This window comes from Zea mays, chromosome 7 (assembly GCF_902167145.1).
Source record: "Zea mays cultivar B73 chromosome 7, Zm-B73-REFERENCE-NAM-5.0, whole genome shotgun sequence".
NCBI classification, from domain to species: domain Eukaryota; kingdom Viridiplantae; phylum Streptophyta; class Magnoliopsida; order Poales; family Poaceae; genus Zea; species Zea mays.
In genome coordinates this window covers 29,203,001-29,274,390 of record NC_050102.1, presented here as the reverse complement: position 1 = coordinate 29,274,390, position 71,390 = coordinate 29,203,001, and the positions used below count along the sequence as shown (strand labels likewise).

Below are 71,390 nucleotides of genomic sequence, written 5' to 3'. Positions count from 1 at the left end.
GTGCCCAACCGACCGTTGCTGTGGGCCACGCGTCGCCCGCGGATTGCGCGACCGACCGTTGCGCTGGCGACCGTTGGCTCACCGGACAATCCGGTAAATTATAGCCATGTCGCCCCTTTGCTTTTCCTGAGGGTGACGAGTTCGCCGTGGATGACTCACCGGACGGTCCGGTGAATTATAGCCATACGCGCCGTCGAGTCCCGAGAGTGGCATTTTCACGCGGACCAGCCTGGCGCATCGAACACTGTCCGGTGCACCACCGGACAGTCCGGTTGCCAGACTGAGCTGAATTTTGCTTCACCGAGCCAAGTCTTTTCGGTTTCTTTTCTTGCTGTTTCTAGCACTTAGATAAAATATGTTAGTACCCAAAACAATGTACTAAGTCTAGAAACGTACCTTTCTCTTTGATTTGCACTTCTCACTTTATTTTGCACATTAGAACTCAATAAAATGTGTTGGGCACTTAATCACCAAAACATTATAGAAATTGCCCAAGGGCACATTTCCCTTTCAATCTCCCCCCTTTTGGTGATTTATACCAACACAACCAAAAGCAACCAAGAGAAGTGCAACATCAATGCAATTGAAGACCAAATTGTTTTTTACTATAATTTGGCATATTTGGATCATTCTTTGCCACCACTTGGTTTGTTTTTGCAAATCAAATTCATTTTCCTATCTCTAAGTCAAACTCACTTGTTTGGGCATAAAGAGAGATAATCCAAGAGTGAAATTGATCAAGTGCCAAAAACTCCCCCTTTCTCCCATAATCAAAATTCTCCCCACAAGAGACCAAATTTTGCAATAAGAGTAGTTTGGACAAATCAAAAGTTCTAACTCTATTGTTTTGAAAATTCACAAGTGGTAGCTAATCCATTTGCTTTGGCCTTAATTTCTCCCCCTTTGGCATTAAGCACCAAAACGGGATCATTCTTGGCCCTTTAACCCCATTGCCTCACCAAAAATGTCAATTAAGAGCAAAAAGGCAATAAGAGCATAAGTATGAACTTGGAATTAAATACACAAATACCGGAGTGCAGTGGAAGTCTTTGCAACGTCCAAGTCCATTTTCCCTTTCAATGCACCTTTGAGACTACATCAAGAGTACTCAAACACATAGATTAGTCTCAAAGGGTCAAGTTGTAGCACATCTCCCCTAAATGTGTGCATCATTCACACATGGACTTGTGAGGTCCGGGGATCCCTTGCACAACTTGAGCACCATAAATAAGCAACAAATCATATAAATGCTCAAAGTATCATGATCAAAGGCATAGACTACATGTATGCTATAGATCAATCCAAGTTACGCGAATATAAGACATTTAGCTCACTACGCAACCTGCAAAAGGTTTTCTCATCTAATGGCTTGGTAAAGATATCGGCTAGCTGGTTCTCGGTGCTAATGTGGTACATCTCGATATCTCCCTTTTGCTAGTGGTCCCTCAGAAAGTGATGCCGGATGTCTATGTGCTTAGTGCGGCTGTGTTCAACAGGATTATCCACCATGCGGATTACACTCTCATTGTCACATAGGAGTGGGACTTTGCTCAGATTGTAGCCAAAGTCCCGGAGGGTTTGCCTCATCCAAAGTAGTTGCATGCAACACTGTCCTCCGGCAACATACTCGGTCTCAGCGGTGGATAGGGCAACGAATGTTTGTTTCTTTGAACTCCAAGACACCAGGGACCTTCCTAGGAATTGGAACGTCCCTGATGTACTCTTCCTATCAACCTTGCATCCAGCATAATCAGAGTCTGAATATCCAATCAAGTCAAAGGTAGACCCCTTTGGATACCAGATCCCGAAGCAAGGCGTAGAAACTAGATATCTAAGAATTCGCTTAACGGCCACAAGGTGACATTCCCTAGGGTCGGATTGATATCTAGCACACATGCATACGCTTAGCATAATGTCTGGTCTACTAGCACATAAATAAAGCAATGACCCTATCATAGACCGGTATGCCTTTTGATCAACGGGCTTACCTCCTTTGTTGAGGTTGACATGCCCGTCGGTTCCCATTGGTGTCTTCACGGGCTTGGCGTCCTTCATCCCAAACCTCTTGAGGAGATCTTGAGTGTACTTTGTTTGGGAGAGGAAGCTGTCGTCCTTGAGTTGCTTCACTTGGAACCCAAGGAAGTAGTTCAACTCACCCATCATCGACATCTCAAACTTTTGAGTCATCACCCTGCTAAACTCCTCACAAGACTTTTGGTTAGTAGAACCAAATATTATGTTATCGACATAAATTTGGCACACAAACAGATCACCATCACAAGTCTTTGTAAAAAGAGTGGGATCGGCTTTCCCAACCTTGAAAGCATTAGCAATTAAGAAATCTCTAAGGCATTCATACCATGCTCTTGGGGCTTGCTTAAGTCCATAGAGCGCCTTAGAGAGCTTGAACACGTGGTCGGGGTACCTGTCATCCTCAAAGCCAGGGGGTTGTTCCACGTATACCTCCTCCTTGATTGTCCCATTGAGGAAAGCGCTCTTCACATCCATTTGAAATAACCTGAAAGAGTGGTGAGCGGCATAGGCTAATAATATTCAAATAGACTCTAGCCTAGCAACAGGAGCAAAAGTATCATCGAAATCCAAACCTGTGACTTGGGCATAACCTTTTGCCATAAGTCGAGCCTTGTTTCTTGTCACCACCCTGTGCTCGTCTTGCTTGTTGTGGAACACCCACTTGGTTCCCACAACATTTTGCTTTGGACGTGGCACCAGGCTCCAAACTTTATTCCTCTTGAAGTTGTTGAGCTCTTCCTGCATGGCCAACACCCAGTCCGGATCCTGCAAGGCCTCTTCTACCCTGAAAGGCTCAATAGAAGAGACAAACGAGTAATGCTCACAAAAATTAGCTAAACGTGAGCGAGTCGTTACTCCCTTGCTGATATCACCCAGAATCTGATCGACAGTGTGATTTCTTTGGATTGTCGCTCAGACTTGAGTTGGAGGGACTCGTGGTGCTTCTTCCTCCAAAACTTGTTCTTCTTGTGCTCCCCCTTGATCACACGCCTCTTCTTGAGGAACATGTCCATCATCTTGAGTTCGGGGATGCACCATTGTAGAGGAAGATGGCTGATCTTGCTCTTGTTGTTCCTGTGGTCACACATCACCTATCGCCATCGTGCATATTGCGGTCGTCGGAACATCATCTTCATGTATGTCATCAAGATCAACTTGCTCTCTTGGAGAGCCATTAGTCTCATCAAATACAACGTCTCTAGAGACTTCAACCAAACTCGATGATTTGTTGAAGACTCTATACGCCTTTGTATTTGAGTCATACCCTAGTAAAAACCCTTCTACTACCTTGGGAGCAAATTTAGAATGTCTACCTTTCTTCACCAGAATGTAACATTTGCTCCCAAATACACGAAAGTAAGAAACGTTGGGTTTGTTACTGGTAAGGAGTTCATACGAGGTCTTCTTGAGAAGGCGATGTAGGTAGAGCCGGTTTATGGCGTGGCAAGCTGTGTTCACAGCTTCTGACCAAAACCGCTCGGGTGTCTTGAATTCTCCAAGCATCGTCCTCGCCATGTCGATAAGCACCATGTTCTTCCTCTCTACCACACCGTTTTGCTGTGGTGTGTAGGGAGCGGAGAACTCGTGCTTGACGCCTTCTTCCTCAAGATACTCCTCCACTTGCAGATTCTTGAACTCGGACCCGTTGTCGCTTCTTATCTTTTTCACCTTGAGCTCAAATTCGTTTTGAGCCATCCTTAAAAAGCGCTTTAGGGTCCCTTGGGTTTCTGATTTATCCTGCAAAAAGAACACCCAAGTGAAGCGGGAAAAGTCATCAACAATTACAAGACCATACTTACTTCCCCCGATGCTAAGGTAGGCGACGGGTCCGAAGAGGTCCATGTGAAGAAGCTCCAGTGGTCTTGATGTTGTCATCACATTCTTGCTGTGATGAGTGCTTCCCACCTGTTTTCCTGCCTGACATGCTGCACAAGGTCTGTCTTTCTCAAAACAGACATTGGTTAGTCCTAACACATGATCTCCCTTTAGAAGCTTATGAAGGTTCTTCATCCCAACATGTGCTAGACGGTAATGCCAGAGCCAGCCCATACTAGTCTTAGCCATTAAGCATGCATCTAGATCGGCATTCTCTTTCGAAAAATCAACTAAATAGAGCTTGTCATCTAATACACCCTTAAATTCTAATGAACCATCACTCCTTCTAAAGACAGATACATCAACATTTGTAAACAAACAATTGTAGCCCATGTGGCACAATTGACTTACAGACAGGAGGTTGTACCCTAATGACTACTAAAAATACATTTGAAATAGAGTGCTCGCTTGTGATGGCTATCTTTCCCAAACCTTTGACCTTGCCTTGGTTCCAATCTCCAAAAATAATCGTATCCTGGGAATCCTTGTTCTTGGCGTAGGAGATGAACATCTTCTTCTCCCCCATCATGTGGTTTGTGCATCCGCTGTTGATTATCCAGCTAGATCCCCCGGATGCATAAACCTGCAAGGCAATTTAAGCTTGGGTTTTAGGTACCCAACTCTTGTTGGGTCCTACAAGGTTAGTCACAATAACTTTTGGAACCCAAATACAAGTCTTGTCTCCCTTGCATTTGAATCCCAACTTTCTAGCAACTACTTTTTCATTCTTATATAAAAGCGCAAATGAAGTATTGCAAGCATGGTAAATGGTGGAAGGTTCATTTCGCATTCTTCTAGGCACATGAGTCACAACATTACTTCTCCTAGGCCTACTTCTACCATGCACGAAAGTAGAGCTAGAGGCAAACATAGCATGTGAATCATTATAAGCAACATGAATATGACTCTTATTATGACTAGCAATTTTTCTATCATAAATAAAAGCATGGTTTCTTTGAAGACTACTAGCCATAGGGGCCTTCTCTTTCTCCTTGGTGAGAATGGGAGCCTTTTGGCTTGTTAAGTTCTTGGTTTCCCTTCGAAAACCAAGTCCATCCTTAATTGAGGGGTGTCTACCAACAGTGTAGGAATCCCTAGCAAACTTTAATTTATCAAAATCATTTTTGTAAGTCTTAAGTTGAGCATTAAGACTTGCCACTTCATCATTCAATTTAGTAATAGCAATAAGATGTTCATCACAAGCATTAACATCAAAGTCCTTGCATCTATTGCAAATAACTACATGTTCTACACAAGATCGAGTTGCATTTGCCTCCTCTAGTTTAGCATTTAATTCATCATTTAAATTCTTTACACTAGAGACAGATTCATGGCATGCGGACAACTTAGAGGATATCATTTCGTTTCTTTTAATTTCTAGAGCAAGAGATTTTTGAACACTAACAAATTTATCATGTTCTTCATACAAAATATCCTCTTGCTTTTCTAAAAGTCTATACTTTTCATTTAGAGCATCAATTAATTCATTAATTTTTCTACCTTAGCTCTATCTAAACCTTTAAATAAACTAGAGTAATCTACTTCATCATCAGAAGATTCCTCATCACTAGAAGAACATTACTTAGGTGTATCTCGAATACTTACTTTCTTCTCCTTGGCCATGAGACATGTATGGCATTTGTTGGGGAAGAGTGAAGATTTGTCGAAGGCTGAGGCGGCCAGTCCCTCATCGTCGGAGTCAGATGAGGAGCAGTCAGAGTCCCACTCCTTTCCAAGGTGCGCCTCGCCCTTCGCCTTCTTGTAGTTCTTTTTCTTCTCCTTCTTGCCATGTCTTTCTTGTGCCTGGTCATTCTCATTATCGGGACATTGAGCAATAAAGTGACCAGTCTTACTCCATTTAAAGCAGGAGCGCTTTCCCCTTGTTTTGTTCTTGTTGGGATACTCCTTGCGTCCTTTAAGTGCGGTCTTGAAGCGCTTGATGATAAGCGCCATCTCATCCTCGTTAAGGCCAACAACCTCTACTTGTGCCACTTTGCTTGGAAGCGCCTCCCTACTACTAGTTGCCTTAAGAGCAACAGGTTGAGGCTCGTAGACGGGTAGTGGACCGTTTAGAGCATCGTCCACATATCGAGCCTCCTTCACCATCATACGCCCACTTACAAACTTTCCAAGGATCTCCTCGGCCGTCATCTTTGTGTACCTGGGGTTTTCACGAATAAGATTCACAAGATGGGGGTCAATTACAGTAAATGACCTTAGCATGAGTTGGACGACATCATGATCCGTCCATCTTGTGCTTCCATAGCTTCGGACCTTGTTGACCAGGGTCTTGAGCCTGTTGTAAGTCTGAGTTGGCTCCTCTCCCCTGATCATGGCAAATCTCCCCAGCTCGCCTTCCACCAGTTCCATCTTGGTGATCATGGTGGCATCATTTCCCTCATGTGAGATCTTGAGGGTGTCCCAGATTTGCTTGGCGTTGTCCAAGCCGCTAACCTTGTTGTATTCATCCCTGCACAAAGATGCTAGCAAAACAGTGGTAGCTTGTGCATTCTTATGAATTTGTTCATTTATCATCATAGGATTATCTATACTATCGAAATGCATTCCATTTTCCACAATTTCCCAAATGCTAGGATGGAGATAAAATAGATGACTACGCATTTTATGACTCCAAAATGAGTAATCCTCTCCATCAAAGTGTGGGGGTTTTCCAAGAGGAATAGAAAGTAAATGGGCATTTGAATTATATGGAATACGAGAATAATCAAAGGAATAGTTTTGATTAACCGTCTTTTTCTTTGACGAAGAATCATCGTCGTCGTCGTCTCTTGGTGAAGAAGAAGATGCATCGCTGTCGTAGTAGATGATCTTCTTGATGCGCTTCTTCTTCTTCTCGTCCTTCTTCTTGTGACTCGAGCCAAAATCAGTGGGCTTGTCATCTCTTGGCTCGTTGAAGATGGACTCCTTCTCCTTGTCGTTGACCACCATCCCCTTTCCCTTAGGATCCATCTCTTCGGGCGATTAGTCCCTTACGTGAAGAGTACGGCTCTTCTACCAATTGAGAGCACCTAGAGGGGGGTGAATAGGTGATCCTGTAAAATTCAACACTAAATTCCAACAAGCTTGATTAAAGAGATATTAGCGCAAGTTAATCAAGTCTATGAGGCGAGCTCTTGCGAACACAAATAATCACAGAGAGAGCAATCACAAGAGACACACAATTTTATCCCGTGGTTCGGCCAAGTAAAACTTGCCTACTTCCACGTTGTGGCGTCCCAATGGACGAGGGTTGCACTCAACCCCTTTCAAGTGATACGATGATCAACTTGAATACCACGGTATTTTCCTTAGAGTATTTTCCCGTTTGCGAGGAATCTCCACAACTTGGAGTCTCTCGCCCATACAATTAAGATCACAAAGAAAGCACAGAGTAAGGTTGGGAAGAGCAACACAGACAAGACCCAAATACACAGCACACCCACGCACACAAGTGAAGACTCGAGCTCAAATGACCACACAGGGAGTTCGCGACTCGAATGGAGCTCAAATCTCTAACACAACAAAGCGAATGCGCGGGAGCAGAGTCTGGATGCCTTAGAATACTTAGTGAATGCTTGGGTGTCTCCTACATGCGCCTAGGGGTCCCTTTTATAGCCCAATGTAGCTATGAGCCGTTGGAGACAAACTTGGAAGGCCATCCTTGCCTTCTGTCGAGTGGTGCACCGGACAGTCACTGTAGCTGTCCGGTGCGTGATCTCCTTCCTTTTCTGGCGTACCCGACCGTTGGTCCTCAGGATCGGTTGGCGCACCGGACACTGTCCGGTGCACACCGGTCAGTCCGGTGTGCCCAACCAACCGTTGCTGCGGGCCACGCGTCGCCTGCGGATTGCGCGACCGACCGTTGCGCTGGCGACCGTTGGCTCATCGGACAGTCCGGTGAATTATAGCCACGTCGCCTCTTTGCTTTTCCCGAGGGCGACGAGTTCGCCGCGGATGACTCACCGGACAGTCCGATGCACCACCGGACGGTCCGGTGAATTATAGCCGTACGCCGCCGTCGAGTCCCAAGAGTGGCCTTTTCACGCGGACCAGCCTGGCGCACCGGACACTGTCCAGTGCACCACCGGACAGTCCGGCGTGCCAGACTGAGCTGAATTTTGCTTCACCGAGCCAAGTCTTTTCGGTTTCTTTTCTTGCTGTTTCTAGCACTTAGATAAAATATGTTAGTACCCAAAACAATGTACTAAGTCTAGAAACATACCTTTTTCTTTGATTTGCACTTCTCACTTTATTTTGCACATTAGAACTCAATAAAATGTGTTGGGCACTTAATCACCAAAACATTATAGAAATTGCCCAAGGGCACATTTCCCTTTCACACCCCTAATCAGGTTTATGAATTAGTAGAATTTTCTAGAGAAGCCAAGATAGTAGGCTATAAATGGGTCTACAAGACGAAACATGACTCTAATGAAAATGTACAAAGATTTAACAAGGCTTGTAGCCAAAGGTTTAACTTAGAGAGAAGGAATCGATTACAATGAGGCATTCTCGCCTATCTCGACAAAAGACTCCTTTTGAATATTTATGCGCTTGTTGCACATTATAGTTTACAAAAGACAACATTTCTTAATGGTGAACTAGTTGAAAATGTCTATATGGCACAACTTAAATGTTTTGACATGAATGGCAAAAACACTAGGATTCCATATGAAGAAATTTACTTATGGATTAAATAAAGTGTTGAGATAATGAATCTTAAGTTTGATGAGACAATTAGCAATTTTGGGTTTAAGGAAAATATAGAGGATAATTGTATTTATGTAAAGTTTAAGAATGAGATATTCATCTTTCTCATACTATATGTGGATGATATCCTATTAACATGCAGTGATAAGAATATAGTATTGAAGACTAAACGTTTTTTATCCTTACACTTTGATATGAAAGACCTCAAGGAGGCATCCCATGTCTTAGGAATTGAGATTCACCGAGATAGAACAAAAGAGGGTATTATGACTATCACAAAAGATATACATAAAAAATGTTCTTAAAAAGTTTAGTATGCATGCATGTAAACGTGCATATGCTCTAGTACTCAAGAGTGATAAGTTAGGGATTGAACAAGGCCATAGGAACCACTATGAGATCGATCAAATGAAATCGATTTCATATTCTTCAGCTGTTGAAACCATAATATTTTCTAAAATATGTACTCACCCTAACTTGGCATTCATAACTAAGATGCTTGGTACATTTCAGAAGAAACCAGGAATAGAACACTAGAAAATCGTTGGGGAAGTCTTTTGATATTTACAAAGAACAAAAGGTCTCATGTTAACATACAAAAAATTGAGCAACCTTGAAATTATAGGATGCTTAGATTCAGATTATGTGAGATATGAAGAAAATAGAAGGTCCACATTAGATTATGTAACACTCTGAATTTGGGACTATAAAATTTCTTCTCTAAATGCCTACCAAATTCAGCTGTTACCTCTTGTCTCTCTCTCTAGACTCTCTCTCTTTTCCTTTTGATTAAAATTAGGTTAATTAGGTGAGGGATTAATTATTTATTTTGTCAAAACTATGTGAGTCATGAATTGTTGCATCATGTTGAGCCTAAATTGTTCTTTTGTTTGATGCATATGTTTGAATTATTTGAATATGAATTTGTGTTTGAATTTGAATTGAGTTCACTAGAGGAAATAAAAAGAAAAACAATTAGAAATTCGGAGAAAAAGGGAAACCGCATTTCAGCCCAAGCCAGCCTAGTCCAGCCCATCTAAGCCCCGCGCGCGCGCCCGCCTCTTTCTGACAGGTGGTCCCCGCGTGTCGGCGCCAGCCCACGCCCGCACACTCCCCTCTCTCCCTCTCACTGCCTAGTGGGACCGACTTGTCGGTGCCAGTCTCCTCCGCGCACACTCGCCTTCTCTCGCTGTCCCGCAGGCCCCGCTCGTCAGCCCTGCTGACCATTCACTCGCCTGCTCTCTTTGTTGCGTGGGCTCCGCCTGTCAGAACCGTCTCCCCCCCGAACCGCCCGCGCTCTCCACTGTGGACGCGCCTAAGACCGCGTGTTTCCTGGCCATGCCCCCACGCGCCCAAGCCTTTTCTGGAGTCCTCACACACTCACTCGCCCTCCCTCGCTTAGTTGCGCCCTCAGCCGAGCACCCTCGCCCTCTCTCTCGCTTTGCGCGCGTGCCCGTGAAGCTCGTCGTGGTCCGCCGCCCGTTATGTGGCTGTCGTTGAGTTTTTGTCGCACCTGTTGCCTCGGTGAGCTCCGCCCCTTCGCCAGCAACGTGGGACACCTTCTGGTTCGCCCCCAGCACCTCTGGTTCGCTAGGTCCGCGCTCACCAGCTTCCTCACCTTGTAGCCGGAGCTCCGCCACCTTCGGCCTGAGGTCTCTCTGTGTCCCCGCCATTGCTCAAGCGCTCCAGAGTCTCCCCCCGAGGTGAGCAACTCCCCCGCGCCCTTAATCCCCCGTATGTTGACATGTCTTTCGTGCAATTGCTCGCCGGAGAGGGTATGCGCCGCCGTTGGGCTGCTCCACCGCGGACTGCGCCCTCTGGTGCCCTCGCGCCGGTGACGTGCCTATGTTTGAGTTCGCCGTGTCACCCCGAGTGCGCCCGAGCCCTTCCCCAGTGCCCTAGACCTTAGCAGTGGTCGTGCCCTCACATCAGGCGAAACTTCACCACGGAGACGGGAGGTGCCATCGCGAGTAGACCAGCCACCCGGCACGTACTTGCCGATTGCAGCTCGGGCGTTCATCCGAGATCGGGCGGCCTAGGTTTAATTAGATCAGAGCTAATCCCAACAGTTTGTTTTGGATCTGACCGCTCGGATCCATGCCCTCGCTCGTGCTCTGTAGCTGGACTCGATTTGTTAGCCTCGATGACCTCAGGTCGCCGACACCCCCGCCCCACCTGTCATTCGCGCTCGCCCGCCCGCGCACTCGCCTGCTGATCTAGTCTCGGCCGCAAATCATGGATCTGACGTCTGAGGAGACCCGATACCCCTTCGCGCGACCGTTTTGTATGAATCAACCCGATGTCCTCTAGTTTCACGAGCAGACCCCTGTTTTCTTGCAAACAGACCCCAGACTTTTCAATTAATCACAAATTTAGACCTAATTTTGTATTTTGAACTTCAAAACTTGTTTATTTCATATCTTTTGCATATGAACTCCAAATTGAGTGATTCAAATTGCAAAATGTTCATAAGATTATTCTCTGTCTATGTAAATTATAATCATTCACTGTCTGCACATATTAATTTTATGCCTAGACTATAGGTTAGTTTAGCTAATGGTTTATTTATTAATAAGAAAAATAAAAAAGGAAAACCCTAATGGTAATTAGATGTTTAACCTTGTGAGATTAATAATATGTAATGTATGAATCTATCCCCTTTTAATTTTTGTGCCTCATTAAAAAAAGTGGAATTAAATTATGTAATCTATGGAGATAGATAATACTTAGAGAATCACAAACTTCTAAGTGTGCTAGTTCACCCTAGAACCCAAGTTTACCTTTTGTGTTTATATTGTTCTGTCAAACTTGTGTTCACTTGATTGTATATGTTTGGTGTATTATTCATTCGTCTTTATCCAAATGTATTGAATGCATGAGTTCCTGAGTGTGTTGTCGGAGATCTTCGTGAGCAACAACCTGGCGAAGGCAAGTGTCCTCTGACCTACTATGTCCTGCTTATTTCATAATTCACCGTCTCACATTACTTTATTGAAACCTAAGGATTACTAGTCTGTATTTACCTTATCCTTGTTTACCTTTTGGGTTATCATGGTTAGCTTTATGCTATTGCTTTACCTTAATCAACGAACATGATGTGAACATTTATGATACGCTGATGTTATCCCGATAATGATCTTGTGATACTTTAAGGGACGTAGGCTGTTTCCTGAGTACCTCTCCGTAAGGACCTGTTTGTTGAGTGACTACTAGGATAACAGTGCAACCATGAGGGTGGAATGGGACGCCCTTAGCTGATTAATTAGAGGAACTTGAGGTGTAGTTGGCTTCACCGTAGGGCCATCAATGGGGTCCGGGCACAGTACTTGCTCTACCGAGACTGGTTGCTGAGATTCTTTCGATTTGATTTTGCTAGTCACCCTTCTTGTGGGGAGAAGTACTGTGTTTATCAAACTGGAGAAATCTAATGGGCTGCTATGACCTCTAGGGAATCTTTGTAAAGGCTACGTAGTGAAACCTTGCCTACTCACCTTGGTAATGTTTGAGGGTTTGATCGACCCGAGGCAAAAAAGGATCACGACTCGTGGGTAAAGTGTGCAACCTCTGCAGAGTGTTAGAAACTGGTATATCAGTCGTGCTCCCGGTTAAGAGCAACTTTGGAATCCTCTTTGATTAGAAGAACTTTGGATACTTTTATGATTATGGTTAATGATGATAAATATAACTCTGATCTCTGGTATTTCCACTTGGAGGGAGTACTTTTGGGTAATAACTAGGTTTATTGCTAAAACATGGCTTTACTACTAGGTAATAAATACCTGACCAACTAAAAACAACTGCTTAACCTTAACTCTACATACAGCTAGTCCACTTTAGTCAAACGAGACATTTGCTGAGTACGTTGATGTGTACTCACCCTTGCTTTAAAAACCACCCCCACCCAGGTTATCCCCACTGTATTCAGTGCTCAGGAGGAGATACAGTCAACGTAGAGGACTTTGAGGAGTTTTAGGACTAGGTCGAGTTTTAGTTATGTTAGTGGAAAATCCACAGTCAGCTGCCTATGAAGGCCTTATCTGCTATGTTCGCTTTTCCGCACTTTGATAATATTAATGACAATGTTATGTTAATGACTTTGTGGATGTCTTGGACATCTTGATGTAATAAAGTATTATTTCCGCTATTTACTTTGAGCAATGTGTGATGATGTCTAATTATGTAACTGTTGTGTACGTGAGTTTCTGATCCTGCCACGTACATGGTTCGTATTCAGTTTGCCTTCCAAAACTGGGTGTGACAGATTACATATTCACACTCGCAGGACGAGCTATATCATGGAAAAGCTCAAATCAAACAATCACGGTATCGTCGATAATATATGTTGAGTTTATTATATGTTATGAAACAACCTAACAAACTAGGTGGCTGAACAAATTTATACTTTATTTAAAAGAATAGAAAACATATCAAAGTCACCGGAGCTATACTTCGATAATGAACTAACAGTATGTTACTCCTATAATAAAAAGTCAAGTGCTGCCATCAAACAGGTTGATATTAGGAAAAATTCCTGGTATGCCATCCGATTTTATACTATATTAAGCATTATGATATAAATAAGAAAGTACATGATCAAACAGATAAACTTGAGCATATACATAGAGAGCAAATGCTTGCAACTCCTCTCACTGAGGACTTGGACTTCCACCCAACATGATCTGAAATCACGTACTGGGTTTAATAGAACGCGCATATGATTCTAGATTAATAGGTCATAAATTTCACTAATTTCCCTTAAGACTATGTTATTTGTTTTGAGATAGAAACATATACTAATGTTATTAAGTTCAGAAGCATATATAATAGACGGTCGTAACACCTTGGTCTTCGTGTATCGATTTATCATAGAGTGAAAATTGTAGGATAAGAAATAAACAATCTAAAGTGTTAGCGCGCGGGCACCAGCACGCGAGCGTCGGTCCATTTTCTTTAGCTCCTCTAGTAGAAGATAAAGTGGTGGGGCCATTCGAGTACTGAGCCTCTCCGTGCCAACCAAGCGAAGTCTTCGTCAACGCTTGCGGGAGCTGTCAGGTGTCAGCCAAACCCCTCCTCGTTCTCAGCCTCACAGTCACAGCAGCTTTACGCAATACGCACCAAGCCACCAACAGCTGATTCTCTACTAATCCAATCTCCAAACCAACCATCGAGTTCTCGCGCCACGTACTGATCCGGCAATGGACAACAATGGAGAGAAGACGACGACCATCATCCACACTCTGCGAGATGCGCTGCTTCACTTTGCAGTCAAGTCCAAGAAGCTCGCGTCGCCACTGCTGGAGCCATTCGGGCGGGCGACCGAGCCGACCACCGTCAACGACGACGAGCTGATGGCGCTCAAGTCCAAACTGCGGCGGATCCGCGCCACCCTCCGCGACGCCGAGAGCCTGTCCGTCACCGATTGCTCCGTCCAGCTGTGGCTGGCCGAGCTCGGCGACCTCGAGAACCGGGCCGAGGATGTGGTCGAGGAGCTGGAGTACGAGTCCCGCCGCTCGGCGCAGCTGGAGGAGCTCAAGCAAGACTTGCTCTACGCCGCCACGACGCGGAAGCAGCGCCGGGAGGTGGCGCTGCTGTTCGCGCCCCCGCCCGCGAGGCGGCTCCGCCGCAAGATCGACGACGTCTGGGCGAGGTACGAAGAGATCGCGTCGGACAGGAAGACGCTCCGGCTGCGGCCAGGCGACGGCGGCTGCGCGCCCCGGCCCGCGGCCAGCCCGCTCGTGCCAAGCAGCGTGCTTCCCCGTACCGAGCGCCTCCACGGGAGGCATGGCGACGTCGAGAGGGTCGCCGCGCTGGTCCTCGGGGATCCGGACGGCGGGACGAGCTACGCCGTCGTGCCCATCGTCGGGATGGCCGGCGTCGGCAAGACTGCTCTGATGCAGCACGTCTGCGGCATGGAGACGGTGAAGTCGTGCTTTGAACTGACGCGCTGGGTTTGGGTCTCCCAGGATTTTGACGTTGTCAGCGTGACCCGCAAGATTGTTGAGGCGATCACCAGATCGCGCCCGGAGTGCGGCGAGCTGAGCACGCTTCATGAGCTCATAGTTGAGCACCTTGCCGGGAAGAGGTGCTTGATCGTTCTTGACGACGTGTGGGATGACAATCCCAGCCACTGGAACAGCCTGACGGCCCCGCTGAGCCACTGCGCGCCAGGGAGTGCGGTTGCCGTGACGACGAGGAGCAACAAGGTTGCCAGGATGGTGAGCACCAAGGTGTATCATCTCAAATGCTTGTCAGATGAAGACTGCTGGCTTGTATGCCAGCGACGGGCACTGCCAAATAGCGGTGCCAACGTCCACAAAGAACTCGTTGAGATCGGTGAGAGGATCGCCAAGAAATGCCACGGCTTGCCATTGGCGGCAGAGGCAGCTGGTAGCGTCCTGAGCACTTCAGCCGTCTGGGAGCACTGGAATGAAGTCCTGAATAACGACTTGTGGGCTGACAATGAGGTGAAGAACCTGGTACTGCCGGTGCTGAAGGTGAGCTACGACCACCTGTCCATGCCGCTGAAGCGCAGCTTCGCGTTTTGTTCATTGTTTCCAAAGGGCTTCGTGTTCGACAAAGATCTGCTAGTCCAGCTGTGGACTGCGCAGGGCTTTGTGGATGCTGAAGGAGACTGCAGCCTTGAAGCGATCGCCAATGGTTACTTCAATGACTTGGTGTCAAGGTGCTTCTTCCACCCTTCCCCATCTCATGCTCTCAGCGAAGGGAAGTTTGTTATGCACGACCTGTATCAAGAGCTTGCTCAGTTTGTTTCAGGCAATGAATGTAGGATGATACAGCTCCCTAATTCGACGAAAATAGATGAGAGCTCTCGGCATTTGTCCTTGGTCGACGAGGAGTCCGATTCGGTCGAAGAAATAAACCTGAGCTGGTTCTGTGGTCATCGTGATCTCCGGACCTTCATGTTCATTGCAAGAACAGAACAGAACCCCGAGGAGATGACCTTCAGAACAAAGATTCCATCTGAGCTGATCACAGGTTTTGAATGCTTAAGGGCTTTAGATTTGAGCAACTCTAATATCATGGAGCTACCGAAATCCATTGGAAGTCTGATACACCTAAGGTTCCTTGGTCTGGACAACACCGCAATTCAGATGCTGCCTGAGTCAATTTGTGCTCTTCTCCACTTGCAGACAATAAAGCTTAACCATTGTTCTTCCCTTACTCAGTTGCCTCAGGGCATCAAGCTCCTATTGAACCTAAGGTGCTTAGAGATTCCACATTCAGGCATAAAGATGCCTTCTGGGATTGGAGAGTTGACTAGGCTGCAGAGACTACCTTTTTTCGCCATCGAGAATGAGCCTGCTGGATGCACCATAGCAGACCTCAACGAACTGGTAAACCTCGAAGGACATCTTCACATCACAGGTTTAAACAACCTGGATGGTGCACAAGCTTCCATCGCCAACCTTTGGAACAAGCCGCGGATTAAAAGTCTTACACTCGAATGGTCCGGAGTTACAAATTTTAGCAAGTCCCTTTGTGATCCGCAAGGAAACGCTGTGAGCTGCATATCAGACAGTCAGCACCCTGCAATCAGTGCAACAGCAGATCAGGTTTTGAATTGCCTCAAGCCACATTCAAATCTGGAGGAGCTTAGCATCAAGGGTTATAACGGATCCTTTTCTCGGTCATGGTTAGGATGGCTGCCCTTGGACAGGTTAGCTTCTATTGAACTGAAAGACTGTCGTAATTGCAAAGAAGTACCGCCCCTTGGCTGCCTACCATCACTGAAACACATTTTGATACAATCACTGCCAAGTGTGAAGCTGATTGGTCCAGAGTTCTTTGGAAATGCTGGAGATACCACTTCTAACATTAGGAGCAGAATCTGTAATGTGTTTCCTGCACTGAAGTCACTAAAGTTCAGCAACATGGAAGCTTGGGAGGAATGGCTCGGTGTCAAGAGTGAGCACTTCCCCAATCTTAAATATTTCAGCATCGTCAGATGCAGCAAACTGAAGCTGTTGCCCAAGTTCACTTCAGAACCAAAGCTGAAAATACGGTACTGTGACCTGCTGCAAATGCCTTTGTGTCAGGTATCATATGAAACTTAAATGACTGTCATAAGCTAAGGATACACATGCTTCAGTTTTCGTATTCCATATGTTCTATACAGACATCACATTATTTTTTTCAACTTTCTGCAATTGTTTTCCTTCGCTTGATTACCAAAGACCGTATATATGTTCCCATTCCTGAAAACAGCATATGCCTCCTAGATGATTCATGCTTTAGAATAACATAAGCATATGGAATGACCCCTCAGAGTTTCCACAACCATGCATATGGATTCAGGCTTATTGGATCTAGTGGATCCAAATGACTAAAATTTCCACAACGACCATATAAAAAACAGCTCACTTTTATAATTGATTTTTAATATCGATACTGGTCCAATTCCCTGCAAGGATATGTAGCTACACTAGGAATTCCCATTTAGTCATTAAACCCATAGCCCATAGCCTTAATTTTCTGAACCGGAAAAAGAAGAGTCAGAATTAAAAGTTCTTTTGGTATTGATCAGAATCCGGTGAAGCACATACCAGCTAAAAAGGAAATCTCATATACGTGCATTGCGGAAGGTGACATTTTAGTTCTTGAAGCTTCCTGTTCCTATGGTGCATAGAATCCTAGACGGTAATCATTGATCTGCTTAATCAGGTATTCCCAATCAGAATTCTTTTTCAAGTTTTCAATACTAGGCTGTTGCATTTCAACTAGATATGGACTGCCACAGAGAATTCCAAAAACTGATCTTCAGACCTCCCCTATTGACCTGATGTGTCTTTTCATTCATAGGGTTGCAGTGCAAGGATGTCATCAATGCAACTAGGAGCTGATTGGTGTATGTCCTCCATGCATGAAACTGCTGTAAAACTGGGGCCTGTGTGGATAATTGAAATAGAAAGGCAAAGGGGAATTAGTTCTGGGTGATGCAATGATCTTTATAAATGTGTCTGTAAGAGTACCCGTTAGGGTTTTGGGGTTAACCCCTTATACTTACAGTCTCACCCCTGCGTAATGGGACAGACCCAACTAACTTGATCTATTAATACAACACCCAACCCTGAGTTAAGGTTAGGGTTTCCCAACGGTGTCCAAGAGCTCCCACCGTTGTTTTATGTAACCCATTCAGGAACAGTAACGAACAAGGCACTTGAGGCTGTTTGCACCATGCAGACCCAAATAGCTCAAATTGCTATGGGCATGCCTCCCCAAACAAACAAAAAAAAGCCTAATTCCACTATTTTCATGATCTATGGAAAGGTCAACTTCATTGATGTGAATTAAAAAGGTGAGAAGAAGCATTGGAAAGTAAAACCAATATCAAATGGAGGAAAAAATATCTTTGTTCAAGCATTTTTACCATTCCTACCTCTTATCACTATGTTATGCCAGTTTCAGCTGTTCAGACTGAAACTGATATTCAAGCAGATTCACTATGTTTTGATCTAAAGGTAATCAAGGTAGGTAGAGATATACGAATCATGTCCCGGGCCACAGACCGGATAGCCCGGAGCTTGTATCCGCCCCTGCCCCCCTAATTGTATGTTGCTGTTTGGAGCAACACAACCTGGGGATGCAGTTCCTTTGAGATGATGTAATCCAAGTTTTGGTCCCTTTGAAAATCCTAGTGTTTGAGTTTAATCTAGGAAAACATTAGAATCCCTTGAAGACACTAAATCGATTTTTTTTCTCGAAAACGCATGAGAACTGCGCTTCATTATATTAAGAAGAAATAGATTAAGGTCCAAGAGGACCAATACAGACAACAAGAGGCCTCCTTATGGTGGCCAAAAACAAGAGTACAAAAAAGGATCCATTGACTAACCGAAAGAAACGACCAGAAAAGAAAAGGAAACCTACAACCCTGGAATAGGGGCAGTAAGGAGAGACAAACTTTTTGCTCCAGCCCTCTCCCACATCTCCCTCTCCTGCCTGACACATGAGATGATATCATCCATGTTGGGTCGGCACTCGGCACTTATCAAAAACACATCCATTTCTGTGCTTCCACAATGATCAAACCCCAAGAATAATGAAGGAATTAAGGCCATCCCGGGCGGGTCCCTGTAATTGGTTATTAATCGCTCTCCACCAATCCATGAACTGACATCCATCAAACTGAGGGGCCAAATTCTGAAGATTTACTTGGCTAAGAATGCGAAACCAAAATTCTCTAGCAAAAACACACCCAACCAAAAGGTGGTTCAAAGTTTCTCGATCTTGATCACAAAGAGGGCATCTCTGCGGGTGATCTAAACCTCTCTTTTGAAGCCTATCAGCTGTCCAAACTATTCCATGGGCAATCAACCAAAGAAAAAATCTACACTTTAGAGGAGCCCAGGTTTTCCAAATTCTCTCAAAGGGTTCAAAGATTGTTGAACCAAGAAAGAGCCCCTCATAAGCTGCCTTCGCGGAATATCTGCCATTAGATGACAATCTGAAACATTTGGTGGCAGGTGTGGTGTAAAGTGGGGCTGCAATATCTGGCACCTGGGCCTGAGGACATGATTTTCCAAGATTGGTGGAGCAATGCCGAAGGCCAGGTTCCTAAAGAGAAGAGAAAAGGTTTTAACACGTTGGTAATCCTTGTGGCTTGGTGGCTGTGGAAACATCGAAACACTTGTGTCTTCGAGGGAGCTTCCCCGAGACTAGAGATATCCTGCAGCACATCCACGAGGATGCTACGCTGTGGGGTATGGCCGGGGCTAGAGGGCTTAGGGGCTTATGGCCTTAAGTCTAGGAGGGCCTGCTGTTGTGTCATAGATAAGGGATGAGTGTGTTTCTGTATTTGTGTTTTCGACCTCCGTAAGGAGTCGTCTGTACCCCGGTCTGTTCTCAGACCTTTCTCTTTCTTAATATAAATTATACGCAGCTCTCCTGCGTGTTTCGAAAAAAAAAGATGACAATCTGAAAAAAATGTGAATCTGACATACCCCGTCTTAGTTGGATATTGCTAACTATATCCCAAAGGGCCAAAAAAATCAGCAATTTCACCAACAGTAAGAGCTCCTTGAATATCCGAAACCCAACCATGGTTGGAAAGGGCATCAAAAATTGTTCGCTTGTTGACTTGACGCTTAGGGATAATGGCAAAGCGAAAGGGCCTCTAGGCGAGTTGGTTAGGTGGTCTGAGTAGCACTCCTTACTCCTTAGGTCCTAGGGTTCGACTCCCCGTGAGAGCGAATTTCAGGCTGTGGTTAAAAAATTCCCTCGTCTGTCCTACACCAAAGCACAGGTCTAAGACTCAGCCCCAGTCGCGGTTGTTCTCACATGGGCTTCGATGGCGCTGTGTATGGGTGGGAAAGGGGTTCGGGGGTTTCTCGACCTGTGTGAGAAGGTCTTCTTCTTAATACAATACTTGGAGGCTGTCTTACCCCCCGCAAGTCGAGTTTAGGGATAATAGCAAACAATCGCGGTGCATTATTCACTGCTCTATGGCCCATTAACCACCGATCTATCCAAAACAGCGTAGTTGTATGTTACTGATGCCTTTGTGTGCTGCCAATATCAGAGGCGCCGGCGCCAGGATCCAGCCCAAGGAGCAGCAGGAGCAAGAAAGGGAAGTGATCAACAAAGTGGCTAGCAATCAGGTTAGTAGGAAAGTTTTTATTACAGGGAGATATGCATTAGTTTACTTCCAAAATAAGAGATATGCATTAGTTTACTTCCAGAATAAGTTATTAATTCCTTTTTAAGTGGTCGCCTCATACTATAAAGGCAGACCATAGTTTGTATTAGGCTCCATCGATGAATAAAGTCTCCCTGCAATTGGGCGGGACTGTCTCGGTCATCGTGGCTCGGCAAGCTGCCAGCCGCGGTGACGACGTCCGCCAGCCTAGCCACCGTTCCTACCCCCTCAGATCTGTCCCTGGCTCTAGCCTCCTCCTCTCACCTCTACGGTCACCCAAGAGGCCCTCGAGAGGAGGCCGCATCAATTTGGTATCAAAGCCCAGTGGAGCATCGACATCCTTGTCCGGCTCCATGGGGAACGTTCCTGGGGATTCGATTGAAGACAAGCTGGACCGCCTGCTCGCCCAAGTCTCCACGCTCAACACGCATATGGCGCTGCACGACCAGCGGCTCGCGCGTATGGAGAAGCTTGTGCTGCCTGGGGCCGACGCCACGGAGGGCCTTAACGGCACCAAGCTGGCCGAAGGAGGCGGGCGCACCGAAAAAGGGGGCACCGTCGGCAACGACGAGGACCCTCTACAGAAATCGGATGGCTCTCCCTTGCCGCTCGACCGTCGTATCCACAACCGACATCGTGGCAACGGTTGGCCCTCTGACGACAACGACGACAACGCCACCGACGACTCCCTCGACAACGATTGGCGGGAGGACCGCCGCATCACTAAGGGACGGCAGGGCGGAGGACGTGAGGACTTTCGTCAGGACGACAGGCGCGGTGGGCGAGATCCCGCTGGCGGCGCCTACCAACGGCGCCGCGACTGGCGACCAGAGGGCCGCGATCAGCGTCGGCGTGACGGCTTCTATGACCGTGATCGCTATGAGGATCACAATCACCGGCCCAAGCTGAAGTTTCCATCGTTCAACGGCGAATCCGATCCCCTTTCGTGGCTCAACAAGTGTGAAACATACTTTCGTGGGATGCGCACACTCGACGACGATAGAGTGTGGGTCGCGTCCCTACACTTGGAAGGCGCGACATTAGACTGGTACTTCGGCTTCGAGCTCGACTACGGTATGTTACCATGGCGCCGCTTCGCCAAGTACATCAACATGCAGTTCGGGCCTCCGCTTCGACACAACAGTTTGGCGGAGCTGAAGGCCCTGTATCGCACCGGCACCGTGGAGGACTATCAGCGACAATTCTCCCAGCTCTTGTGTCGAGCGCACGACGTCACGCCTCACCAGCAAGTTGAGCTCTTTACTGCAGGCCTGGGTGAACCCTTGTGGACGGAGGTCGAGCTGAAGCGACCACCGAACCTCCAGACGGCCATGAGCTTGGCCCGGGCTCACGAGCGTCGGCTCACCCACGCCGCACTACCAGCCGGTCGACCATCCTCAAAGGCCCTACCTCTGGCGACCACATCGAAACTCGGGGGTGCGCCACGCCCTCGCATGAACCGATTCTCGTCGGAAGAGCTGGCGGCCAAGCGCACCAATGGCGAGTGCTATCACTGCACCGAGAAATACACGACAGACCACAAATGCACAGGCAAGGGTGTTTTCCTCAACGAGATGGGCGACAACGTCGATGAGGAGTCCATGCCGGAAGAGTTGGGGATCTCCCTGCACGCCCTAACAGGTATCGACGTTGGCAACACGATGAAACTCCTAGTCGTCATCAACGGAGTCTCCCTGGTCGCCTTGGTGGACTCAGGATCGACTCACACCTTCATCCAGGAGGGACTGGTGGACAAGTTGGGGCTCACGGTGGAGCGTCGAACCTGCCTCTCCGTCAAAGTGGCGAACGGCGACCGTGTCCCCAGCACGGGGGTATGTCGCCAGGTGGTCATCTCCATCGACAACGACACCTTTGACATCTCCTACTACACCCTCGCGATGGATGGCTTCGACATCGTCCTTGGAGTACAGTGGTTGCATACCCTGGGGCCGATCTTGTGGAACTTCGGCGACCTCACCATGGCGTTCTGGCACAAGGAGCGTGTTGTCCGTTGGTCCGGGATCAGTGGCCCCTAGTCGCAGCTCTCTGTGCTGGCCATCACTAGGGATCTCCTTGCAACACTACTCGACTCCTTCACCGACATATTTGAGGAACCGCGCAGCCTCCCACCTCCTCGGCGCCATGATCATCGCATCACACTCCTCTAGGGTACAACACCAATTGCGGTGAAACCGTATCGTTACCCGCAGCTGCTGAAGGATGAGATCAAGAAGCAATGCGAGGCTATGCTGCAGCAAGGCATCATCCGGGAGTGTTCATCTGCGTATTCCTCCCCGGTCCTCCTGGTACGGAAAGCAGATGGGTCGTGGAGGTTCTGCATTGACTACCGCGAGCGCAACAGCAAGACGGTAAAGGACTCCTTTCCCATTCCAGTAGTAGACGAGCTGTTGGATGGACTCCGCGGTGCGAGGTTCTTCACCAAGCTTGACCTCCGCAGCGGATATCATCAAGTTCGCATGAGTTTGGGAAACATCAGCAAGACAGCCTTCCGCACACACCACGGGAAATTCGAGTTCCTCGTCATGCCCTTTGGGTTGACGAACGCACCCTCCACCTTTCAGTCCTTAATGAATGACGTCCTCAAATCCTATATTCGGAAGTTTGTCCTGGTATTTTTTGATGACATACTTATCTTCAGTAAGACATGGGCAGAACACTTGCAGCATGTGAAACAGGTCTTCCAAGTCCTCAGCGACAACAAGTTGTTCCTGAAGCGCTCCAAGTGTTTCTTTGGGAAAGAAAATGTGTCCTACTTAGGGCACATCATTTCCAGGGACGGCGTCGCCATGGATCCGGCCAAGATCGAGGCGGTGGAGGCATGGCCTCGACCGCAGTCTCTCCAGGCGTTGCGGGGCTTCCTTGGCCTCACCGGCTACTACCGCAAATTCATAGCGGGCTATGGCGAGGTGGCTGCCCCGCTAACAGCCCTCTTGAAGAAAGAGGCCTTTCACTGGTCGGACGCTGTGGACACAGCGTTCATGCAACTCAAACACTCACTGATGACGGCGCCACTCCTCCAAATGTCGTACTTCTCCAAGCGCTTCATGGTGGACTGTGATGCTTCAGGGGCGGGGTTCGGCACCGAGCTCCATCAAGGTGATGGTGCAATTGCCTTCTTTAGCCGAGCAGTTGCGCCACATCACCAGAAGTTGCCCACTTATGAGCGCGAGCTAATCGATCTTGTCAAGGCCGTGCGTAATTGGCGCCCATATCTTGCCTTTACAGTGTGCACTAATCATTACAGCTTGAAGTTTATCCTAGACCAGCAGCTCTCCACCATTACCCAACACACATGGGTCAGTAAATTATTTGGCTATGATTTGACTGTAGAATATCGTCCAGGCAAGTTGAATGGTGCTCCAGACGCCTTGTTTCGGAGAGAGGAACCCATGGGCAATCTGCATAGCATGTCACTACCAACATTCTCGCTATTTGACAACCTGCGAGATGAGGCGACCACTAATTCCCAAGTGGAGACTATCTGTGCTCAGCTGGCAGCAGGGACGACCAAAGAGGGATGGATTGAAGTAGATGGGTTGCTGCTGTTTAAAGGCAAGATCTTTGTGCCAAATGCGTCATCTCTGTGGCCACTCCTCTTGGCCGACGCCCATGATGGGGCGCATGAAGGTGTCGAGAAGACGGTGCGCCGTTGGCGGGCTACATTCTATAATGCTCATGCCCTCCAACGGGTCAGAGAATATGTGAAGGGCTGCTCATTGTGTCAATGCAACAAGTCAGTCCACTTGCACCCTGCCGGGCTACTGCAACCATTACCAGTACCAGCAGGTATTTGGAGTGATATTTCCATGGATTTTGTGGAAGGTTTTCCCAAGGTGGGCGGTAAATTAGTAATTCTCATAATGGTGGACCGGTTCTCCAAGATGGCGCATTTTCTTCCATTGGGACATCCATACACAACAGCCTCAGTAGCCAAGGCTTTCTTTGATGGCATTGTCCGGCTGCATGGCTTGGCTTGCTCCATTGTCAGTGATCGAGACACGGTTTTCACTAGTGCGTTTTGGACCGAGCTGTTTCGCTTAGCAGGGGTCAAGCTGCATATGAGTTCCGCCTTTCATCCTCAATCTGATGGACAGTCAGAAGTGGTCAATCGAGTTATTATCATGTATCTTCGCTGCCTAGCAGGGCATCGTCCAAGAACTTGGCTACAGTGGTTACCATGGGATGAATTTTGTTACAACACTTCATACCACACCACCCTCAAGTGCTCCCCTTTTCGGGTAGTATATGGTCGAGAGCCTCCGACATTGGTGTCTTACCATCCAGGCATCGCCAAGGTTACAGCAGTGGATCAACAGCTTCAAGATTGGGATGAATTTCTGACTGAAATCAAAGCAAGGCTGGTGCAAGCACAAATTGTGAAGACATCAGGATCAGTCAAGACGAGAGGTAGAGTTCCAGGAAGGAGACTGGGTATGGCTCCGTTTACAACATCAGACAGCAGTGGGTGTCACCGCGGCTACTCCGTCGAAACTGGGTCCTCGCTTCTTTGGGCCATACCAGGTGACAAGTCGCATTGGGAAGGTCTCTTATAAGTTGCAGCTACCAGCACGTGCTCGGATTCACGACGTTTTTCATGTGTCCTTGTTAAAAAAGTTTGAAGGCACAGCACCAACAGCCATAGTACCCTTACCCGAAATTCTGCATGGCAGAGTAATTCCTACACCGGACAAAGGTACTCAAGGCTCGGCTGAATAGAGGAGTTTGGGAACTATTAGTCCAATGGGTGGGTCGGCCAGCCTCAGATGCCTCTTGGGAACAATTGGAAGATTTCACACAGAAGTATCCTTTTTAAGCTCGCGGACGAGCTATTTCTTGTGGAGGGGGGAAATGTTACTGATGCCTTTGTGGGCTGCCAATATCAGAGGCGCCAGCGCCAGGATCTAGCCCAAGGAGCAACAGGAGCAAGAAAGGGAAGTGATCAACAAAGTGGCTAGCAATCGAGTTAGTAGGAAAGTTTTTATTACAGGGAGATATGCATTAGTTTACTTCCAAAATAAGAGATATGCATTAGTTTACTTCCAGAATAAATTATTTAGTTCCTTTTTAAGTGGTCGCCTCATACTATAAAGGCATACCATAGTTTGTATTAGGCTCCATCGAGGAATAAAGTCTCCCTGCAGTTGGGCGGGGTTGTCTCGGTCATTGTGGCTCGGCAAGCTGCCAGCCGCGGTGACGACGTCCGCCAGCCTAGCCATCGTTCCTACACCTTGAGATTTGTCCCCGGCTCTAGCCTCCTCTCACCTCTACGGTAACCCAAGAGGTCCCCGAGAGGAGGCCGCATCATTGTACCATCCCCAACTTTAGATTGCAAGGCCATGGAGAAGAAAGCATTTGCTTTATAGGGAACTTGGATGGAGAAGGCAGCCCAAGGTCTCCTCGGATCTGTTTTAGCAAGTGATAACCATCTCATTCTGAGAGCCCAAGATAAATTCCATGAGATTAGAAATTCCTAAACCTCCAAGCTCAATATGACGACAAACTTTGCCCCAAAACACCTGACAGTGGCCACCCTTAGCATCTTAGCGGCCTCTCCAAAGAAAGCCTCGACGAATTTTATCGACCGCCTTGAGAGCCCAAGTCGGTAGATCCACAGCCAAATCGAATTTATTTTCACCAGACATAAAATTTAGGATTTTCCATTGTGACACCGAACCAGCAACTAATTAGAGCATTAAATTAAATTAGTGATATTACAGTATCATACTTGATTCTATGTTATCTTCTCACAACTCCAAGATGTTACTTCCCTCCAAATATATTGTTTCCCAAACACCTCTATCAATTCCAATGTTATCAATGGCCACATGAGCCTACTAACCATGGCACCTAATGTCATTCATCTACCCATTTTCAATTTTGTGTGCAAAAGCTACACCAAAGAAATACCCATGCAAAATCAGTACCTCCTTGATAAAAAAAACTTAGGTCAATTTATTTCGTTACCGCCACTAAAAACCTAATAACTAGTAGTCTAGGGTTGCTTTTATATACACCAGGGGCCTAGATCTACTTGTGGTGGTGCGGACGAACTGGATGATAGCATTGGACCAGGGTTTCCTTTAGCTACTGGAAGCTTAGGGCTTATAATATACAATCTATATATATTTCTATATATAGATGGTGATTATGAAATTGTGGACGGTGATTATGATTCAAGCTAAAAATGCAGGTGATCATCCTTTTGACAAAGTTTATTTTCTTATGTTTTCTATCACAATTTAATTTATTTCAATATGTAGGATTTGGCATCGGATCAGTAGTCACCATGCGTGAAGGAGACCATTTCAGTTGTTCATGTCATACGTATCCAATTATCTTGAACGTTCGAATTATGTAAAACTTTATATTATACAAAACCTTTATATGAACTTATATGTCACCATTGCGAGGTTCTATTATAGAGTATAGACTAAATGTATCAAGGATTTTCTATGTGCTGCAATTGGGTTGTATTTTCTACTTGCATATATATGTTATTTGTGATTTTGGTGAACGAATTATGTTTGAAACTATTATCATTCATTTACGTATTACAACCAAATCCTGTCAATTTTTTTAGTTTTTTCCACACTTGCTCAGCTCTTTTCAGTCGAGATTCAACGAAATTCACCGAGAAACAACATTTTTCGACCGAGAAAACCAAAATTAGTTTTCAAAAAAATGAAAAACGCTCTCGGTCAAAAATAGTGAAATTCTCTCGATTTTTCGTCTTTGGTGACCTCCGAAAAATTAGCTTCAAATGAAAAGGTAAACCCTGTCTGGAACTATGCACCGAACTGACTGGAGAAAGCAAGAACAAAACAAAACAAGACGAACTAGAGAAACTGGTAGGCGATAAAATGTTTCCCACACCACCAGCACATGACATACCGCATAGGGAGATCAGAGACTGCACATAACCACATGCTTCGTGTGCTACTGATTTTTTAGATGATGAATTCAGATGTAATTTCACACGAGTATATTGTTTGTTCCACAACAATCGGCAGCTTACTGTAAATCTACGAACTTATGCTAAACAAAGGTGAAATATAAATATACCATGTAGTACATGAGAAATAATTGGACCTTGGCGCAATGTGGGCACTATACCAACACATACCTGACAACTCACTCCAAAGAGTCATGCAGTTGCTTTTTAGATGTGTTTTCAACACTGGACACATCATATTCCTTTCGTTTACGACCTGTTCCAGGTGGACTAGACGATTCAAGGTGTGGTTCATTGGAGAATCCATGGTTGTGCTTTGAGATGTACATGACAAACAATGTGTTGGGATCATTGCTGTTCGGCTGCAAAATCTTTGTTGCGCTGCATCCTGTCGACTTTCTCCAAATGCATGTGCAGTAAGACCTGAAAATTTACATTATAAGATAACTGAAAATATTACAGATTTCCTCAGAGGTCCTATAATCATACACAGAAATATTTACCTATTCGGATGGTAATACAGATTAAGAAATGACGAATTCACCTGCTGGTAATCTAGGACCAGTACTTCATATTTTGCTGGAAGTACTTCATATTTTACAATTAGTAAAACACAACTTATGCTTATAAAGAGGATCTCCAAGATTCTTTTTTTAAACACACTCTCTAAATCATATCATTTATAGAGCCATTTGAATAGAAATAGCTCTCTCTATATTTCCACCCTTCAATAATTTCTCTATTTCCTGTGAGCAATCTAGATAGCCAACTCAGCTCTCCATCTTTAGTTTGTGAGAAATCCGAAATAGATGGCGACAATATTTGAAGATATAATTGAAGAAGCTGTTTGAGAGCACTATTGCACTAAAATTTGTATTTCTAACAATAAAGAATGATATAAAGACTCTTGGAGTTGGCTCTGAATAAGAAGTGCCTAATTATAATTTTAAAATGCTTGAGTACTAGTTCAATTATATAATCTTAAAAATGCTTGAGTAAGACACACAATTTATGGCCCGTGCTTCGCCTCCCCCACGCCCCTTCCCCAGGCGTCATTGCCCTGTCTCCCCCTCCCGGGCGCCACAGCAACCTTCCAGAGCCTCACGCTGGCGGCCACCGTGGCTCTGGCAGCCACTACCAGCGCTGTGTGTCCTTCTCGTGTAGCCTCCCCTACCCTGGCGGTGCCTGTTTCCTTTCCTTCTCCTGCCTTTGCTATAAGATCCAAGGCGCAACGCTGGAACAAATCCAGTCCAAGCTCTAGTGTTGTTGCCTCCTAACGTGATGCCCTATTATCTTCTCCAGTTGCCACAAGCCCTGTGCCCATCTGGAAGTCCTTACACCAGGTTGACTGGGATGATGCTGGTTGGCAGATGTATGAGTGCTGGTGGTCTCGTCTGAGACAGTTGCGCGTTCCACCTCGCCCCTGCCACCCTATCCCTAAAGACTTGAAGGGTAGGTGCTTCAACTGCTTGTCACCCTCACATCGTGTAGCGGACTGCCGCTATCGGACGCATTGATTCAGGTGTCTGGGCTGACCTCTCTGCTCAGCGGCTGGATTGGCGCCTGGTAGCTCGTGCACCAAGCAATCATCGCCGCATGAATGCTCAGTCCTTGGCGAGTGTGTGCACCTCTACTGCTGACCCCGATGATGATAACAATGTGGCTGGCGGGTGTATGAACACGGTGCGCAATGTTGGACATTCTTCGTCGGCGTCGCTTCCAGAACTGCTGTGCTTCCATCCCTGTTGCAGCCAACTCGTCCCCTTCATGCCCGAGCGGTGAAGAATCTGGAGTTGACAGCCCCCTAGCATCCTAGATACTCATACAAGGCTCCAGAGGTGCTGATGTGTCCTTCCTCGCTCAGCTGAGCTAGAAAATGTGGAGAACGAGATGCGGCGGGTGCTCATCGTCACGCAGATCAGAGAATCTGAGGGTCACCGCAGCTATGATTTCTTTGTCCAGAGCTTCAATCTGCCTGAGGATTCTCTGGTGTTCCACCATGTCTCGTAGGTGGAATTCTTCCTCTGCTTACCTAACAAGGCTACCGCAATTCGAGTATACAATGGAGGATAGCTGATAAGGCTGGATATCGAGCCAGCTCAGCTCGTCCGAGTTCAAGCTGACTCGTTAAGCTAACAAGCTGGCTCAGCTCGGCTCGTTAAGCTAACGAGCCATAGAGTCAGCTCGGCTCGGCTCGTTTACGAGCTCGAGCTGGCTCGTTTAGCTCGCGAGCCAGAGCAGAAAAAAATATGTATATAATAATCAATTTCTAGTTAATTCCAAACTAATTTAACAATAGAAAATAGTAATTATACTCATAGTTTCACAGACCACATCAATGTACACACGAAATTAACACAACTCATCACTCATCAATTCACAATTCACACACATGTTCATCAGTTTAAACCACAGTTATATGGCAACGACTGCTATGCAAGCAGTCCTTCTGTGCAAGCGTGCAAGCAAACCATCTGATCCATTAGATCGTGATCCAACCGTAAGTCACATTTAACACTTAAACCCTTCCACCACCAGCTCAATAATCTTTATAAAAAACCCCCTAACAAATTATGGATGTATCTGTGGTTGGATCGTAATCTAATGGATCAGATGGTTTGCTTGCACGCTTGCACAGAAGCACTGCTTGCATAGCAGTCGTTGCCCAGTTATATTCGCATAGCCAATTTAACACATAGACACAGTTCATCAATCATTAGTATAACTCATAGGCCATAGAGACCACAAATACATATAACATGTTCATCAATTGTTACGTAAACGATATGCATATAGTTTCATTTTGCTGAAATGTGATAGCTCGTGAGCTGGCTCGTTAACAAACCGAGCTAGCTTGTTAACAAACCGAGCTAGGATGTCAGCTCAGCTCATGAAAAAAATCAAACGAGCCGAGCCGACCACGAATCGAGCGAGCCGACGAGCCACGAGCATTTCGTCCAACCCTAATAGCCGATGATCACTAATGCCTTTTGTGCTCACATCGTGCGGTGGTCACGCTTATTCAAGGCTTCTGGTGAGATTTTTTTGGCACGTCGTGGACATTGAAATCAGAGGAATTCTAGCCCATGCTTGGGGTGTCAAAACAACAACACTCCTTGATGATAATTGTTCGATCTTTGATGTGAGCCTAGAGACTAACGAGCAGCGCATAGTTTTCATCGTCCGTGTCTAGAGTGCCTAGCCAGACCTCATCAAAGGATCAACAGAGCTTTTGATTAAGGAGCCTCAGGGCAATGCCAGGGGGGCAGAGCTACGCACTCTTGTACCTCATCATGTTCTCAATGTTTGTTCCAACGCCGTCAACGAATTCTTTGGATGATCTCCAGCGGCGAACGATATGGCGGCGATGGCGATCTTCTGTGGACGACGCCTTAGCGCACGAGCCTAGCAACAGACCAGTTGTGTGTTCTCGAGGTGCAGTTTTTTGTCGACTGGGCCCATTGTTCAAAGGGATAGACGTATCTAACGAAGAGATAGACGCGTCTGCTCGGGGCTTCGTGCCTCCCGGTTCTTCCTTCGGTAACGACGATTCAGCGTCCACTACAGTCTTCAATGCGTCGACCGAGGCTTGCTTCGGGAGCGCAACCCCCCCCCCCCCTTGTAACCTGCAACGGACTTCACTGCTACGGCGGCAGCCACTTCTTCCAGACCACATCTACGGTGGCAGCCCTTTTTACCTAGGGCACGCCTGTCCATGGGGTTGATGAGGCTTGCCTCACCTGCGACTTTGTTTGAGTATTCTAGTATTCGCCCCAATCCACATGTATTGAGGTGGATTGGGGTGAACCCCAATCCACCTCAATACATGTGGATTGGGGCGAATACTAGAGTACTCAAACCAGCCCTGCAAGGTTTGAGGTCCCTACCTCCCCAATGGGCGAAGCAACACCTGTCCAAGGGTTGAGGAGGGTCGCTTAACATGCAAGGGTTGAGGCCCCTACCTCCTCTGTGGACGCTGCAGTGGAGAATTTTGGTTTAAGGACTCGTCCTGCTTTGGACTCTCCCTCTATGCTTCTCTAATATTGCTGCGAGTCCATGTTGCATTCCTTGGAGCCTATAGTCCTGTACGGCTGCTAGAGCCTCCTGGCTCCTTTGTTTCCAAGGAAGCATCTTCAAGGGTGTCAGCACCCACTATCACGCCAAGGATTAGGAGCACCCCTGAGACTTGTGATGGACAATTAAAGGGGTACTCGATGTTAGCACTAAGCTTGACAATGGCGAGTGTTGATGCGTGTGGGTATGCGTTGTGTGTGTCGTGTGTCGACAAGGTCCGGCGCGCATGGGAGGCAGGCGAGCTACACCATGGCATGGTGATGGACCGGAGTCAGGCATGCATGTATAGGGGGTGGTTGGAGTGGTGGCGGGAAGATCGCTAGCCGTTAGGCGTGTCTGCAGGTCGTGCGGGCGAGCGTGTCGCGTGGGCACGACGCAGCGCATGGGCACGGACATGGGCACAACGCAGCGCATGGGCACGGACATGGCGAGGAAGTCGGGTGGTGGAGAGCTCTGCCACGGCTATTAATCAAAGGCTAAGTTGTAGGCGAGTAGTGGCCACGGCGTTCATCGCCCAACCAAGTGCATTGTTCATCTTCTTCCTTGCATCCATGACCGTGTGAGTGAGGGACAACGAGTTCCTAGGCAAGGTTAGGGCCAACACTCGAGATGGCGTTGTGAGAGGACCTAGGCTACGTCTTCGGTAGCTCCAAACCCCCAGTGAGTTCCCCTTCTGCTGCAAGAAATCTCTACTAAGCAAAATCACAAGGCTTGTGGATGGTTTATTCCACCCTGTGTGTGTTCAAAAACAAGGAAACAAGGGTAGGCCTCCCGGTTCTTTACCACAACGAAGTACGAGGGTGGCTGGGGTTGGCCCCTGTTAACAGATTAGATTCTCTGTCGTCATCTTGGGCTCCCAATCAGCTATATATGGCTATCTAGTTCCTAATTGATCTTGATTGAGTTTGATTGATAGTTATAAGGATAGCTAGAGATATGAGGGGATCCTGATTCGCTCCATTACTATAGATAGAGATACGAGATCTGATTGGTTCTGATTCTATAAACCACACAGATCTCCTCCCTACATATGTAACCTCGGCTCTCTCATCTATTCATCAAATATACAACAGTTCATCTGCTTTCATGGTATCACGAGTCTAGGTTTCACCCTGCACACTTCCGCTGTCTAGCGCGCCTCCTGGTGCTGCTTCCACTCCCTCTCAGCGCACCTCCCGGTGTTGCACCCGAGGCTGCTGACGCCTGCGCGCTGCTCATGGCTGGTGACCATTCTCCCCCAACCCATCCTCATGTGGCTGACGCCCACCCTAGCGCGCTCGCTGCTGCCGAGGCAGAGCGCGCCCAGCAGGAAAAGGCTGCCCGCCTCCACGCCCGCGATCTCGCCCTTGCGAGCGCTCGTGAAGCTGAACGCGAGGCGGCTGCAGCCGCCCAGGAGCGTGCTGCGATGGACGCCCTCGCGCGTGCTGCCCAGGCCCGCGCCGCCGCTGCTCCTGTGGACAACGACATCGCCTCCGACCTCTCCATCCACGACGACGCCTCTTCCGTCGCCACCACACGCAACACTCTTCTCCATGAAGTTGTTGTGTTGATCAACCTCCACGCTCGGGCAGTTGATGTCCAGAATATCAGGGCTCTCATCCTTGTCCTCCTCGACAACTCCTCCACCCTCTACACTCGGTGGCGCGACGCCTTTCTCCTCGTCGTCGGCAAGTACTCCTTGGAGGGTCACGTTATCAACGACGACTACGTTCCTTTCTCTCCGGACTGGGCCCGGATGGACTGTATTGTCAAGTCTTGGATCGTCGGCACCATCACCACCGAGCTTGCTGACGTCGTCCTCATCCGCAACGCCACTACTCATGGTGCTTGGCTCGCCATCAAATCCCAGTTCTTGGGGAACCGGGAAACTCGTGCCCTCTTCCTTGACGCGGAGTTTCACAACTTCCGCCAAGGAGATCTCTCCACCGACTACTGCCGCAAGCTCAAGGGGATGGCTGACGCGCTCGGTGACCTTGGTGAGCCCGTCTCTGACCGCACTCTCGTCCTCAACGTCATCCGCGGCCTCAATGTCATCAGCGGCCTCAACGACCAGTTCAGCAGCATTGGTCTTCATCTTTGACGTGGGTGACCTCTCCCAACCTTCCTAGAGGTGAGAAACGATCTCCTTGAGGAGCTGACGATGGCGCATCAATCTGCTACACCGGCCACCGCCTTGCTCACCTCCGACCCGCCTAAGTCGTCATCCAAGCCAAAGCAGCAGCAATACCAGCAGCAGCGCGGCAAGCGTGCTGGCAAGAAAGGCAGTCGCCAGCAACCCACCAGGGCAGCTCCTGGTGCCCCCAGCTCCAGTCCCAGTGTGGGTGGACAGTGGCCCAACCCCTACAACCCATGGTCTGGGTCCATCCACATGTCGCCTGGCTCGCGGGCTCATGACGCGCCTTCGGCTCTTCATCATGTTGTTCCTTCACGGCAGTTGTCGACACAGCTGCCCCAGTCCCTTCTCACCGGCGTTCAGGGGCAGTGGGCTGGTGTCCAACCGCAGCCCTGGTCTTCCGCTTCTACAGCCCGACACCGTCCCTCCTAGGGATGGCAATGGGTACAGATTACTCGCGTGCCCGCGGGCACAAACCCTATAGGGTGCGGGTTTGGATTTGGGTTTATACCCGCAGGTAAGGGTACGTGTTTAAATTTGTATCCAATGGGTTTATCTTCGCGTGTATAAAATGTTTGAACCCGTGCACGTATACCCGCGAACCCGATATATATATAAGTTCGGTCTCAGCAAATCCCCAATCCAGTTCCCGTGCATACTCTGCTTGTTTCTAAGCAAACTTGTATGCTTGTTTCTAAGCAAACTGTATGTGTTAGGAAACAGTATGGTTGTTTGTAAGGATTACTATTTGGAACTGAAGTTGTTGTATGCTTGTTGTATGGAACTATTTGGAAATTGCATGTGTTTGGAATCATTGCTTGTTGTATCGAACTGGATGGATTGTTTGCTAGTAGATGCTTGGCGGGCACGCGGGTTTGCTCGCGGGTCTATTACACCTGTGGGTGTGCCCATGGGTCTGTTGCGCCCGCGGGTGCCAGGTGCGGATGTTATACAGTACCCGACACGGGTTGCGGGCACGGGTACGAGTTTGCTATTTCCTGGCGGGTACGGGTTTATGAAACCAATACCCACGGGTTTTGTACCCGTTGCCATCCCTAGTCCCTCTCTCCCTCCCTTCCTAGGATCAACAGGTTCTACTCTCCAACTTCCAAACTATGACGTTGCAGCCTCCAGCGGAACGAGTGGTTCTTCGACTCCGGCGCTAGGACTCATATGTCCTCTGATGTCGGTATTCTCTCCCGATCCACCCCTACACAACAACCTTGTTCCATTATTGTCGGTAACAGAAACTCTATTCCTGTCACCTCCACTAGTCATACTGTTCTTCACAACTCCCTTCACCTTAATAATGTTCTTGTTGCACCTAACCTTATTAAGAATCTTATTTCTGTGCTTCAGCTTACTTCCGACAATAACTGCTCTGTTGAATTTGACCCTCTTGGTTGTTCGGTGAAGGATCTTCCCTCACGGAGAGATCGTTCGTTGTGACAGTTCCGGTCCGCTCTACTCGCTACGGTTTCCAGCTTCCACCTTTCATGTCGCTGTCTCTCCATCATTGTGGCATCAACGTCTTGGACATCCTGGTCATGAAGTTATGTCTAAACTAGCGCACACTTCAGGGCTCCCTTGTAATAAAAGTGTTGCTAGCGATACTCTATGTCATGTCTGTCAGTTGGGTCGTCACACGCGTCTTCCTTTTAGCATGTCGTCATCCCGTGCAACTAAGAATTTCTAGTTAATTCATTGTGATCTTTGGACTTCACCTGTCCTCAGTAATTCTGGTTTTAAATATTACCTGGTTATTCTTGATAATTTCTCACATTACCTTTGGACTTTTCCCCTCCGCCTCAAGTCTAACACTTTTACCACCCTTGCTAATTTCTTCACCTATGTGCATACCCAGTTTGGCATTTCCATCCAGGGAGTTCAGTGTGATAACGGCCACGAGTTTGACAACTCCAGCTCCCGCACTTTCTTCCTCACCAAAGCCGAACGTATTATTCGCACCATCAATGACACCGTTCGTTCGCTCCTTTTTCAGGCAAGCGTCCCTCCTTACTGGGCTGAGGCTCTCAACACCGCCACTCGTCTTCTGAACATCTTGCCCACCAAGACACTTCACTTGTCCACACCTCACTATGCCCTCTTCGGCGTAGCTCCAACATATACTCACCTCCGTGTCTTTGGTTGCAAATGTTATCCCAACTTATCTTCCACTACTCCTCACAAACTCGTCCCCCGCTCTACCTTGTGTGTCTTCCTTGGCTATTCCGATCATCACAAAGGGTATAGATGTCTCGACATTCACTCCAACAAGATCATCATTTCTCGCCATGTGGTCTTCGACGAGTAATCTTTTCCCCTTTTCCCTTTGCCGAGCAGTCTTCCACACCGTCTGCTACGGATTTCGAGTTTTTGTTGGACACTGACCCTCCCGTGCCCGCTCCTATTGGATCAGCACGTTCTTGTCTTCCTACAGGTTTTACCTGCACAACCATGTGCGGCTCCTGCAACAACGCCAACGGAGTCTTCCGCACAGCCACGTGCGGCCTCCGCAGCAGCTAGCCCATACGTACTTGTGCAGCTTCCTACAGCTGTGCCGAGGAGGTCTCCCCTGCAACCTGCGGCATCCAACGCTACTCCGATAGCCACACCTGGCGACATGCGTGCTCAGCCACGTCTTGTACGCCACCGATTTGATGGGTTTGTCTACACCCGTCGTTCTGCTCCAACCACGACATCTGTGGCTCCTGCTGCAACTTCTTCACCACCACCAGCATCTGTCACTGCTACACCTCCGACTGCTGCTGCTGCTCCACCACCGGCAGCACTTGCAGCACCTGTCGGTGCCTCTCCACTGGGTTCTGCAAGGGTAGCACTGTCGGTGTTTTGGGTCCGACCGCGCACCCAGGGTTGCCCCTCGAGGTGCTTTTTGGAGTAGGACGGTGTTATCGACTGTAGCTCGATGGTTCGTGCCAGATGCACGAGAGACAGTGGACAATTTTGTACAGGTTCGGGCCGCTTTGAGACGTGTAATACCCTACGTCCTGGCGTGGATACTTTGTGTGGTGGGTTACAAGGGGGTTCTCTAGTATCAGGGATGTTAGAGAACTAAGTAGATGGCTAAGTAGTGAGATATGTTTTTGAGGGGATGCCGCCTAGGCCTTATATACTCGACCGTGGGGCGTTACATGCGGATATGATAACAGCGTCTGCCTAAGTAATAGTGAACCGACTGAGCTTATCTCCCTATAATTCCGCCGACCTATCTCCGTTCAGTTCCGATGTGTGAGGGTACCGTATGGGAAGGTCGGGTCACTGTTGCGGTCGTTGCTCAGATTCATCGGACCGTTCTGGGCTCAAGCCAATCCAACCTTGCATCAATCCACTTCACCAAACGTTCCTCCTCAGGCCCACGAAGGGATGGCCTTGCGAAATATTGGGCCCAAGGCCTTTCGTGAGGTCTTTCAGCCTTCTAGTGGACCCGGGGGATATCCGTCCCCCACAAGCCCCCAATCTTTGAGTTGATTTTGAAACAATCGGCTCAAAGATTCTAGGTCCAGCTTGCAGTTTTTGATTTTGATAAGGAAATGCCCTGAAAACAAGTTTGTCGAGCCGTTGCTTCTGAACTCTGAGTGACTCGGTAAAAACGATCTTCTGTTGTTTTCTTCTGCCATTATTCATCGGCCTTCGCTTTATTCCTCAGAAATCGGCACTCTGTCTCGGGTTTATGCTTTGGAGATCAGCATTCTGCTCTTTGGAATTCAAGATTCATTGGGTGCACCGAAGGTGTACCCAATGGGTGTAGCCCCCGAGCTTCGAGTGGATTACTAAAAATAATCCACTCGAAGGTCTTCATTTCGAGTCTTCTCAGAAATCATTTTTATCTTCAACTCATGCTTTAGAAGTCAGCATTTTTTATTTTCATCTCATGCTTTAGAAATCAGCATTCTGTCTTTTTGGGGTTGATGATCCATTGGGTGCACCGGAGGTGCACCCAATGGGTGTAGCCCCCGAGCTTTGAGTGGATTACTGAAAATAATCTACTCAAAGGTCTTCATCTCATGCTGTTTTTAGGAATCATCCTTTCATTTTCGCCGAATGCCTTAGAAACCAGCATTATATCATCAACTTTATGCTTTAGAGGTCAGCATACAGTTTTGCCTTTGAGATCGAGCATGCGATCTGCCCATGTCCTGTTAGGTTTGAAATTTATTTGATCTGCGACAGATTGAACGTCCGGTAGATGGCTCTTGGCTAGTCTTCATATCACTTTGTGCTTCAATGCTTCTGTTGATTAGACTTGTACCTCATCAGCTATTTTTGGCTTTCCCCCTCATTATCCATAAGCCTTCTAAGGCTGATCTAATACTGTGATGGATAAGGTTGCAAATAAGCTACCAGGGTGGAGGGCCCCTCTGCTGAGCAAGACTAGGCGGTTGGTAATTGTCACATTAGTAATTTCAGCAATCCCTATTCACTTGATGATTGCCTTGGACCTGCCCAAATGGTTTTTCAAGGCCATTGACAATATTAAGGCCCATATTGGCCCATATACCTATCTATATATATGAGAGTCATCAGGGGAAACCCCATCTATTCTCAATCTCCAGTTACGTAACAGACAAAAGGAGGAGTTTTCTTTGGAAAGGTCAAGAACAAGACATCAGATGTAATTGTCTAGTGTCCTGGGCAAAAATTAAAAGGCCTTACATGTTTGGTGGCTTTGGTGTTCATGACTTGGAAAGAATGGGGTGGGGCCTGCGCATCCGCTGGTACCGTAAAGACTGATACTTCCAAACCTTAGCATGGGCTACAAATTCATATCTCTAGACAAGCCCAATCCTTCTTTGAGATGGCAGCCATTATAACTATTGGGAATGGAGGGTCTGCTAAATTCTGGGCAGATAGGTGACTGCAGGGCAGAAGTGTGGCTGAGTTAGCCTCAAATTTGTTGCGTGCAATCCCCATTAGTGATTAAAAGGAGTACAGTGAGCCAGGCACTTTTCAACAGAAGTTGGGTCTCTGATATCAAGGCAGCCCTAACAGTACAGGTGTTGATGGAATATCTCCTCATTTGGGAACTGGTGGAGAGCATGGTGCTACAGCCTGGTACCCCAGATCAATACTCCTAGAAGCTCTCTTTTTCTGGACAGTACAATAGTAAATTAGCTTACAATACTATGTTTATTGGCACCATCACATTCTCTCCTTAGAAGCAGATTTGGAAGACTTAGGCTCCTGCAAACTGCAAGTTTTTATCTGACTAGCCATCAATATCCATTGCTAGACATCAGATCGCTTGGCCAAGCGAGGGCTTCCACAGCAGCCTGCCTATCCCCTTTGTGATCAAGGTATGGAAACTATCAAGTATCAACCCCATGCTTGCTTCCTGCTTGTTTGCTAGGGAGATCTAGAATGTAGTGCTCCAAAGATTAATTCCTGTTGTAAGACCACTTGGGGCTGACAGTTGCTTCTGTTAGAGTGGACGTGCTGACCAATTCAACCCAAAAGCTTAAGTTGATAGGAGAAGGTAGTCAATCCACCTATACACTTCAACACCCCCACTCACGTGCAGCCAGAGAGAAAGGCGCAAATGTGGAGATAAATGGGTGGATGCACAAATAAAGTCTCTGTCATGATTCAAACTTGAGACCTCTGGCTTTTATACCATGTCTGGCTTTTATACCATGTTAGAGTGTATGTGCTAACCAATTTAACTCAAAAGCTTAAACTTATGGGAGAAGGTAGTCAATCCACTTATACACTTCAACAGTTTCTATTGGAAACCCTAACCCTAGAATAGGGTTGGGTAGTGTACTAATAGAACACATAACTGGACCAGGCCCATTACAGGGGACATATAGCTATACCCCCCCTGCAGTCACAACTCTATCTAGTACAGATGTTGAGACTAGATCGAAAGTCTAGAAATACACTCGACAGTAACCCCTTGGTGAAAATGTCGGTGAACTGCAGTGTGGTGGGGACGCTGAGAACCCGAAAGTCGTCGACAGCCACACAGTCGCGGACGAAGTGCAGGTCGATCTCCACATGCTTGGTGCGCTGGTGTTGCACGGGATTGGTGGAGAGGTAGACGGCGCTGATGTTGTCGCAGTAGACAAGGGTGGCGCGCTGAAGGGGGTTGTGGAGTTCGTGGAGTAGCTGGCGCATCCAGGAGGCCTCGGCCACGCCGTTGGCCACAGCGCGGTACTCGGCCTCTGCACTGGAGCCGGAGACGACGGGCTGCCGCTTGGCGACCCAGGAGACGAGGTTGGCGTCCAGAAACACAGCATAGCCCGAAGTGGACCGGCGCGTGTCGGGGTAGCCGGCCCAGTCGGCGTCAGTGTAGACCACAAACTCCAACGTCGGGGAAGGTCGAAGTAGGAGGTCGTAGTCGAGGAGGTCGTAGTCGAGGAAGCCACGGAGGTAGCGTAGGATCCACTTGAGAGCGGTGAGATGGGGCTCTCGTGGGGTGCGCATATGGAGGCACACCTGCTGGACGGCGTAGGCGATGTTGGGCCGGGAGAAGGTGAGGTACTGGAGCGCGTCGGTCAGGCTCCGGTAAGACGTCGCGTCGGTGACCGGGGGCCCGTCGTCCTCAGAGAGCTTCGCCTGAGTGTCGACAGGTGTGGAGCAGGGCTTGCAGTCAGACATGCCAGCCCGCTCCAGGATGTCGATGGCGTACTGGCGCTGGTGAAGGAAGAGACCCTGGGGCCTGCGCTCGGCAGTAATGCCAAGGAAGTGGTGGAGGGGCCCCAGGTCCTTCATCGCAAACTCCCGCTGGAGGGCGGTGATCGTGCGTTGTAGAAGGTCGGCGGTGGATGCCGTGAGCACAATGTCGTTGACGTAGAGTAGGAGGTAGACGGTTTCCTCGCCACGTCGGTAGATGAAGAGTGAGGTATCCGACTTGGCCTCAATGAAGCCTATGGAGGCTATGTAGGAGGCGAAGTGGTTGTACCAGGCCCGCGGCGCCTGCTTGAGGCCATAGAGGGAGCGGTTCAGCCGGTAGACCAGATCCGGGTGAGCGACGTCGACGAAGCTGGTGGGTTCGCTGCAGTAGACAGTCTCCGTCAGAGTGCCATGGAGGAAGGCATTCTTAACATCGAGCTGATGGATCGCCCAGTCCCGGGAGAGGGCGAGGGCGAGGGCGAGGACAGCGCGAACGGTGGTGAAGTTGACGACGGGGCTGAAGGTCTCATCGTAGTCCACTCCGGGGCGCTGGGTGAAGCCCCGAAGGACCCAACGGGCCTTGTAGCGATCGAGGGAGCCAGCCGATGTCAGCTTGTGGCGAAAGAGCCACTTGCCGGTGACCACGTTGGTGTCGGGAGAACGTGGTACCAAGTCCTAGGTGTGGTTGGCCAGCAGGGCCGCGTACTCCTCCTCCATAGCCTGACGCCAGTGCGGGTCAGCGAGGGCGGCACGAACGGAGGGGACCGGGGAGGCGTCCAATGGAGTGGATGTCATATCAACTGCAAGAATCAGCCGAACGAAGGACACCGGTGGTGCGCCAAGTCACCATGGGTTGGACATGCCATGGGTCGTGGTGAATAGCGACCGGGTGGTACACCGGCGGCTCAGAGCGGGATGTCGAGACGTCAAGTGCCGCGGGCGCAATCGTCGCGCGCCGATGATAGACGACGGCGGGCTCGGCAAAGCGGGTCGTGCTCGTCACGGGTCCGCAGGTGCCGAGGGAGTGGAGCTCCCGCGGCGGTGGTAGACGAGGGAGGGGTCGGCGAAGCGCGTGGCGCTCGTCGACGAGGCCACGCGTGGTGCGGTAGAAGCCGACGGGGCCGCACGTGGCGTGGTTGTGGTCGCGCGTGGTGCGGTAGAGGTCGACGGGGCCACACGTGGTGCGGGTAGAAGGGCGAGCGGAGGCGTCGGAGTTACGCATGGCGCAGGGGAGGTCAATGTGGCCGCACGTGGCGCGGCCAACGGTGCAAGGCGAGGTTCCTGGGGAGGAGGGGTAAGCGGATCAGACTCAGAGGGAGTCGAGATCGGCGGGTGGGGAGGAGCCTGCAAGGGGAAACGCATCTTCGTCGAAGACGACGTGGCGAGAGACGATGATGCGGTGGGAGGCGAGGTCAAGGCAGCGATACCCCTTGTGGTTAGGAGAGTAGCCGAGGAAGAGGCAGAAGGTGGAGCGGGGGGATAGCTTATGCGAAGCAGTAGCAGAAGTGTTAGGATAGCAAGCACAGCCGAATATGCGGAGGTGGTCGTAGGAGGGGGTTGTGTCGTACAGGGCGAAGTGGGGAGTGGGATGGCTCACCGTCGTCGAAGGAAGGCGGTTGAGGAGGTGGGTGGCGGTGTGCAAGGCCTCTGCCCAGTAGCTGGCAGGGAGAGACGCCTGAAAGAGAAGGCAGCGGATCATATTAGTGGTGGTGTGAATCATGCGCTCGGCCCGGTCGTTATGAGCAAAGGTGTAGGGGCACGAGAGGCGTAACTGGACGCCATTGCTAAGAAGGACCGGGAGGCGTGGTTGTCGAACTCACGGCCGTTGTCGCACTGCAGGGCACAAACTGGGTGGATACCTAGGCAAAGAAGTGTGTGAGAGTGGTGAAAGTGTCAGACTTCAATCGCAGGGGAAAAGTCCAAAGAAAATGGGAATAATCGTCCAAAATCACCAAATAATATTTGTATCCAAAAAGACTGATTACAGGGGAGGTCCAAAGATCACAATTAACCAGGACAAAAGCCTGCTCGGCCCAAGAAGACGAATTGGGAAACGGGAGACGAGTATGTCGGCCTAACTGACAAGCATGATAGAGGCCCTCAAAATGTTTCCGACTACGAGAAGAATCTAGACGACTGGAAAGCTTGGTCATGACGTAAGGTCCTAGGTGGCCGAGACGACGATGCCAAGTGGTGGTGGTGGCGGAGACTAGGACGGGAGGTGGGGACGCATCTGTGGATGAAGGGCGAAGTGTGTAGAGTGGCCCGGTGCTGTCACATCGGGCGAGAGGGGTCCTGGTGGCCAGATCCTTCACAAAAAACCAGAAGGGTCAAAGTCAATGGAACAGGAATTGTCGGTGGTGAACCGACAAACAGAATGGAGATTGTGAGTGATGTGAGGGGCGATGAGAACGTCGTTGGGATAGAATGGTCCGGGGAGAACCGAGGCACCTACTGAGGTGATCGGCAGAGTGGAACCATTCCCAACGAGGATCGAAGTGGGGTGGGAGGAATGAGGTGGGTGAGAACGAGATAACATGCCTACAGTAGGGGTGGTGTGGTAGGATGCACCGGAGTCGACGACCCAGTCAGGGGAGGGTGGAGCCAACACCATGGTGTGTAGGTGGCGGCAAGGCCCATCCTCTAGCAAGTGGCGACCAGGGAGTCATGGTGTGGGTCCCCGGAGGCACGAGGTGAGGTGGAGACGGGGTCGTCGGGGGCACGCCGTATGGGGGCATGCCAAAGGCAAGTGGCAAAGGAGCTCCGTAGGTGGGTGCAGTCAGGAGAGCCGACGCCTGCGCAGGAGGACGGGAGGCACTAGGGGCCTGACCCGGCCACATGGAGATGGTGCCGGTCCAGGGGTTGTAGATTGACGGCCAGCCCTGGCCGCCCCCCGGCTGGTGGAACCTCCACGCGTAGAGCTGCTACCCCCGCGTCCGCCCTTGCGGGTGCGACGACCGCCGTCGATGGTGGAGGCCGGACGAGGGGCCGCAGGGGTGGTGGCAGGAAGACGGGTGGGGTCCCCGGTTGATGAGGTGCGAGGGTCGTGGCCCCCGGAGGGCGCCTGACCACCAGGAGGAGCGCTGTATAGTGTCAGGGCCTGAGCCGGTGCCTCAATCATCATGGTGAGCTCCTCGAGGAGAAACTCATTCTGCACGGCATGGAAGGTGGGAAACGGCATGGTCCGCTTGATGAGAGCCTTCAGGTGGCCGTACCGGGGGTTGAGGCCACGAAGAAGGTTCACCACCAGGGTGCGGTCGGTGACAGGCGCGCCGAGATCACGGAAAGAGACCGCCATGCCCTTCATCTGGCGGCAGTATTCTTCCACGAAGAGTTCCGACTAAGAGAACAGGTGGAACTGGACATCGAGGTGGAGCGCTCGAGCCTCCCGATTCCCGAGGAAATGGTCCTCGAGAGCGAGCCACGCCTTACGGGCGGTGTCCGACTGATCACGCATGATGTCCTGCAGCTCGACGGTGATGGTGCCGTGGAGCCACGAGATGACCACGCTATCCATCTGGACCCATGATGGAGATAACGGGGCAGCGGGTTCATCGAGGACGTGGTCAGCGAGGGCGAAGCGCCGAAGGGTGAGGACCACCTGAGCACGCCAGCGAGGGTAGTGGGAGGACGCCGGGTCCAACACGACGAACACGAAGGACTGTATGTTGTGAACCCCAGCGACCTGAGCATGGAGTGCGGCGATGGTGTCGGCGTCGAGTCCGGAGGCATGGGGGAACGCGGGGACCTCCCCCCCCCCGGGGGTGGCACAACGGGAGGGGACGGTGTGTCGCGGCCGTGGAGAAGACGTTGGGCAGTGGTCAGCTGAGTGTTCAAGGCCTGCCCCATAGCGTGTTCCTGCTCTCAAGCGAGGGACACGGCGTGTTGATGCTCTTGTGAAACGGCCACAGCGGCCTGGATGGCGTCGATGGCGGCGGCCATCGCGGAGTTAGCAGGGGGCGCCGTGGGAGCCCAAGTGACGTGGGGGATCGATGGACGACTAGTTTGAAAGCCAGGGGGCGGCGGCCGGGAGACTTGGTTCGGCGACGGGGCTGCGGAGTCAACGGCGAGTGCGAGGGCACCCGTGCACGTCGAGTAGCCCGAGAGACCGAGCCCAGCAGCACACATGCTGGCAGCGGCGGCTATGGCAGCAGCAGCTGCGCTGTGCGCGGGTGCAGTGGCCGCGGGGGCAACGGTGGTGAGGGAGCCGCGCGGAGGGGCCGTGGGCGGCCACAGCGCCGTAGGAGAGGTGGCCGCCAAGGGGGTCGTGGTAGTGCTCGTCCACGCCGAGGGCATGGCAGGCTGCCAGGGGAGGGGGCGCGCCAGGGAGGTCTGCCATGAGGCGGCGCGGCGACTGGGGCAGGAGCGCCAGCGACTGTCAGGGAGGACGCGCGGCCAGGGCGCGGCGGCACGGGCGTGGCTCGGGTCGTCGCGGGCACGGTTGGTGGGGGCACAGGCGCGCGCGGCCAGGGGCGGCATGGGCGCGGCCGGAGAGCTCTCGGGAGCGCGTGGCCAGTGTAAGTAGAGGGACTCTAACTCTCATCAAGAGGATGACACTATGAGTTGGGGCAATTTTTTGTTTATTTCCTCAAACACTACACAATGCCATACCCTTAGAAGGGTTGGGGACACATATTTATAGCCCTAGGGGCTGCACTACACTGCACTACACACTACACTACACGCTGCAGCACACGGGTGCTGTCCTTTAGATACTAAAGTGCAGTCAAAACTGCTGTGCTGCTACTGCTGTCCTCTGCTGTGCTGCTACTGTTGTCCTGCGCAGTCAAAAGACTGCTGCTGCATGCTGTCCTGCTGCAACTGCTGCTGTCCTGCAGCAGTCAAAAGGTTGCTGCTGCTGCGCAGCCAAAAGACTGCTGCTACTGCTGTCCTGTGCAGTCAAAAGACTGCTGCATGTTGTCCTGCTGCAACTGCTGCTGTCCTGCAGCAGTCAAAACTGCAACTGCTGCTGACCACATGACTTATTCCATCATTCTCCCCCTAAGTCTTGTGCGTCGTCTTGTGAGGAAGTTGGGCCATCCCGGACCTGGAGCAAAGCTCAACAAACTTGATCTTCCCAAGGGGCTTGGTGAGCAGGTCTGCAAGCTGATCCTTGGTGTTGATGTAGCGCGCCTTGATGCTCCCTTCTGCCAAGCAGTCTCGGATGAAGTGGTATCTCAGCCGGATGTGCTTGCTCCGTTCATGGAACACGGGGTTCTTGACCAATGTCAGAGCGGACTGGCTGTCCACCCTGAGTTCCACCGCTCCAGTGTCTCTCCCGAGGAGATCACCGAGCAGTCGAGCCAGCCAGATCGCCTGAGTCGAAGCAGTAGACGCCGCTATGTACTCGGCCTCGCAGCTGGACATGGCCACCACCTGCTGCTTGACCGACTGCCAGCTGATGGGGCACTTGCCGAGGAAGAAGAGGATCCCGCTTGTGCTCTTGCTGGTGTCGATGTCGCCGGCGTGGTCGCTATCGCTGTACCCGACAAGGTGTGCCTCCCCAGGGCACCTCGGGTAGTAGAGACCGTGGTCGAGAGTCCCCGCAACATAGCTGAAGCGTCCCAATCCTCTGGGACTCAAATGTGATACAATTACTAGTCCCAGGAGGCTAGTAAACACATTTATACATCAGATGATTTCAGATCTGCTTAAACGAGACAAACCTATAAAGGTGGCGATCAACTTTAAGAGTTGGTCCACAACTCGGGACATATCATCAGAGTGGGGCTGAAGCAGCCCGATATACGCAGTGAAGCAATTCAGCGGTCCAACAGCCACAGGCAAGGTTGGGAACAGTCGTAACTCTTACCTGATCTCCTTTTTCTGAAAAACAACAAATAAGCAAGGGTGAGTACAAACGTACTCAGCAGCCCACCTTCACCCGCGGAATGGGGAAATCAGATATAATGCATGGAATATGTGGAGCTCAGGATATTTTGCAGAAACAGCAATATTTTATGCAGAGTTGTTTTGAAAAACATTTTGTATTTTTGCAAAGCGCATCCTCTCCAAAAGGAGCAGGAAGTTTTTCAGTATTATAACAAAATCCCCTGGACTAAACCATCCAGGTATCTCAGCAGTTCCCACTGGTTTCATTTTCAAAAACAGCTACTGGACTTCCCGTCCACCATAGCTCACGGCTCAACCGCCGAACCTTTTAAAAATCACTTTTCTCAAAACCATCTCTTTTTTTGGAAAACAAAACATTAATTGCCATACCATACCAGACTCGTCCATTCCTGTGGACACAGACTATTCGAATAAGTTTTCAAACTCTGCGCAGAGGTGTACACTTTACCCACTAGTTCGGCTCTGCGATCCCATGGCCAATGAGACCCGAATCCGACTCTCTTTCTTTCCCCGCACGTCCTAACCTTAATGGTTATCCGGAAGGAGTTAGGCCACCACCATGTCCAAACCGGACAAAACTTTCCCCCTCCTTATCCTCCCGGTGCTCCCCAGCCTTCATAACCCTGGGGTTGGACCGTACGAGTTCAGATTGAGTGACTGCCCACACAGTCTCAAGTGGTTGTACTATTAAAGAGTACAGGTAGTGAAGATGACAAACCGGTCCTTATACGAGGGGACAATCCTTCTGCTCACGCCTAAACCAGCTGAGCCAACACCTTAGGCCCTCCCCTAAACCAGGGAGTCCCTGATTATCCCACTCACAAGGTGATAAGGGTGAAAACCCTTCATCACACACATTTTGAAAAGCATTTTCTTTTGAAAACTCACACCTGTTCTCAAATCATTTAGAACATATATATCAGGGATTGATTGCGGCAAGCGGCTGGGTGGCCATAATAACTTGTCTCAAAATCATATCATGCATAAAATAACAGGCTGAGGGTTGTGGTTGAAAAATCATAGGTAATTTATGCATCAAAGGGATCCAGTGAGCTTGTCGTGCTTATTCGGCGAAGGGGGAAGGGGAGCTCGCGGAACTGGCTTCTAGCTCCACCGCCTAGCGTAGACTCGCGGATCTGGCCTCCACGAGACGGCACGAACGCTCCGATAACTATGCAACATGAACAAGCAAACATACAAACGAGCAAGTATACCAACAAATATTTAGTATAGTGGTCAGAATAGTGATACATGGATGGGTAGAGTTTTGAGTAGAATCTGTGTCATGTGGTGTTGTGATATTACTGGTGGTGGAGCAGAGGTGCTTACCAGGAGGGTGGACTGGAGGCGAAGCGACACTATGCGTGTAGCCGACAGAGCAGAGTAACTGAGTGGGTGGGGTGTTTGCCTTGGCTGAGGGTGTTGAGTGTGTGTGGAGAGGGAGAGGGTAGCTGGGTGTATTTATAGCTGGGTGTATGTGGTGTAGCACAATGAAGTTCACTGTTGGTGAGAATAGTGACGAATGAATCGTCTGACTTAGTATGAATAGGAGAGTTATAGGCAGAATATAGGACAAGAGTATTTTGGGAGTTTTTCTAGAATATGGACCAGGCTTAAGGGATGACATGGTTGGATAGGGATTAGTTTGATAAGAATTTAGAAACGAGAATTATTGGAATCTGAGTTTGGGAGCCCGGTTCAAAGGAATCTCAAAGTTAAGCATACTCAACTTGGAGAAACCTGGGATGGGTGACCAGATGGGAAGTTCCCTACTGGAAGGAAAATCACAGTCACCGGAGTTCGTATGACTGGAATATGGGTCTGGCTGGTCTTAGGTGGACTGGACAACATGATGTATGAGTAGTTGAATTTTGGGGTGATCGGCTAATCAATGAATAGTAACGATGAATAGTGACGACGAAAAAGTTACTAGATATCATCGATGAGTAGTAACGATGATGAATAGTAATACTGAATAGTAACGATGGTGAATAGTATCAGCGAATAGTAATGATGAATAGTAACGGTGAATAGTGATGGTGAATAGTCGTATGAACGAACGATGAACGATGAATAGGAACTATGAACGAACGATGAACGATAAATAGGAACTATGAACGAACGGACGAACGATCGAATGATCGGACGAACGAACGATCGGAATTTCGGCAGCATTGAGAGCACCTAGAGGGGGGGGGTGAATAGGTGATCCTGTAAAAACTTCAAACTTAAGCCACAAAAACTTGTTAAGTGTTAGCACGATTATTGCCAAGTGGCTAAGGTGAAGTCTCAACAGTCTCAACAAAACACAGTACCACAAGAGAATCAAGCACAGAGTGACACAGTGGTTTTATCCCGTGGTTCGGCCAAGACCAACGCTTGCCTACTCCACGTTGTGGCGTCCCAACGGACGAGGGTTGCAATCAACCCCTCTCAAGCGGTCCAAAGACCCACTTGAATACCACGGTGTTTTGTTTTCCTTTCACTATCCCGTTTGCAAGGAATCTCCACAAATTGGAGTCTCTTGCCCTTACAAGTATATGATCACAAATGAAACACAGAGTAAGGGAGGGAAGCAACACACACAAATCCACAGCAAAAGCGCACACACACGGCCAAGAATCGAGCTCACAAGACTATCTCAGAGTTCTCACTTAGAACAGAGCTCGAATCACTTAGAAACACAAACGAATGCGCAGAGACTTAGTGTGGATGATCAAGAATGCTCAAAGGTTGCTTGTGTGTCTCCTCCATGCGCCTAGGGGCTCCTTTTATAGCCCCAAGGCAGCTAGGAGCCGTTGAGAGCAAATCCGGAAGGCCATCCTTGCCTTCTGTCGTCGGGGGCACCGGACAGTCCGGTGCACACCGGACACTGTCCGGTGCCCGATTTGTTTCCTTAAACGGCGAAGACGACCGTTGCAGACCGTTGGCAGATCTGGCGCTGTAGGCGCACCGGACATGTCCGGTGCACACCGGACAGTCCGGTGCCGTCTTCCGACCGTTGGCTCGGCCACGTGTCCCGCGCGGATTGCGCGGCCGACCGTTGGCCCTGGCCGACCGTTGGCTCACCGGACAGTCCGGTGCACACCGGACAGTCCGGTGAATTTTAGTCGTACGCCGCCGGCCAATTTCCCGAGAGCGGCCAGTTCGAGTCGCGCCAGCCTGGCGCACCGGACACTGTCCGGTGCACACCGGACAGTCCGGTGCTCCAGACCGAGCTGGGTCTTGGCAGCACACAGCCAAGTCCCTTCTCCTTTTCTCTATTCTTCTTCTTTCTGTTTCTAACACTTAGACAAATATATTAGTACTTAAACCAATGTACTAAGGCTTAGAAACGTACCTTTACTTCATGATTTTCACCTTGTTCATCCATGTACATAAATTCCCAATTAAGCACATGTGTTGGCACTCAATCACCAAAATACATAGAAATGGCCCAAGGGCACATTTCCCTTTCAAGCATAACGGCAGGACAAAGATTATCTGGAAGAACGATGAATAGGGACCATGAACGAACAATGAACGATGAATAGGAACTATGAACGAACGATGAACGATCGAATGATCGAACGAACGAACGATCGGAATTTCAGCAGCATAACGGTAGGAAAAAGATTATTTGGACGAACGATCGAATGATCGAACGAACGAACGATCGGAATTTCGGCAGCATAACGGCAGGACAAAGATTATCTGGAAGAACGATGAATAGGGACTATGAACGAACGATGAACGATGAATAGGAACTATGAACGAACGATGAACGATCGAATGATCGAACGAACGAACGATCGGAATTTCGGCAGCATAACGATAGGAAAAAGATTATTTGGACGAACGAACGATCGAACGATCGGACGAACGGACGAACGAACCATGAACGATCGGACGAACGATCGAACGATCGGACGAACGAACGAACAAACTAAGAACAGGGGACGAACGATCGAAGAACGATCGAACGATCCTTGTGCTAGTGTGTGCTTGTGTGGAACATGGAGTGGGTGTGTGGGGGGGGGGAAGAGAGTTGCCATGAAATGGCTTGGGGTGGGATGAGAGGAGGCCCTTGCCCCTCTATTTATAGCCATGGTGGGGGATTAGGGGGAGGGATGAGAGGATTAGTGGGAGGATGAGAGAATTAGTGGGAGATTAGCATGTATTTGTCTTGTATAAGTGAGATTAGCTTGTAGAGCTCACTGTATGACATTGGAGGCATACGTATACGTATGAGCATGAGAAAAGTTACGAAGAAATATTTGTAGGGACTTGAAAAATGATTATAAAGGTATTTCTTAGGAAGAAAATACTTGGAGATATATTGGTGGAATATTTGGGCAATATTTCTGGAAAGAATTTGAGGGGGATCACTGGGAAAATATCTGGGCAGTATTTCTGAAAAGAAATTGAGGGTGATCACTTGGGAAATATTTGTAGGATATTTTGAGGAGGATTTTGGAGAGAATATAGACCACTATAATTTATTTGTTGATATCAACTTGCAAACAAACATTTTGAAATGAAATTTGAAATTCATTTTGAATTTAGAGCGAGTTTGAGAAAATTTCAGGATTTGAATTTTTGGGATGCTACAATAGCGAATGATCCTCTTCACAGCCTGCTCATGCTCCGTCGTCGGTCGCTGCAGAAACCGACTAACGTAGCCGACGGAGTATGCCAAGTCAGGCCGTGTGTGGACGAGGTAGCGAAGGCTCCCCACAAGACGCCGGTACTGTGTAGCGTCCACCTCCTCCGTCGTGCTGTCGCGACTCAGCTTCAGCCTCTCCTCCATCGGAGTGAGAGCTGGGTTGCAGTCGGTGAGCCCAGCCAACTCAACAATGCGCTTGGCGTAGGCGGTCTGGCGAAGTGTGATCCCGGAGTCCCCCTGGTGCACCTCAATCCCAAGGTAGAAGGAGAGATGCCCCATGTCACTCATTTGGAAGGTGGCCTTCATCTCTTCCTTGAACGCTGCCACCTCTGCATCCTTGGCGCCGGTGATCACCAAGTCGTCGACGTAGACACCCACCAGCAGGGCACTTCCTCCATTGCCCCGCCGATAGATGGCCGCCTCGTGCGGGCTTGGCGTGAAGCCCATTCCTTTGAGCGTGGAATCCAACTTGGCATTCCATGCCCTCGATGCCTGTCGCAGGCCATAGAGAGCCTTGCGCAGGCGCAACACCTTGCCCTCCTTGCCAGGGATCGCAAAACCTGGTGGCTGGTGTACGTAGACCTCCTCCTTTAAGTCGCCGTTAAGAAACGCCGACTTGACATCCATGTGATGAACATGCCAGCCCTCCAGGGCTGCCAGCGCGAGGAGTCGCACGGATTCCATCCGTGCTACAGGGGCGAAGGCATCGTCGAAGTCGATCCCCTCCTGCTGCAAGAAACCGCGTGCCACCAAGCGAGCCTTATGCTTGACGATGGCGCCGGCTTCATCCCTCTTCAGTTTGAACACCCACTTAAGGGTGATCGCACGATGACCATGAGGGAGATCAGCGAGCTCCCAAGTGCGGTTCGTCTCAACCGCATCCATCTCCGACTGCATCGCGGCACGCCAAGCCGCATGTTTCTCGGCCTCCGCGAAAGACCGAGGCTCACCATCGTCACATGCAAGATGCAACTCTCCTGCCAGAATGCGAGACGCAGGGCCCGGCACTGACGGGTCGATGAGAAGGCCCTCCACCCTTCGATACCTCAACGGCTCACCGTCGTAGCATGCGTCGACGCGCTCCTCGTCGCGGGAGAGCGGGGTCACGAGCTCCACTGGGTCGTGCTCGACACGAGCTGGTGTCGAAGAGGACGTTCCCGGAGAGGGTACCGTCGGTGCTGGAGTACGTGGTGGCGAAGAGCTCGCTGTAGCCGGAGTCGTGGCTGGAGTGCGTGGTGGTGAAGAGCTCGTTGTAGCAGGAGCTGGAGAGTGTGGCGCTGGAGTCGGTGGAGACTTGGGGGCTGGGGTAGACCTGCTCGGAGAAGAGTTGCCTACTCCCCCAGCTCCCTCAAAGTGGACGTACTCGATGGTGAAGTCGTACGTCGGAGTCGTGCCGTCGTCCACCGCCTTGTCCCACGCCCATCCTCGCCCTTCGTCGAACACTACGTCGCGCGCCGTGCGCACACGCTGTGTTCTTGGGTCAAGGATGCGGTAGGCCTTCGAGCCCTCCGCGTAGCCAATGAACACCCCCGGGGTGCTCCTATCGTCGAGCTTGCTGATGTGGCCAAGCTCCTTGGTGAACGCGAGGCAGCCGAAGACCCGTAGGTGAGAGACCGCCGGCTTGCGCCCATGCCAAGCCTCGTACGGTGTCATCCCGTTGAGAGCCTTGGTGGGCGAGCGGTTGAGGATGTAAACCGCTGTCACCACCGCCTCTCCCCAGAAGACAGCTGGCATTCCTCTCTGCTTGAGGAGAGCCCGAGCCATCCCCACAACCGTCTGGTTGCGCCGCTCGACGACGCCGTTCTGCTGCGGGCTGTACGGCGCGGAGTAGTGGCGCTGAACGCCCTCATCCGCGCAGTACGACGCGAACTCAGCCGCCGTGAATTCGCCGCCGTTGTCGGTGCGCAGCACGCGCAGCTTGCGGCCGCACTCCGCCTCCGCAGCGACCTGCACACGCCTGATGGCGTTCGCAGCCTCTGCCTTGCTGCCAAGGATCATCACCCACATGTAGCAGGAGAGATCGTCGACGAGCAGCAAGAAGTAGCGTCGTCCTCCTGGTGTGGCTGGTGTCACCGGGCCACACAAGTCCCCATGCACGAGCTCGAGCCTCTCCTTGGCTCGGAAGCTCGACTGCTGGGGAAAGGGGAGTCGTCTCTGCTTTGTCAACACGCAGACATCGTAGAATTGCTCCACATGGTCAAGGCACGGCAGGCCTCGTACCATCTCCTTGGCGCTGAGTCGCTTCAGGGCTTCGAAGTTAAGGTGCCCGAAGCGCTCGTGCCACTGCCACGCCTCGTCGTCTCGACGAGCAGCAAGGCAGCAAGGTTGTGCCACCTTCACATTGAGGATGTAAAGCCGATTTGCACTCCTGCGTACCTTGGCAAGAAGGCGACGAGAGGGATCCCAGATCCTCATGACTCCGTGCTCGACCTCCATGCGCGAACCGTTCTCATCTAGCTGTCCCAAGATGATGATAGAGTTCCTCAACGCGGGGATGTAGTAGACTCCGGTGAGCAGCCTGTGCTCATCAGACGCGGCGGTGAAGACGACTGAGCCGGCGCCCTTGATCTCTACGCCGGAGGCGTCCCCAAACTTGACGGAGCCTCGAACGCTAGAGTCAAGCTCGGTGAAGAACTCCCGTCGGCCGGTCATGTGATGAGTGGCGCCGGTGTCGAGGCACCATCCTTCGATCATGTCCTTGTTGGAGCCGTCGCCGAGGAAAGTGCGTGCTTTCGACTCATCAAGGTGGAGGAGTGCCGCTGCGGCCGGTGCCGCTGGAGATGGCTCGATGCTTGCATGTGCCAGGAGCAGGGCCTCCTCCTCCGCCTCCGCCTGTGCGACGTTGGCCTGGCCACGTCGTGGCTGCCGACAATCCCTGGCCCAGTGGCCAAGCTTGCCGCAGTTGTGGCAGCCGTCGTCTCGTGCCGGCTTCTTGTTGCCGACGGCGCCGCCTTGGGCACCTCCACGTGCACCACCCTCAGCATGTCCTCGCGCCCCGGCCTGGCCGCCTCCACGCGCCTTGCGTGGCTTGCCGCGTTTGCGGCCTCGTGTCGAGGAGGACTCCCCCTTCTTCTTGTCACCCTGGCAGGCCTCCCACTGCTCCCGAGTGAGATGTAGCTTCCCGCCGATAGTGATAGGCCCAGATAGAGCCTGTGGTTCGTCGCCGTCGACCACCTTGAGGCGACCAATCGCCTCTTCGATCGTCATCGTGGAGAGGTCTAGCAGAGACTCGATCGAGCGAGCAATCTGCCTGTACTTCTCGGGGATGCAACGGAAGAGCTTCTCAACAGCTCTCTCCTCATCGTAGGTGTCGTCGCCGAACTGCACCATCTTCTGCAACAGAGTGTTGAGGCGGAGAGCAAAGTCATCAACATCCTCACCTGGCTTGAAGGCCAGGTTCTCCCACTCCTTGCAAAGTGCCTGCAGTGTGGTCTTGCGGGCACGATCGCTGCCGATGCGGGTCGCAGCGATGGCGTCCCAGGCCTCCTTGGCAGTCCGCTTCTGGGAAACCGAAAACTGCATCTCGGGCGGGACTGCAGCAATGAGGGCATCCAGCGCCCGCCGATCCTCGTGGTAGTCGACGTCGTCGTAACGAACTGCTTCCCACATGTGGCGAACCTGGAGCCGTACCCTCATCACCGCGGCCCACTCGACGTAGTTGGTCTTGGTGAGGGTAGGCCACCCACCGCCGGGACCGATGTCCCTGACAATGGCCTGGGCCATGCGGCGACCATGGTACCGATCCGGGGAGGGAGAACCGCGCCGCCTGTAGAGGTCGCGATCTCCGTCGACTCGGTCGCCGCCGCCGGGAGCACCGCCGGCGCGTCTACGCCCGTCTGGGCTGCCGCCACGTGCGCCCCCGTCTGGAGCGCCGTCAGCGCGTCGGCGCCTATCCGGGCTGCCGCCACGCGCGCCCCCATGGGGATGCGTGGCTGCCCACTGTGCCGCCTGCTCTCGCGCTGCTTCCCTCGCCAGCCTGAGCTCTTCGTCGGTGTTGTCGTCGACAGAAGCAGAGCTGCCAGCTCTACTGCCGCGCAGAACCTCGAGCTCTGTTGCCGCCGCACGTGCAACATCCGCCGCCTCCGCTGCTTCTACTTCCGCTCTCGCCGCTGCCAGTTCCGCCGCCGCCAACCGTGCTGCCCTCGCCGCTGTCGCTGCAGCCGCTGCTGCTGCTCGCTCGCGTTCTTGTGCCGCGGCGACCTCGGCCTCCTGCTGGCGCCGCACACTCGAAGTGGCCGAGCGTAGGGACATGGTGGGCTAGTGAGGGGTCGCTGCGTGTGGAAGAGGCTGTCTCAGACGAAAGGCTGCTCGTCTGAGCAGGGGAGGAAGGAACAGTTGGAGCTCTTGCTGCCGACTGAGTGTGGGGAGAGGCGCGGGAAGGAGATGAGCACGAGATGTTTAGGCTGCAGGATAGTTTGGCTTTGATACCAATTGTAAGTAGATGGACTCTAACTCTCATCAAGAGGATGACACTATGAGTTGGGGCAATTTTCTGTTTATTTCCTCAAACACTACACAATGCCATACCCTTAGAAGGGTTGGGGACACATATTTATAGCCCTAGGGGCTGCACTACACTGCACTACACACTACACTACACGCTGCAGCACACAGGTGCTGTCCTTTAGATACTAAAGTGCAGTCAAAACTGTTGTGCTGCTACTGCTGTCCTCTGCTGTGCTGCTACTGCTGTCCTGCGCAGTCAAAAGACTGCTGCTGCATGCTGTCCTGCTGCAACTGCTGCTGTCCTGCGGCAGTCAAAAGGTTGTTGCTGCTGCGCAGCCAAAAGACTGCTGCTACTGCTGTCCTGTGCAGTCAAAAGACTGCTGCATGTTGTCCTGCTGCAACTGCTGCTGTCCTGCAGCAGTCAAAACTGCAACTGCTGCTGACCACATGACTTATTCCATCAGCCAGGTGCGGCTCGGGCGCGCGCGGCTTGGGGCGGCGCCGCCGGACAGGGGAGGGACGGGGGCGCGCGCGGCTAGGGGCGGTGTGGGCGCAGCCGGGCAGGGGAGGGGGCTAGTGGCTGGCGGCTGGGAGGGGAGAGGAAGGAAAAAAGACAGGAAAGGGATTGGCTCCGATACCATATTGGCAACCCTAACCCTAGAATAGGGTTGGGTAGTGTATTAATAGAACACATAACTGGGTCAGGCCCATTAAGGGGACAGGTAGCTAACAGTTTCAACTCCTGGTGGTGCCGAGCATCTATAGCCTTGTCCAAAGAGGAGGAAAGGGTTTAATTTCCTGGTGCCTATAGTGGCCTGGGAGCTATGAAAACATAGGAATCTGTGGTGGCTAAAGGGCAGTTATGGCACCTGGCTAGGGCTTCAGCCTTCCAGGATCTGGTCCTAAAAACTGAAACCACCAAGGGTCGTTTTTGGGTCTGTCAGTATGTGTGGGTTTGTTGTTCTATTTAATGCCAGTGTGCCTAAACCCACGAGGGGATTTCTATATTTCTTCTCAAAGAAATGACGTGCGGTTCTCCTACGTGGTTTAAGAAAAAACAAGAAGTGTCTAATTTAAAACTAGTAAGATACATTAACAAAGTTTAGGAATCCAATATTTTATAATATTTACTCCCTCCATTCCAAATTATAAGTCGCTTTGACTTTTTTTAATACATAGACTTTGTTATTTACCTAGACATATGTTATATCTAGATACATAGCAGAACTGATATACCAAAAAAATCAAAGCAACTTATAATTTAGAATTGAGGAAGTATATCCTACTGCAATGGGAACGAGAACGGTCAAAAGGCAACTCAAAAGATGAAACTGATGTAAACAGTCTAAAATTTTAGTAGTCTCTCTACATTCCCACATTATGTTCTCACCTTGGGAATATGTAGCCAAATATATTCTTTTCTCCAAACTTTTCCCACTTGCTGCCATCATCCAAGAGATTTGTATGGGTCAAAGTTTTTAGCACCATATGCTTCCTTGTCAGGATATTCCTGTGTACAAGGAAACATTTAGTAATGCATAAAGTATTCCTAGAACTAGAAGATTTTAGAATATAGTGACCTGCATGTCCAAGAAAAAAAATACAGTGATAATGATATTACTTCCATTTCAAAATCGACCATAAGCGTGGTTCAAAAAGTTTTATTGGATGAGTTGGTGTGTTGGGTGTTGGGGCTAAACATCTTGAGAGTCTTGGCCTAGCTGCTGCCTTTAATATGGTCAGGGTGACTCTTATTGCTTAGTTTTTGTGGCAAGTTGGGCTGGCCTGCTCTTTTGCTTTTGCCTCTTCTATAGTTCATAAAGTTGTTTCAACATAGGAAGAGGCTGGAGCGTTGGTGCAGGGCTGGTGGTTTTGGGGGTCTGGTTTTCTGCCATTTGGGCTTTGTACTTTGGTCCATTTTAGACTTTTTCTTATATTATATATTGATGTGCAGCTCTCCTGCGCGTTCAAGAAAAAAAATCTAGACCACAATTTTTTTGAATGTCACCAGGGGGAGAGCATCCCCATCTGAATGGTAGGAAATCCTGGGAACGATAGGAATCGAACCCAGGACTGGCCAGCTCGTAACCATCGAGTCTACCACTGAGCTATGGTTAAATTCCTCTGGCCCACAATTTTAAAATTTTAAAACCACAAATGCAATTTTAACGATCTTCCATTTATTTCTTAATTTATTCCTCCTCTATTGGAACTGCGGCTTCTGAGGTGGTATGAGTGGTGCGGTGAAGGTCGAGGCTCGAGGCCATGGCGTTTGGGCGCCGTCGTCCTAGGGTTAGGGCAGCGGAAGGAGAGCAGCGTGAACAGTACCCACTGGGTGAACAGTGAACACAGGGGAAAGGGGAAGCCGAGCAAGGTTAATGCTTGCTTGATCTTTCATTGATTGAAGGGTACATTTATAGGCTTAGCAGTCGTCCTTATCTAAAATGACTCCTTATCTTTCTAAACAAACTCTCCTTATCTTTCTAAACAACCCTGCTTACTCTCATCTATCTAAACAAACTTGTCATGGTTTCGGAAACCGGGGATAATAAGATTTGTGTTCGGTGGGGATGCAAATGCGAACTCACTCCGAATGGTGGATCACGGAGATCCGAGCAAAGAACTGAGAAACGAGGTTTATACTGGTTCGGGCCGGAGCCCTAGTCCAGTGTAGTGTTAATCGTAGTATTGTAGTAGAGCGTGTTACAGTTGGTGTGCTTGTTTGCCCCCCCCCCCGAAAGAGGAGGGGGCCTGCCCTTTTATATCTCAAGGGTAGGACCTTACAGTGAGACTTGTATTGTATTGGATAGAGAGAGAGAGAGAGATCCTCCCCAGGTTGTCGTGGTAGGTCCTCCGTAGGGTCATGTGTAGTCGTACTCCTAGTATGGCGTAGTCTGTTGCTCTAGCTCCTGTAGCGAGTCCATCACTAACGTCTTTGTAGTGGTGTGTGACGGGTCCCATGGATCAATCTCATGGTGCCATCGTACGTGGCGTGGCTTCTCCTGTCGTCATGAGCCCTTCGTCACATGTCAGCGTGCGTAGGCGTACATTCGGTATGGCGTGTTGTCCCGTCCTTCCGATGTACGGGTCACTGTAGAGACCCCTGTGCCCATTCAGCGTGTTGTGCGCACGTCTAGACGTGGCTCGATGGTGACGCGTCCCATCGTAGCTGACGTGGATCAGTAGCGCTGGACTCAGATCTTTGCCTCGTCGGGTTGCTCGACGGTGAGTTGGTCGTTGGAGAGTTGGTCGGCCGGTTCGCCTCGCAAAGTTGGTCGACGGAGTTGGGCACCATCCGGAGCATCGCTTGAGACGCCCTCGGGTGAGCCAAAAATGCGCTTCCCGCCCGAGGTTGGCCTCGGGCGAGCCATGATTGCGTCTCCCGCCTGGGGTTGGCCTCGGGCAAGCCGTGATTGCGTCTCCTGCCCGAGGTTGGTCTCGGGCGAGCCGTGACTGCGTCTCCCGACCAGGATTGGCCTCGGGCGAAAAGCGATTGCGTCTCCCGCCCGAGGTTGGCCTCGGGCATTGCCGTGACTGCGTCTCCCGCCCGAGGTTGACACTCAGCGGGGACTTGGCCGTTTGCCCCGCCTTGCAGACTTGCTCGGCAGGGAATTAGTAAATGGGCCAGAGAGATTTGTGGACCTTGCCTTGGGTACCCTGTTCCTGGGTGCCCAACAAAACTCTATCCTAGACTTACGACTAAAGCTTATCCATCTAAACAGAGGCGCCTGATCCATCTGTTGCGCCAGCCCTAGCGTGGTGGTGGTACTGAGTGTTGGTCATAACATCTCTCCCAACCTCCAAAAACAGCTCGTCCTCGAGCTGGACAGCAGGATAAGAAGCTTTGAACTGCTCCAGAGGCTTCCATGTAGCTTCTTCTGACGACCGCCCTATCCAGTGAATGAGTATATGCCACACATCGCGGCGGAGATAGGCGTGCAGCACCTGCTGGGGTACTGGAAGAAGTCGTCCTTGTTCCATTAGTGGCAAGGGCGGGGGTCCTTCCGGTGGTGCACCATGGAATGGATTGAGGAGACCAACATGGAAAACATCGTGTAGACGAGCGCCCTCAGGTAGCTCTAGGCAGTAGGCCACTGACCCAACCCGTTCGAGTACCTAGAACAGGCCAGCGTACCGAGGACCCAACTTGATGTTGGGGCGATGTACCAGGGTTGCCGCCTAATAGTGAAGAAGGTGCAACCAGACCCAGTCACCCACGCAAACTCCTTGTTGCGATGGTGATTGTCACACTGGCGTTTGGCGTATGCCTACACTTGGAGAAGCCAGTCGCAAACGTCCCCCAAAAAGACGTCGCGCTCGTGGAGGAGATCATCAACTATATGCGTGTGCGTCGTTCCAGCAGTGAATGGTGTGATGGCCGGTGGTTTGCGATCGTACACCACCTGAAACGGCGTGGTGCACAGTGCCGTATGGAACGCCGTGTTGTAGCATTATTCTGCCCAGGACAACCAGTCATCCTAGGAGTGTGGTCTGTCGCCTGTGACGCAGCGTAAGTACATAGCGATGGTCTTGTTGGTGGCCTCCGATTGACCATCGGTCTGTGGGTGGAAGGCGATGCTCATGGGGAGCTTGACACCGGACAGCTTGAAGAGATCTTTCAAAACGGCGCTTGTGAACATGGGATCCCGGTCGCTGACGATGGAGACCGGAAACCCGTGCAAGCAGACCACCTCGACGAAGAACGCTTGGGCGACGGACGCTGCAATGTAGGGGTGACTGAGGCGATGAAGTGGTCGTACTTGGAGAAACGATCCACCACCATGAGGATGACGGACTTGTCGTGTACTCTGGGAAGTCCCTCGATGAAGTCCATGGCGATGTTCGCCCAGGCCTAGGACGGCACCTCCAGTGGCTATAATAGGTCGGCTGACTGGAGTTAGGGCTGGGCAAAGAACCCGAAACCCGAACCTGGAATACCCGAACCCGAACCCGAAATACCCGAAACCCGAATTTTGTTAGGAAATTTCGGGTAGCAACTTGCAAAACCCGAATTTATTTTGGATAATTCGGGTATCATAATCCGGTACCCGAAATACCCGAACTTTCATGTGTCATGTACTCATGTCATTCTTAATTATTAATTTGTACATCTATAATTATGTGTAAGTGTGCATGACTTGTGATTGTAGATTGCTTGTGTTTTTTATGTCCATGTATATCATTATTCAAACTATATTTTTATACTAATTTAATAGGGTGCATGTGTTTTTATAAAGCTGACACAACAGTTCCGGTAGTTTGGGAATACTCGAACCCGAAATTCCGGGTACCCGAATTTTCGGGTATTATAAAACCCGTTGTAATTTCGGGTATCGATTCTCAAAACCCGAAATTTTAAATACCCGAATTACCCAACCCGAAATTTTCGGGTAACCCGAACGCCCACTCCTAACTGGAGTGACTCTGTCTTGTTGCGTTGGCATGTGGCGCATGCCTGGACGTAGTCGAGAACGATGGTGTCGTCATGCTTGACGTAGAAGTGGGCGCACAGGCAATGGATCGTCTTCTGGATGCATTTGTGGCCCACGTGCGCCAGCTCTAGGATGTAGGGCAGCAGAGAGGACGATGGTGGCACGATCACACGTGTGCCATGTAGGATGAGGCCGTTGTGTTCACGCCAAGGAGCTCCTAATTTTCCGCGGCTCAGTTGCGCCCGCAGGTCTATGCACCACAGCCAGGTCGATGTAGAGCTAGAAGGAGGGGCCTGACATGGCCGCCAAGGATGGTGCGGCGCTGTTGGAGGCCTGGGGTAAGACGTCACTGTCGTGTCGCGACAAGGCATCCACAACCGTGTTGAGACGGCCTGCGCGATACTCCACAGTGAAGTTGTACCCAAATAATTTACTCACCCATTGGTGTTGTGGAACGGTGGAGAGACGCTAGTCGAGGAGGAACTTCAAGCTGTAGTGGTCGGTGCGGATGAGGAAGCGACGCCCCCACAGATATGGGCGCCAATGGCGAACCGCCTGCACGAGTCCGATGAGCTCGCGCTTGTAGGCCGCGATCTTCAAATGTTGTGGCGTGATGTGGGTCGGAAGGTTAGGTATGCCGTCATAGCCAGGCATGCCATATGGAAAAGAAGTAGTGCTGGTGGCAGTGGTGGTGTTGGCGACCTGCTGGACATGCGGTTGATGGCCGTGGTGAGGGCAGCAAACTAGTGCAGCATCATCTGCTGGAACGCCACGAAATCAGCCTGGGAGACAGCAGTGGATGGTGTTGCGACAGATGTGTTGACAGCGGTAGTGGTGGGTGGAGTTGATCCCAGCGGCACTTCGTCGGAACCTGACATCTCCGATACCAGATTGTTGGAACTGTGGCTTCTGAGGTGGTATGAGTAGTGAGGGGAAGGTCGAGGCTCGGAACCACGGTGTTTGGTGCCGTCGTCCTAGATTAGGGCAGCAGGAGGAGAGCAGTGCGTTACTGTTCACGAGAGCAGTGTGGTACTGTCCACACGTGAACAGTACCCACCGGGTGAACAGTAACCGAGCAAGGTTAATGCTAGCTTGATCTTTCATTGATTGAAGGGTACATTTGTAGGCTTAGCAGTCGTCCTTGTCTAAACTGACTCCTTATCTTTCAAAACAAACTCTCCTTATCTTTCTAAACAACCCTGCTTACTCTCATCTATCTAAACAAACTCTATCCAAGACTTACGACTGACGCTTATCCTTCTAAACAGAGGCGCCCGATCCATCTGCTGTGCCAGCCCCTAGCCGCGCCAGCCCTAGCTGTGTCAGCCCTAGCTGCGTCAGCCCTAGCGCAACGGTGGTACTGAGTGTCGGTCATAACATCCTCTTTCTCACTTAGAGAAGCTTTTATGATTGCTATGATCTCTTAATTATCTACACTAACACTAGCACAAGAATATCATGTCCATTTCTATAATGTAGTCTGGCAGTGTGACATCTCGATTTGTCCTAATTTGAAATTTTATAACTTTGGTTATCAATATATAAAATTTTATATTGATTCACTTCACAAGATTGCCATTACTAGATTCATTTGGGAAAAAATGATTTCATATAGAATTAGGAGAAACCTAGATGGACTTAGAGTTGTGTTGAAGGAAGAATAAAAGCAAAAAGAACAACAAAGTACATTTAAATGTTGTAGATGAGCATTCATACCTTCCATTAACCACTTTGTGGCTGATATGGTCTTCCATTGAACTTCCAACCAAATCAAGCTTTAGGCACCTGACAACTTTAAAATTTGAAACAGACAAGGAATAGGCATTTATTGATAACAGCTCTTTGCAGTCAATAATTTCCAACTTATTCAAGGTTGTCAATTGATGTGGGAAACTAATAGATCTAATCTTCTGGAAGCCTTCGATCTTTAGTGACTCCAGTGATGGAAGTTCTGAGAAGGTCGGCAGTTCAACACCGTAATGAAATGACACATGCACTAGGGAAATAAGGCGAGGCAATTTGGTTAGTTTCGGGCATCTACTGATAGAAAGTCGAAAGAGTCGTGGAAAATCCTCCTCTCTCGTGCTAACCCAGAACTGCAAATCATACATCTCGCATATATTCAGCACCTCCAGTGATGGAAATCTAGTGGGATATTTTACTTCAGTGGCCAAAGAACTGGTCTCGATTCCAAATCTTTCAACAACATTTATTCTCTGTATGAAGAGAGATTTAAGAGATGGTAGATCACCAAGGTAAGGGAGCTCACTACAGCCATGGCAGTTATCAAGTGTAACTGAGGTGAGCTTGCAAAGGTAATTGTCCTGCATCCAGACAGGAAACAGATCTCCAGCATAATTTCGAATGATAAGCTCCATAATGTTGCTGTTAGGTTGAAGATTTTGAAGAATCTCACTAGCAATTTCTTTGCCCATGTCATCGTCCATGCCTTCATCCTGGTAAGACCACTCCAGTGTCAAAGCCTCTAGCAAGTGTTTACCCATCATATTTGCTTCTCTGGCATCATTGGCTGTCATAATATTCTCAAGCCTAGTTACATGAACATGTCCCCTTAGTCCATTCAGATTGTTCAACTCTGAAATCGAACAATGCAACATATCATTCCCAATGTTGAACATTGTGAGAGTTTGGAGATCTGTCAGATATCCTATACCATGAGGCATGCCAACAATAATGTTGCCCGATTCTTTTTGCACATCAAGGTGTCGCAGCTTTGCCAAATTACTTATGCTTCCTGGTAAGTCAATGAGGTGGCAACAATCCTTCAGTTCCAATGTCTGAAGACTGTTTACTTGTCCTATCTCAATAGGAAGGCTTTTGATCTTGGTGTTGTTGAGAGCCAAGAGCCGCAGGTGCTTCATGTTTCCAATAGAAATTGGCAACTCTAGTATGTCTGTATAGCTCAAATTTAGTGCCCTTAAGAATCTATGTTTCACGAAAATATCATCCAAAGTAAAAATTCTCACCACTGGGAAACATCTTCTGACAACCAGAAAAGACTGCAAATTCCTTACTTCATTAGAAAGTGCAGTTGTCTTAAAATCTGAAAGAACAAGGGATAGGTGGGAAACATTTTCAGCTAAGCTGCAGAATGGTTCCTCACATCTGAAGCACTCATTCTTGGAAACAGAGTGTGCCAGATCATGAAATAGCTCATGCATAACAAAGCTATCTTTATGATCACTATGAAATGGAGAACGCTGGAAAAATGATCTGCAGAATAGTTGGTCAAAATAATGCAGAGCAGTATCTTCTGGCTTAGTACCTTCTTCACAGAAGACTAAGCCTTCAGCTATCCATAATCGGATGATATGGTGCTTGACAAAAATATAATCTTTGGGGAATAGGGAACAAAATTTGAAGCACTGCTGAAGGTGTGCTGGCAAAAGATCGTAGCATAATCTTAATGCTGGTAAGATACCATCAACAATCATATCAATTTCAGACAATCCAACTTCAGAATGACATAACAACCCACTTAGGGCTTTAATGCACATTGGATTGCCACCACATTTCTCCGCAAACTTCCAGCCAATGCTTTCTAACTGACAGTAATTATTCACAACTAAATCTTCAAGCACATGTTCCTTGAAAATCATAAAGCATTCTTCTTTGGATAGAGGACTCAAGTAAAAGGTTTGCATTGCTCCAGTCTGGTTAGCATCTACCATGCTCTTGGTAGTTACAATGACAGCGCTTCCTTTTGCACAAACATTAAGTAGCTTCCATAGATAACCCCAGAAATACTGGTCCTTGATTTCAGAATCGTCTAGTACAAGTAACAACCTCTTGCTAGCAAGTTCTTCTATTACAATTTCTTCAAGAACACTGATTGAGGCATCACCACAGGATGCAAAAGTAGTGAGCTCTACTATCTTACCTAATAGCCTCTTTTTATCACACATATGCAGCCATATTCTCAAATCAAAGGTATCCAAAATCATTCGGTTATTGTAAATTCGATGGACTAGCTCAGTCTTTCCCATGCCACTTTCACCAACTATGCAAGCAGAAGTGACTATCTGGTTGCTACTATTGTCAGCCTCATCAGAAAGTAACATGTCAATGATACTTTGCTCATAACACCTATATGAATGCAAAGAAACAGCCTGTGGACAAAAAGAATAGAAAATTTCAGTATCAATATTATTCACAAATTAACTCATTCCCAAACAAAAACAAATTACATGAGTAAAGGGGCTAAGCAACCTTTGGGCCACACTGGGGATGGATCTGGTTCTTCCACAATCTTAAACTATCCAAGCGATTCGCAAGATCTTTGAAGGAACCAGGAAAGCCTTGAATATTTGTAAGCGGCGACAAAGTTAGGGACTTCAAATTTGCAAGTGTATATAGGCACTCAACATCCAAGTCAACCCGATGGCTGCCTGATAAATTCAAGTACTTCAGTTCCTGGAGGTTACCAAATGGTTGTGGAAGCTCCTTCAGTTCTTTGCAATATGATAGGTTCAGAATCTCTAGATTGCAAAGATTTACTAAAGAAGCAGGTAAGTTTTGAAGGCCGGAACAGCCTGCTAAATCCAGCAACCTTAGCTTGGAAAGCTCACAAAGTGACACTGGTAAAATCCTTAGTTCATGGCAGCAGGAAAGAACAAGAATTTGCAAGTTCTTCAGTCTTCCTACTGACGCCGGCAGTGTGTGAAGGGAATAACAGTGAGAGAGGTTCAATGCAACCAGATTAGAAAGGTTGCCAATGGAAGCAGGCAGCTGTGTAAGGCCACTGCAGTTTGAGAGATCCAAACACAAAAGACTCCTGATAAACATAGGCAACAAATATATAGGGTCAGTCATGTGTGCCGGCACACGATGCGCATTCATTCCAGTTCCCTTGTTCTGACCAGCATATGTCAGATCATCAAAAGCAAATGCAGGAAGTTCCAGACTATCCTTCTTAAGCCTCATGTTAACTATGTTAATAATGCCTAAAATGCCACGACACAAAAGGATGCACCGCATGACCGAAGAACTAAGTGACAATATCTCACTGTAGTTTCCAAGAACTACACCAGTCAAACCAGGGCTTCCAGGTCGAAGGCCCTCCAATTTGTCGGTAACTGGTAAAAAAACAAGTTCCTGTGAAGCTAGTAAGTGCATGAAGCTTAAAGCTGTTGTTTTGGAACAAGTCCCTGACACATTGGGCATTACTTTCTTGAACTCTATCCCAACCCCAAGCTTGGCCAGCATCATCTTGTAGTGCAGATATTCGAGAGATTCTTCTGCATCTGAGGTCAAATTTTTTACATGATTGAACCAAGCATCAGATGGCAGCTTCCCATTGAAGGATGAGATGATAGTTCGAACATGAACAAGCTGCTGAAAGAGACGACTGATTGATGGCGAATATACTCCAACTTGTGGGTCACCAACAGGTTCAGCTTTCAGAGATTGCTCGGCATCACCAACATGTCCAGCAGGTGCTCCTTCTCCATTGCCTGATTTACTGCAACAATAAGTGAATATTAGGAAAGTAACCTGGTTGCTAATCAGGACACTAATTTTCTCAAAGCAACAGCAAGAAACAGAGGAAACAACAGGGGGGTCCATATCAGCTGCAGAAGCCTGCCCAGTTGTTAGTCTATTTGGGACTGCTCTGCTCCATAAGATCTAGCTCCCAGTTTGGTTTTACCTTGCATCTCAGCCCCAGCTCTAGGTTTTCCTGGCTGGTGATTTGATATATGTAGTATACTATACATGAGTGATTGATATTTTTATCCTCGGTTTATGACATCCATTTGCTTCCAAGGTACAGCTTTTCCTGCATGCTTTCTATAGTCAAATGTTGCAAACCTGTGAATGTGAAGTTCCTTATCTCAGCAAGAATCCTATTTTCTATTACATGCCCCTGAATGTGATTTGATATATGATTTAATATATTTTTTTTCCTCAATCACAGCATTATATGTCCACAAAATTATAGTTTATCGGTTCTAAATTATAAGATGTTTTGGCTTTCCTATATTCCTAGCTTTTGCTACGCACTTAGATATTATACATTATATCAATACATTGTATTTAGAAAAGTCAAATCGTCTTATAATTTGAAACGGGAGAGTACAATTCAGGAAGCATAGGGCCTGGTGCAGCGGTAGAGCCTACCGTCTGTAACCGGAAGGTCCCGGGTTCGAGCCCCAGCCTCTGCATATTATGCAGGTAAGGCCTGGCGCTTAGAGATACCCTTCCCCAGACCCCGCACAGTGCGGGAAGCCTACGCCTACGGCACTGGGTACGCCCTTTTAGAGTACAATTCAGGAAGCATAGCGGATCAAGGGGTCGCAGAGCACCACAGGTCCTTGCGGCATTTTACCGAAGACATAGTGTGCGTTGGCGACAAGACCCGAGTGCCGATCTGATACCGCCTTCAGAGTGAATCTCATCTAGCACGAGAAATAGAAATCGATTTCCATACCTAGAAAATCGGCAACAACCCAGCTAGGAACATGTCGCTTGTTTGTGCTGCCCAAGCCGTGGTCGTCTGCGAGGGCTGCAATTTGGCAGGACTCCATCGCCCACCATATGCCTTGGCCGGCGCTGCCTGGCCACTAAATCCGTCAGGTGTCGATGCTCGCCTGGGCGCCTCTCACCCCCTGACCGACGGCGAAGGTGCCTTGCGTCGGCACGCCATGGCCGGCAACTACCTGGACGGCCTGAGCTTAATTAGGCGGCAGCGGCACAGTCGCACACACAACCAGTGCGGCGCAAGCATCGGCGGCAGCAGATAAGTGGGGCCGGAGCAGGGCCAGTGGAGCCGGAGCCGGAGCCGGGCATTCCACTACAAGGAACTAGTCGGTGGCAGACCGGCGAAGATACCGCCGAACCGCGTCTGACTGGCGACGGAGAGTAGTTGGCGACAAAAGAAAACAAAGGAAATGATATGCGGACTGCGTGATTATTTATCAACTTTACCAGAAACAAAGAAAATCATGATTTTAGTTTATCGGCTTAGAGCATCTCCAATAGCTCCCAAAACATCTAATCTTAAATTATATTTTTAGAAAAAAAAGCAAAAACAAGTATGCAACAGCTTCCTACTCCATCTCCCTATATCATCGCAGGCGTAAAACATCACCTTCACGACGAATATATTCACCGAGCGTTGTCCTCCCAATCTTTCCTTTTCTCCTTGTTCTCGTTCGAGAAATCAGCTTGTCCCGGCTCCTTGGCGTCGCGCGAAGAAATCCATCATCGCTCGCTCGGCTCCTCGCCGCCACATTGCGAGGCGTTGGCACGGGAATAGAGCTCCCCGACCTTGCGGCCATGGCCATGGGCACGGGATAATGATGCTGCTCATGAGCACCACAGCGGCGGCGGTGACCAAGGCGCGAGAGAGCTCATACCTACTGGCGCTCGCAGCCAACCTCCATCGTCAAGCAGCGGTGGAACCTGCTGAGGCTCTTCAGCCCCGGCGGATGCCGTCCTCGCACACTGCGTTGTCCACCTCTCTCACCGCCTCCGTCGCGTTCTGGGATTGTTCTTGCATTTATTCCTGTCATCGATCCATGACCTGCGTTTCTGTAGACGTCAGACCATCCTTCACTTGCAGCAGAGTCCTCCCCAACCAGTGTTCCAGGGGAATTAGACGTGAAGGAACCGTAACAAGAATGAAAAGCTCAGGTCAAAGAGCAGTTGCACCTTGCGCTGTGCTTTTTTTTTTTCTTTCTTCCAATGTTTTGGAGGCATTCATTTGGGAAATCTTGCTTTCGTTGAGTCTCGTTGAGCTAGTTTCGCAATCTGAGAGAAAACGTTTTCATACTCTTGCTGACTGACAGAGCAAAAAAAAGCCAAATAGGAGACGACGGAAGGAAAGAGAAGAGATGCGGGCAGGAGTAGTTACAATGTTTTCTGGGAGATATATAGGAATCTTTTGGAGAATGGTTTTTTGATCTAAAATGTTGTTAGGGAGCTTCCAATTTAAAGGTTTAGAAGCTAATAAATCAGGAGTTGTTGGAGATGCTCTTAGAGCTAACTCCAAAAGAAGCCGTAAACCTGTCTAATATAGATATTAGAAAAGAAATCTGGATTTTTTTTCTCCGACCGCTCCTTCAACTTTTTTCTGTTTTCTGAAAAGTTTCGCGTCCTTTAGATTATTTCGAGCAGATCTTCTATCGTATTTCATATTTCAAATTTTTCTCTCATGTACAGTTCTATATATCCTCTATTTTACACTTTTTCGAAGATAGTCTTATCCATCCCCTTCTCTACCGTATATTTGCATGTAAGTAATACCTCTCTAATCCGTACGGCTGAGCGGTGGTTCCGAATCTCCGATGGGTACGCGTGCGGCCGCGCGAGAGGTAGGCCGTGCACGCGCACGCCGCCAAAACGGGCCACAGTCCGTTTCGATTTCTCTTGCTTCATAGACCCGACGAATGGTGCTTTACCACCACACAAGCAATTGTTTAACTGAATGACTTTGGAATTTTCTCAATCTATGACCTTGGACGGAGAAAATGCTCAGCAGTAGCTAGATGTCGGTTGAAAACAGGGAGATATAATTGTACAGTTTTTTAGGCTTTTTAAGGGAACGATTGGGGTATACATGATATAATTCACCCCTAAAATTTTTTAGCGTCTCTCCAATAATCATTTTTAGGAAAACTTTTTAGCATTCTTATTTTGGATTTGCTCTTAGACTAGTAGATCCTATAAGATAGGTATAGGGGGTTTACACTGTAGACGACATTATATCTATAGTAAAGTTTGAAATGGTAATAGAATATAAGGTAGAATATAAGAGGTGCTGGAGACAACTTTAGATTCTGATTGGTAGATCTTGGAGAGAAGCTTCTAATTTAAATTCAAAAGGGTCCGAAACTCTCAGACATTTTTATTGATAAATGATTGTATATTAATTTTGTGATGACAGTTTTATTTATTGACAAATGATCTGTATTAATTTTATGACATGATTTTTCGAAATAAACTAGAAGAAACCAGTAGCTGAAAATATAGGTAATTATGATTCACTTCACTTATAGCGTTATACTGCATGCATAGAGCTTATTTTCACTCATATAACCATTCCCGGTGGATTGATCCTTAAATCCCCTTTGATCCTATGCAACCGAATAAGAGCTAAGGTCTAGTTTGGAAACTCTAAATATGAAGGACTTCGAGTAGACTAAGATGTATTGAGAGGGGTTTTGATATATTGGAATTTAAACACTACTTTCTATCCCTCCAAACATCTCCAATCCAAGAGTGTTCAAACTAGGTCTGAAGGTGATTAGAAGAAATTAAATTTCTTACTAGTTAAGACTAAATAAAAGAAATTTAATCTTTTTCGATCTCCATGCAATCGAATAAGGTCTAGAAAGTCAAATTTTATAGAGTACAAAATAACTCTACCAAATAGATCAAGCTCTATGGTTTATTATGGAGCGTAAAAATAAGCGTGATTGGCAACAAGAACTAAGAGCAGTGCTAATATATTTGGAGCGAGAACTCCAAACAGGAATCGTTTATATAAAGTAAAATACACAGTAATCAAATCAAGAGGGTAGAGTCACTTACATTTCTAGGACATCTCTGAACAACTCAAACGTCGAGACGGTGGCCGGACATGGCATTCCGGGAAGCAGCAGGGTGCTTCGTTTCAGCGTGAACAGGCATTCCAGCTCCTCTACGCATCTGCTTGCAGAGGGCAGGAAGGGGGTCAGCTCCTTGAGCCATGAGAGGCAGCTTGGGTCAAACGGCAGCGCCGAGAACTGCCCAGAGAACGCAGCCGGCGGCAGAGCCGCAGGCGACAGGATCCCCGGCCGTCCCGGCAGGCTAAGAACGGCTGCCAAGCTGTCCGCGTCCTCTCCGTAGTCCGTAGGAGGGCGGGGCAGAGACAGCGGCCAGATCGCCCTCTCGGTGGCCGCTAGCCTCGCCCTCGCGGAGGCTGAGACAGCGGTGGTGGTGGGCGAGAGTAACCACAGTCGTGGCCGCGGGGACTCCTTTTTTCTCTCTTCTTCCTCTTTTTTTCTCTTCCTTCCTCTTCCTTCCTCCTCTTCTTCCTTCCTCTTCCTTCCTTCTCCTCTCCTTCCTCTTTTTTTTCCTTCCTCCTCCACTGTCTTCTCAGACGGAGGGGGGCTGGAGCACCCCGCCGTAGATCCGTCACTGAACTCCACCCGTGGTGACGACACCATAGACGGTCCTGGTCCTGTGTATTTCATGTCCATGTAGTCGGTTGCGGCGACAGCGGCGCCAAGACCTGTCAGGCGCTGAACGGCGGCCTTGAAGTCGGCAAGCTGGACTTCGATGACCTCGGTGGTCTTCAGTCGTCGCGTGACGGCCGGCTTCTTGATCTTGAGGGACTCCACGTTGACGGCAAGCCGCGGCGGGCGGGGGCCCTGCAGCTGCCGTCTGCGCCCCGACGAGGGGTCCGACGCCGTCGCGTCCATCGGTAAAAAGCAGCTGCAGCCTGCCCAGCGCCTGCTGGAAGGGAAGGGCGGAAGGCAACGTGCGGTGGAATGGCCGAAAACGAGCTAGATGTAGGAGGCTTAGCGTTAGCGGGGATGTGATGTGTCGTGTTGCCGAGGGAATTGGGATCCAGCCGGCTGCCTCGCTCCATCATTGGTAGGGATAGATTCGTATCCGAAAACGGATCCGAATGTCACTATTTACTATATTTTAATTTGAATAGGATACGAATACGAATAATGTCGGATACGAATACAAAATGGATAGTTCGAATTCGAATTTACATTTGGATACTTACTTGATTTGGAACATAGCATCATAACAAGTATTAATTTATTTTATTGATGGATTTATAGTTGATAAAAAACTTATTACAAGTAAATTATGAACAATTTTACATATACATTATTTAGTTGAATATCGTATTTTTAAATAAATTATTTATACCTGGTATATTTATATTTTATACTCTAAATATAATCTTTTTGTATATTAAGTATATT

General features: G+C 49.2%; 2 protein-coding genes across 12 annotated transcripts; one reads left to right on the top strand and one right to left on the bottom strand.

Moving 5' to 3' along the window:
* The first annotated feature begins 13,100 nt into the window (after positions 1-13,100).
* On the top strand, positions 13,101-26,778 carry LOC100383222 (uncharacterized). 5 transcript variants are annotated; one of them, XR_002263324.2, is made up of 5 exons: positions 13,101-16,676; positions 17,165-17,301; positions 17,440-17,485; positions 20,159-20,237; positions 26,557-26,778. XR_002263324.2 is itself a non-coding variant. In NM_001175884.1 (3 exons), exons 1-2 carry the CDS (start codon positions 13,815-13,817, stop codon positions 17,264-17,266), a joined length of 2,964 nt encoding a protein of 987 aa, NP_001169355.1. In that variant the 5' UTR covers positions 13,696-13,814; the 3' UTR covers positions 17,267-17,301; positions 17,440-17,573. The 5 variants fall into 5 exon arrangements, 1 of the variants encoding a protein (NP_001169355.1); XR_002263325.2 differs by lacking the exon at positions 17,440-17,485; XR_002263323.2 differs by having other exon boundaries at positions 17,165-17,485.
* LOC103632191 (uncharacterized) lies at positions 13,441-70,999 on the bottom strand. Of its 7 annotated transcripts, none has more exons than XR_002263601.3 (7): positions 69,997-70,999; positions 64,675-65,926; positions 62,161-64,574; positions 56,403-56,522; positions 27,420-27,671; positions 17,184-17,524; positions 13,441-16,655 (listed from the first exon to the last, which is right to left on the bottom strand). XR_002263601.3 is itself a non-coding variant. In XM_020541230.3 (6 exons), the coding sequence occupies exons 1-5, from the start codon at positions 70,866-70,868 to the stop codon at positions 27,428-27,430; spliced, it is 4,902 nt and encodes a 1,633-aa protein (XP_020396819.1). In that variant the 5' UTR covers positions 70,869-70,999; the 3' UTR covers positions 13,441-16,655; positions 27,420-27,427. The 7 variants fall into 7 exon arrangements, 5 of the variants coding, with proteins under 5 accessions (XP_020396819.1, XP_020396820.1, XP_008652236.2 ...); XR_002263600.3 differs by having other exon boundaries at positions 13,441-16,652; XM_020541230.3 differs by lacking the exon at positions 17,184-17,524.
* Positions 71,000-71,390: the final 391 nt, after the last annotated feature.

Bases quoted from the DNA above. Each gene is read 5' to 3' on its own strand.
- LOC103632191 (XM_020541230.3), bottom strand. From the start codon at position 70,868: ATGGACGCGACGGCGTCGGACCCCTCGTCGGGGCGCAGACGGCAGCTG. The intron at 64,575-64,674 runs GTTGCTTAGCCC...TTTTGTCCACAG, and splicing joins ATCCCCAGTGTGGCCCAAAG to GCTGTTTCTTTGCATTCATA. The intron at 56,523-62,160 runs GTATGAATGCTC...CCTTGTACACAG, and splicing joins CACAAAGTGGTTAATGGAAG to GAATATCCTGACAAGGAAGC.
- LOC100383222 (NM_001175884.1), top strand. From the start codon at position 13,815: ATGGACAACAATGGAGAGAAGACGACGACCATCATCCACACTCTGCGA. The intron at 16,677-17,164 runs GTATCATATGAA...GGTATTGATCAG, and splicing joins TGCAAATGCCTTTGTGTCAG to AATCCGGTGAAGCACATACC.